This window comes from Lacerta agilis, chromosome 5, assembly GCF_009819535.1.
Source record: "Lacerta agilis isolate rLacAgi1 chromosome 5, rLacAgi1.pri, whole genome shotgun sequence".
NCBI classification, from domain to species: domain Eukaryota; kingdom Metazoa; phylum Chordata; class Lepidosauria; order Squamata; family Lacertidae; genus Lacerta; species Lacerta agilis.
In genome coordinates this window covers 15,314,754-15,381,934 of record NC_046316.1, presented here as the reverse complement: position 1 = coordinate 15,381,934, position 67,181 = coordinate 15,314,754, and the positions used below count along the sequence as shown (strand labels likewise).

At 43.3% G+C, this 67,181-nt stretch overlaps 2 protein-coding genes and 1 long non-coding RNA gene across 5 annotated transcripts; all 3 read left to right on the top strand.

Annotated features, from left to right (window-relative positions):
• Positions 1 to 7,320: 7,320 nt before the first annotated feature.
• LOC117046595 (calcium-activated potassium channel subunit alpha-1-like) lies at positions 7,321 to 23,906 on the top strand. Of its 3 annotated transcripts, none has more exons than XM_033148700.1 (2): positions 7,321 to 7,704; positions 23,795 to 23,906. In XM_033148700.1, the coding sequence occupies exons 1-2, from the start codon at positions 7,321 to 7,323 to the stop codon at positions 23,804 to 23,806; spliced, it is 396 nt and encodes a 131-aa protein (XP_033004591.1). In that variant the 3' UTR covers positions 23,807 to 23,906. The 3 variants fall into 3 exon arrangements, with proteins under 3 accessions (XP_033004591.1, XP_033004590.1, XP_033004592.1); XM_033148699.1 differs by lacking the exon at positions 23,795 to 23,906 and adding an exon at positions 22,050 to 22,269; XM_033148701.1 differs by lacking the exon at positions 23,795 to 23,906 and adding an exon at positions 17,645 to 17,672.
• Positions 23,907 to 29,763: 5,857 nt separating this feature from the next.
• On the top strand, positions 29,764 to 34,499 carry LOC117046247 (disks large homolog 5-like). Its single transcript, XM_033148044.1, is given in 5 exon segments — positions 29,764 to 29,791; positions 30,102 to 30,333; positions 32,395 to 32,503; positions 32,505 to 32,560; positions 34,206 to 34,499. Coding segments are annotated over 5 exon segments (648 nt in total). The 3' UTR covers positions 34,429 to 34,499.
• A 451-nt stretch (positions 34,500 to 34,950) lies between these two features.
• LOC117046599 lies at positions 34,951 to 38,327 on the top strand. Its single transcript, XR_004426592.1, has 3 exons — positions 34,951 to 35,108; positions 36,659 to 36,786; positions 38,288 to 38,327. It is a non-coding gene; the product is annotated as an uncharacterized LOC117046599 (long non-coding RNA).
• Positions 38,328 to 67,181: the final 28,854 nt, after the last annotated feature.

The following is a 67,181-nucleotide window of genomic DNA, read 5'->3' as shown; positions in this document are numbered from 1 at the left end:
ACCATGAATGCCTCCCTTATTCTTTTATAATGGCAACGGTGCCCACCTAAGAGGTGCTGGTACTGAATTCTTGCAAGTTCCGGTTTAGAAAAAAGCCCTGCATGGTGGAAAGGAGTCGATTCTAAAAGCTCAGTAACAAAACAGTTGTCTTAGAGGATCATACTCGTGGGGCATGGCTGCTTTCTCCTATTGCCATGTTTTTGTTAGCTGTGTTGCAACAGCAAAGGCTTTCTTAGCAGGAATGAAGGTTCTCGGAAGCTTGGCTACTTCAACACTGATTTCTTTTGCTAACCACAAAAAGAACTCTGCTTCCACAAACGGTAAAGAAAAGTGAAAGCCCAGTTCCTGTGTCACTCTTAAACTATTCCCCTCCCTGAAAGGAACAACAGAGTTTCAGTGTCCTGAAAAAATTACGTCTTAAGTGTCTCTCTGTGTGTCTCTGCCTTGCTTTCTCTCTCTCTTCTAAAAATCCAGTTGCCATTGCTGAAGCCTCCCTCTTCCCCACCCACCTCCCTGATGTCTTGTTTGTGATCTCTTGTGGCTGTATCTGCATAAGTGCTTCAGTGACAAACTGATACTGTGGCCTATGAGAAGCATAGCTGAGCACGCCTGAATGCCGTTAAAGATGCTAAGAGTTGGGTCCTACAAATTCCACCATCAACACCCAAAATCCATACAGTGAGAAGGCATAGAGAGGCACACTCTGTATGCACCTCCCTTCATTTTCCTGATTCCTGGGCCACATCAAGAGTGAGGTGTAGTTCATACCCGCTGGTGGAGATGCTTAAAGGGAAACAGGCAGTGCAGATGCTATTTCACTCCCTCTTTTCGCAGCATCAGTTCCTGTTGCTAAAGAGGCATGCCAGTTTTTTGAAGTGACAAGTAACAACAAGTGAGAAACCAATGTTAACAATGTTAGAACAATTAAATAGTCCTGAGATGGTATGTTCCTGCCTGGTGTTTTTACATGAGCAGAATGTGTGCTTTTATTTAAAATGCATTTCTGGGTTATTTGTGGGGCATAGGAATTCATTCATTTTTTTTTTTCAAAATATAGTCCGGCCCCCCACAAGGTCTGAGAGACAGTGGACCGGCCCCCTGTTGAAAAAGTTTGCTGACCCCTGATCTGGGTTATGATACCGCCCTTGAATCTCATGATTCCTGATGTCCAATATAGAGAGCTGAAGGGCACTGTTGGCATTTGATAGTACATAATAATGTTGGAAGATGAACAATTAAATTGGCCTGAGATGCTATATTTGATGTTATTGGGGCCAATAATGATGTTGTACGGGTATATATGGCAGCCAAGTTGGCATCTAGATTTACTGCAGGTTCTTGTGCCAGTGTCCATGTTAAGTCTGGTTGTTGTTCCTGTTGCTAAAGAGGCAGGCCACTTTTTTGAACTGATAAGTGACAACAGGTGAGAAACCAAACAAAGCCCAACTGATGTGCCTGGTTCTCTGCAGGTTGTTGTGAGGATAAAGGAGGGTGTCCTACATATGACCACCTTGAGCTCTTAGGAGAAAGGGTGGAACATCATCATCAGCAAGAAGGGGGTATTCATCCCCCTTCATTATTGTTGCTTCGGTGTGTTTTGATTTCTTGGCGCTAGTGCAAATTCACACACACACACACACACACACCGTAAACAAGCATGCTGATGGTTTGGTGTGTGATCCTTCTTTTCACAGGGATTGTCCTGGGTGGCCCTCTTCCGATCATTTGCACTCAGATCATGACAACAGTTGATCAAGAACAAAACAAGGTCCTGTGGATTCCTTTTTCATAAGACTGTGATGCTGCAAGCAACCTGTTCAGGTTCCCCCACCCCATTCTTTATTTTATCACATTTAGGTAGTCTATGTAATTGGAAGCTTACATTGCTCAAGCTTTGTTCTTTTGGTGTGTAATAGTCATAGGGATTTTTATTTAATTAGAATTACAGTCTCTGTTATAGGGATCTGACAGCCTCCAGTGTGGTCCTGTAACTTGTTAGTTTTGCCACTGCTGATAAATGTAGTCATAATGTTGTGATGGCTGAAAAGGCCTATCTTCTGAGCTACGCCAATAAAACTCAGAGACTTGGGAAGAGCTAGGAGTCCATTTTGTTTATTTATTGCAAAGCAATAAAGGTTACAGTCGAAGCTTTTTGCAAGCCTGCAACCCCGCCCAAAGGTCCAGGCAGGGGTATTTATAACATTTCAAACAAAGGATTTCAAATTAACCAATCAAGTTCTTCATTACCTCATATTAGTTTAGTACGCATGTACATTACCTAATTTAATACGCATGTGCAATAAGCATTGCTAAATAAACCTTCATCTTAATAATCTGTTACATTCTGTTGGTATGCAATGCATGGGAACCTGTGTTAGGCTTTTGTTCCATGTATCAACTTATGTTCTAGCTTATGAGCTGCTGCTTTGCGATTGACATATTAGCTATTCTTCTTTCCCTGTGGGGAAGGCCTCTTGCCAAATCATCTGTTTCTTAAAGCAACAGGTTACCATAACATTTCTTTTTGAGGCATATTCAAGGATTTATTAGGGTTCATATTATCACATTCATTGTGGCCCCTTTTGGCCACTGCTACAATAATTAATAACAAGAGGAAAGATGAAAAAATCTTTTTTAATAATTCCAGTGGCACCTTAAAGATCAACTAAATATAAGCTTTCAAGGTATGAGCATTCGTGTGTAGTACACACTTTGTCAGATACTCTGAAGCAGAGTTCGCTTCAACCTTACAACTGTTGATGACTGTTATGGCAGTTGGTTCCACAGAGAAGGGCAAGGGATTTTTAAAGGGATAGATGACCAAAATTAGCTTTAGTATGTATAAATGTATAATGTGTGTCTCATTTGTTTTGTTTTTAAATTTTTGTTAAAATATATTTTCTGAACTAAAAAGTCACTGTATGAAAACAAAAAAGTTAAAGAACTGAGTATTGTGTTAAAATAAGTCAATTTGTATAACTTGACTTGCATCTCACTCCATTGTTCAGTTTACTACTATCAACCAGGTTACAGAATTAAAATAAATTCACAGACATTTGTAATTGTTATTTTACAGTGAGATTCCAAATTGTATTTTGTTGATAGAGTTGCAATTACCCGTAAAGCATAATGACTCCAAAAGAAAATTCAGAGTAAAGCTTGGTTCAGTTTTGATACCATTGAATTTAAAAGATGCTAGCTGACATACTACTCTTTGTGCCCTTCCCATTTAACAAAATAATACATTTTGAGTGTCAGTGGTAAACATCTGCCTGACGGAAATTGGGCTTGGGCTTGGGCTTTTTTCTTTCCAGTGTATGAGGCATTAGGCAAAAGGTAAAAATTCTACTACAGCAGCCCTGCAGATTTGGAGTCCTGACCTTCCAAAGCCCACTTTGGAAATGGGAGTGCTTTATAAGCTTTTCTCAAGCTAATGTGGGTCAAGCTGAAAAAGAAAACAATTCCCCCAAGTTAAGAAAAGGATTAAAATGGCAAAGCCATGGCGTGATGTCTTATGAAGCAAGCTAGCATTCCTTCTGTCGGAATACGTTTCACGGATCCGCCATGGATTCATATTTATTTGGTTATTTTATAAGTTTTTCGAGGTCTACTTTTGGTATAATTGCGCGTAAAAGCGAAAGTGAAAGCATGAATGAATAGTGTGGTTCACTTATGAGATTAATCCGCCTTTATTTTGTAGATCCGGTCATGTTCAAAGTTGTTAATGAGCGTTAAACTTGCTTCCCGCCTTTTTGGAGGGCAGCAACAGTGATTTTATTGGTTAAAGTACTAATGATGATGTCACGTTTGTTCCCTAATAAAAGGCAGAGGCACCCCGCTTAGGCAGGAGAAGTTCGTTCATGTTCTTTTAGTTGGGTTTTAGTTGAAGTCAAGTTTAGTTTAAGGGGCTAGGAGCGGGCTGGACGGGTTGGATGGGTTTTTCTTTAGTTAGAGTTAGATCGCGGAAGATTATTCGGTTTTAGTTTTAGATAGGTTCTTTTAGGTTAGCCTAGGGTTAGGCCCGCGGAAGATATTTCGGTTTTAGTTTATTTAGTTAGCCTCGCGGAAGATTGGGCGCGCAGGGTCTTTAAGCTTAGGAGAACTTAGCTTAGGGGACGAGCCTACGCGGGTTCTGCCGAAGCCACTAAAGATACAACCGGTGTCTGTCTTCCTTTGGGGTTAAAGGGGGGAGTAAAGTAAAAAATTTAATTTCTTTAATTGGGTCCGCCTATTCAGAGTCAGGGTATATATTTTATTTTCACGAGGCAACTTTTCATTAAAGAAGGCAACTAGGAACTCACACACCATCAGAGTCTTCAATTGGCTTACTCATCATCCTTCAGACTGTGAGGCTTGGCCGGCGACCGTGCTCAAAAGCACGCGGAACGCTGGCCGCTTTCCCCGCAACTGGTACCTCGTGCATAACCAGTCCAAGGCCGTGCACGAGGAGCTCCAGCACCCAAACCCCGACATCCTTCAGCTACTGAAATATTTGAATAGCTGTCTCCATCCTCTCCCTCATTAATAATCTGCATGATTTTGGTTTGGTGAGCTCACTGAAGGATGGCCATAAACTCTACATAATGGCTAAGTGAAATATTTTCTGCTATTATATGAGGCGTGTGGTTACAAGGAATGAGGTGGTTTTTGTAATTCTGCATTTTGACTTGACAAAATGACAGGACCATGGTGGACACTGCAGTGAGTTGCATAATTGTTTAGCTAAAACTGATGAACTGGAGGTTCTCTGATACATTAAAAAGGTAAAGGTAAAGGTACCCCAGACCATTAAGTTCAGTCGCGGACAACTCTGTGGTTGCGACACTCATTTTGCTCTATAGGCCAAGGGAGCTGGCGTTTGTCCACAGACAGCTTCCGGGTCATGTGGCCAGCATGACTAAGCTGTTTCTGGCGAACCAGAGCAGCACATGGAAACACCGTTTACTTTCTGGCCGGAGCGGTACCTATTTATCTAATTGCACTTTGATATGCTTTCATACTGCTAGGTTGGCAGGAGGTGGAACCGTTGGGATTCGAACCGCCGACCTTCTGATCAGCAAGCCCTAGGCTCTGTGGTTTAGACCACAGCGCTTCCCACTTCTCTGATACATTAGATGGATGAATTAATTCATTTCTCCACAGCTTGGGGCACAAAGATGAAAATAGTTGATTATCTGAAATTTTTGCTATTCAGGTGGGTGATTTATGCCATTACATATCCTGGCTAGGGCATCCCAAGTTCTGCTCGTGCATTATGGAACTGGAAGGGAAAGGGGTTAGCTCCACCCCTTCATTCAATGCAAGAAAAGCTATTGCATATCTACAAGACCAAAGTAATTGGCACGGCAAGTCTTCATTGCTTTCTAGAGGCCCCTGCCAGCGAAAGTACAAAGAATCCTGCCTTACACTTTGAGCCTTCCATTCTTACTTCCTGGCCATGACCACCAAAACCCACTTGTGGGGACATCCCCACTTTCAGCCACGGCGAGGCAGGCTTCACAAAATCCTGTCCTGTGCAAGCATATTCTTATGCTTGTTACTGCAAACCACGTTACTGTTTTCCTTTGAATGCTCCCATTGCTCCCTTTCCACCGGCTGTACACTGACAGACATGCGCTCATGTTCGTCATATGTTTATAGCTCCTGCATAAAGCCACCATTATACAAAAGCCCGCACAAAACACATACACCCTTCCTCGCATCGCGAAGCCCCTGTTTATGCAATTCAACCTTGGCACAAGATCCGGCTCGCTACTTTCGTTCCATTTTTCCAGAACCCTCAGCCTCCTTCCCTGCCCTCAGCCAAAGACTGCTTTCAGATCTGGGCCGCGATAAAGAACAACAACAACAACAACGCCAACCTTCGCAGCCAAACACTGGGTTTCAAGAGCAGCCTTTAATCGGCGGGGATCGTGTCCCTCTCGGGGTGCTCGCTATGTCTCGTCGCTCCTCCGATGGAGAACGAAGGAAAACAGAGAGAGAGAGAGAGAGAATGAATGGCAAACAAAAGAGGCGAGGCGGGAAGGGGTGAAGGGAGGCCGATCTCTGCTCTTCCTCCTTTCTTGCAATTTGGGGTCCTTCCCCCCCCCCCGGCCCGATCATTAGGTATGCAATTACAGGTAGGTAGCCGTGTTGGTCTGCCATAGTCAAAACAAAATAAAAAATTCCTTCCAGTAGCACTTTAAGAGGCCAAGTAAGTTTGTTCTTGGTATGAGCTTTCGTGTGCATGCATGAAGAAGTGTGCATGCACACGAAAGCTCATACCAAGAACAAACTTAGTTGGTCTCTAAGGTGCTACTGGAAGGAATTTTTTATTTTATTTTGTTTTGATTAGGTATGCAAGTCACTGAGTTCTGCTGAGAAAATGAGAGCGGCTGGGAAAACATCGGTGTATTGGGACTTCAACCGCATTAGCGAACGGAAAGAGTAAAGGCGGGGGGGGGGGCGACAGAAGAGAGTGACACCCGATGCGTCACGCCATTCAGCAAGTGCCAGGATCGCGCAGGGGTTTTCTAGTTGGTCCGCATCCAATCAACCGCGGGAGCTCTTCGCCTTCTCTCTCTGTGACGTGAGAAGGACTTGTTGACGCGGCAGGTCACGTGCGCCGCCTGGGCTTTGGCTCCCCCCGCTGCTGCTACGCCGCTACCTTTAAAGCGCGTCGCTCTCTCGCTCGCCTCCGTCTGTCCCAGGCAGCCTCCGAGAAGCGCGCAGGGTGGTTTGGGAGAAGGCGAGGGGGAGCCTGGAGAGAGCCCCGAGACGAGGCAGCAGCTTGGCCCGGGAGGAGCCGTCCGCGCTCGGCCTCCAGCCGTGAGGGAAGCCCCTTCTTCTTCTTGGGGAGCCGAAGCCGCCGCCTCAGATGAGGAGAGAGGAAGAGGCTGGACTTGCCTGAGGGAGACGCCGAGCGGGCGTGACTGGCGAGGGGTCGCTCTCTGCCTTGGCGCTCATATCGTGAGGCGACCAAGGGACGAATCCAGCAGCAGCGCTAGTTGCTCGGCCGGGACACGCGGGACCTGTTGGCGCTTCTGCCTGCCTGCCTGCCCGCCCGCCTTCTCCCATTCGTGGCGGGCGTCGTGAGGTGCCGGAGCGAACGGTGGCTGCTGGCTTGATTTCGGGGTTGGGGGGAAGGGGCAGCCTCTGGTTTGGCGCCGCCGCCTTGATTTCCCGCCGGAATCTTGGAACTTGGAAGGAAAGGCGCGGCGGCGGCGAGGGCGCCGAAGAGCCGCGCTATGGCTGGGCCCTGGGTATGGGCTCGCCCGAGGGTGCTAGCGGAGGCAGCAGAAGCGGGAGCTCCCCGGAGCCCCGGCCTGCCCGTTCTTAGCCATGGCAAACGGCGGCGGAGGCGGCTGCAGTACATACTACTCGCGAGGAGGAGGAGGCGGCAGCAGCAGCAAGATGATCAGCGCCAGCAGCAACCTGAACGCGGACTCCAGTAGCTACTACTCGGGAGGAGGCGGCGGCGGCGGCATTAAGATGAACAGCCCCATCAGCACCAGCAGCAACCTGAACGCGGACTCCTCCTCAGCGATCAACGCGGCCATCATCCCCACGACCATGGAGGTCCCCTGCGACCGCGGGCAGCGCATGTGGTGGGCCTTCCTGGCCTCGTCCATGGTCACCTTTTTCGGGGGACTCTTTCTTACCCTGCTCTGGAGGACCCTCAAGTACCTGTGGACCGTCTGCTGCCACTGTGGGGGCAAGGAGAAGGTAACCGTTTCTCTTCTTTCCCGGGTTCTCCCGCTTGAGGGTCGCTTCACACGTTGCCTAGTGCGTTGCCTCGAGCGAAACGCGCGCACACGTGTGTCTTGCAGCTGTCTTCTTCAGGGAGCTGCGAATGGCCGTGGGGTGGGGTGGGGTGAGGCAAGGGTTTGACACCTGCAAAATGTGGTCATGAGTGAGCTGAGATTCAAAGGTTGAGACTTCTTTTGGAAGAAACGTTTGAAGTGGACAGGGAATCGTCAGAACAGTGGTGGTGGTTCCTCTTTACCTTGTTGAGTGATGGCTTCAGCTACTCCTCCCCACCTCACACAAACAGGCTGAGAAGGAAACACACCTTGGCAATAATAAACTTGCCAATTTGATCTATTATTGCTGCCAGGTTTCTCTTGCACTCGGATGGGTTTGCCTTTCTAACGGCAAGTACTGTCGAATTTGCTATGTCTAAATCACATTTTGTTTGGTTCAGCCATAGGTGGTAACAAACCAATGGAAAAACCAGCTAACAAAATAGATAAGGTGGCCCTAAAAGTGCAAATGGTAACTCAATATATATATACAGTACAGTAATCCAATTCAAGAGTTTTACTGCCCCTTCTAATGACAGTGAATGCATTTTGGTGAGGAAAAGGGGAATTCTGGATTTGCCATTTGCAATACTTGCTAGAAGTCATAGCAGACTGAAAATACATATAAACAGAATACAAAGAAGACATTTAAATGGGTGAATATTCCTAAAACAATCGTACACTGCCCACCCTTTCTCATTCACTCCTGTTTCTTCCCATTTAATCAAAATCTTGCTCCACGTAGGGTCAGAATTCAAACTGAGCTACTCTGTATGGCTCTTTACCGTTGCTTGGTCCCTTCTCCTGCCGACCTAGCAGTTCGAAAGCACATCAAAATGCAAGTAGATAAATAGGTACCGCTCTGCTTGGAAGGCACATGACCTGGAAGCTGTATGCCGGCTCCCTCAGCCAGTAAAGCGAGATGAGCGCTGCAAACCCAGATTCGTCGGCAACTGGACCTAATGGTCGGGGTCCCTTTACCTTTACCCAGATGGTAGAATATGCTTAAAATGCCATTGTGTTTTGAAGGCTAGGAAACAGAATATAATGAGGATCTCTTCACATTCAGCTATCAGCTCTCCTTGCTTCCCCCAAGATATGGCATAACCTGGCTCTGCAAATGTGGAGTCCTTTATTAATTTTATTTTGAAAGTGGTAATGAAGTAGGGATGTGAGTGTATCTCTGTGTGATGACAGAAAAAACACTGCTATGCCAAGAATTATGTGTCCCTTGGTTGAGTAATTGTTGACATTTACAAAATACAGAGCCTGAGGATCTTAATCTCAGGGTAGTGGGTTCAAGCCCCACATTAGGTGAAAGATTCCTGCATTGCAGGGGGTTGGGCTAGATGACTCTAGTGGTCCCTTCCATCTCGACAGTTCTATGATTCATGTAGTCTGAGGCTGTGCAATCAGTGCTGTTTTTTGGTAAGAAAAATGGTTGCCATGGTTAGCAGAAAAGGGGGTGTCAGTCCTCTGTACTGGTTTGTATTTTCATAAAAGAGCCCTGGGTGCAATAGAGGCATTGCATTAGTAGTGGACAGCATGGGTGGTGGTGGAGATGCATACCTGACTCCTCTAACAGGTGCATAGCTGCTATTTACCTGCAGTGGGGTGGCTTTGAGGCAGTGGTGATGTCGGTACAGTGCAAATGCACTGGCCATGTCAATCCAGTACTCATGTTTGTGCATTTGCTCTCTGCCATCCTCACCGCACCCTTGCCCCCTGCCCTGAGGATTGTGCATTGCAGTGCCCCTCTTGAATTTGGTGTGATGAGGCAACATAAGAACGTGCCTTTTCTGTGGTGGCTCCGTCCTTGGAACGCTCTTCCCAGGGAGGCTCACCAGGCGCCATCATTACATATCTTTAGGCACCAGGCAAAAACAGTTGTCTTTACCCAGACCTTTGGCCATTAAATAACATAGGGCCTGTAGAAGGTAAGGGGGGCAGTTATTATGATTATTTTATCATTAAGTTGCCTATTACTATGCTTTGTATAATTTTATGCTCTGTAAAATGTTTTTAATGTTCTACATCACCCTGGGATGTTTTGATAAAGGGTAATATATGGTAGTAGTAGTAGTAATAATAATAAAAGTATCAAGGACTGGTTTCTTTACTGACCTATCAAATTTTATGCTACTGCAGCCTTGTGAATTGTAGAAGACCACCTGTATTGCTATCCAGATACAAAGTAGAACGGAGAGTCTCTCCAATATGAATGTTGGAAGCTGGCCAGAAAGCTCATAACTAGACATTTTGGGGCACTTTGGGGAGATCCCTTGTCAGTCAATATGAAGCAGCAAAAACCTACGTTGGATACGTTTACTGTCTTTCAGAGTGTGATTTGATCTCAAAAGTAAGTCTCACGGAAGGCTGGGTAGGGATTGCAGCTTAAATTAATTGATAGAACCTGAATTAGTTTCAAGTACTAGGTGTCAAAAACGCATGCTCAAGTGTCGTAGGGTGACCGATCACTGGCTGGGCACCCATTTTCCCCTCCTGTTCCTCCCTTCCTTTACCAGAGGCAAATTCATTGTTTCCAACAGTGCACTGATGTTGATCTGTCTCCAAAGTTTCCCACCCCCTGTTCATATTTTCTTGCTGCTGAAGTTAAGGAAGAAAGGAATCCAAGCACAGAAGAAGGGCTAAGGCAGGTTTATTTAAACAAGAGAGATAATCACAGTGACCCTGAGGGTCTTCTCATCCTCCAATTCAGGAATCTTATCTAGATCATACATGACAGATGACCATCTAACCTCTGCTTAAAAACCTCCAAGAAAGAAGCATCCACTACCTCTTGTGAGAGTCTGTTCCAGTGTTGAACAGATATTACTGTCAGAAAGTTTGTCCTGATGTTTAGTTGGAATCTCAGTTCTTGTAACTTGAAACCATTGGTTTGGGTCCTGGTCTCTGGAGCAGGGGGACGCGGGTGGTGCTGTGGTGTAAACCACTGAGCCTAGGGTTTGCCGATCAGAAGGTCAGCGGTTTGAATCCCCACGACAGGGTGAGCTCCCGTTACTCGGTCCCAGCTCCTGCCAACCTAGCAGTTTGAAAGCACGTCAAAGTGCAAGTAGATAAATAGGTACTGCTCAGGCGGGAAGGTAAACTGCGTTTTCGTGCGCTGCTCTGGTTCACCAGAAGCGGCTTAGTCATGCTGGCCACATGACCCGGAAGTTGTACGCCAGCTCCCTCGGCCAATAAAGCAAGATGAGTGCCACAACCCCAGAGTCATCCACGACTGGACCTAATGGTCAGGGGTCCCTTTACCTTTACCTCTGGAGCAGGAGAAAACAAGCTTGCTCCATCCTCCGTATGACAGCCCTTTAAACAGGTTATTGTTGTCATTATTATTATCATTGTGTGTGGGGGGGTGTATACACACACACACATAAGAGATAGTCTGTAGGAAAGGAAACAGTATTTCATATATTGGGGACCTAAGTTGGATATGAAAGGATGATGGACTTTTATGAAAATGAGCTCAGTCAATGAAGGGTTAATTTTATTCAGGCCCAGGACAAGCTCATAGTATCATAGAGTTGGAAGTGACCCTGAGGTCATCTAGTCCAACTCCTTGCAATGCAGGAATCTTTTGCTCCATGTGGGGCTTGAACCCACGACCCTGAGATTAAGAGGCTTATGCTATATTGACTGAGCTGGCCGTTACTTGCAACCTCTGCTCTCCTGCATTTGGACACTTTTTTGCGGGGGTAGTATATGAAGAGACTCCCCTAGGCCAGGCATAGGCAAACTCGGCCCTCCAGATGTTTTGGGACTAATTCCCATCATCCCTGACCACTGGTTCTGTTAGCTAGGGATGATTGGAGTTGTAGTCCAAAAACATCTGGAGGGCCGAGTTTACCTATGCCTGCCCTAGCCTGTAATTGTTGAAGCTCAAATGTTTATAAAAGATAGCAGCAAGCACTGGCCCCTTGCTAATGGAGCCTTCAATGACTATTCTACATGGTCACTGTTGGAACCAGCAGCCATTTGGCTCCTCCCCTTTCCAGAGCATTTAATAATAATAATAATAATAGTAATAATAATAATAATAAATTAATTTATTATTTGTACCGCACCCATAATAGATGAAAGAGGTTGGTACCTGCTCTCCGGTTCCTGACCCATTCTTTTCTCCCCCTTTTTTGGTATTATGTCATTTAGGAGCAGCTTGTATGGTGTGCAAATGATCTGTCACATATTAATTTAATTTAATTTACTGTTCTGTCCTATGGACTCAAGACAACTTGCAGCAGTCCCTCCCCCCGAAATAAATTTGTAATAGTTGTGTCCCAAACAGGCTTCTGATCTAAGGAAATCAAATGGTTTGGGGATTGAAAGCGGGCCAGATAAATAAAAATCACATAAACATAAAATCTTATTTTTAAAAAACAACAACCAAGAGCTGCAAAACCAACTAGTCCAGAACCAAAACAAAGGGCAAGTCCTTTTTGTAGGCATTGCAACCACCTGTTGGTGGGGTCCGCGTACCTTTAATATAGTGTTGAGACAAGTACTTAGTAACTGTAGGTGCTGTTATAGAATTAATAATACTGCAGTCTGAAATGGCTATATCAGTGTTTTTCAAACTTTTTTTTGAGAGGGGGTTATATATGAAGAGACTCCCCCAGGGTGTAGTGGGTAGGGAAGGATTTGTATCAGCAAGCCATGAAACTAACTCTTAGCCTAACAATCCTCCAGGGTTGCTGGGAGGAAAGTATTGGATAACCCCATGTATCCTTTGAGTTTCCTTTGAGAGAGGATGAGTAAATATGAAATAGACAGGTGTAGACCTTATTTTTTATTATTATTATTTGCCTCTTTACAGCTTAGTGGCATGCCTCATCTCCCCATACATCATGCTTCCTTTGTACTGTTTCAAAAGAGGGTGGATTCCAGTGCTGTCCACATCCAAGCAGGGAAGACTTCTGCTTGTGCAACATGGCTTTTCCTTTCTCTTCTCTCCCACTTGCAGGCCCCTATGCTCCTGCAGAATCTGCTCCAGAGGATTAGGAGATTCTCTGGAGCAGATCTCTCTCTGGAGCAGATCTGAGGAGGGTTGCAGGAGAGGAAGGGGAGACCTGCTTGCCTGACATTGGATTTCACCCATAGTTTTCAGTGGATAGTTGCCACCTGCATGCATCTACTTCCTTGCACCTTAACAGTGTGGTGTAGTGGTTAAGAGAGGTGAACTTGTAATCTGGTGAATGGGGTTCTCTTCCCCGCTCCTCCACATGCAGTTGCTGGATGACCTTGGGCTAGTCCAGGCATAGGCAAACTCGGCCCTCCAGATGTTTTGGGACTACTATTCCCATCATTCCTGATCACTGCTCCTGTTAGCTAGGGATGATGGGAGTTGTAGTCCAAAAACATCTGGAGGGCCGAGTTTGCGTATGCCTGGGCTGGTCACACTTCTCTGAAGTCTCTTAACCTCACCTCACAGAGTGTTTGTTTTGGACAGGCATAGGCAACCTTCGGCTCTCCAGATGTTTTGGCCTACAACTCCCATGATCCCTAGCTAACAAGACCAGTGGTCAGGGATGGTGGGAATTGTAGTCCAAAACATCTGGAGAGCCGAAGGTTGCCTATGCCTGCTTTTGGAGGAGGAACGGAAAGGAAATTGTTGGCTGCTTTGAGACTCCTTAAGGGGAATGAAAGGTGGGATATCAAGTCCAAACTCCTCCTCTTCCTCTTTTCGTCCCATGTCTCCTTTTCCATACCAAGCTCAATATTTTGCAGCTTGCATTGAGAATCTCACAGCCTAATTCAGGGATCAGACCCCGTGAACAGCCTAGGACTGGGCTGAAGTACACGTTGCAAGGGAAACAAGATACCAAGCAGGGTGTGTGTGGATATATTTGAATTCTCTTCTGCAAATGCCCACTGGCCATTTTAGCTCAGACAAGAAAGAAAGGGGAGGCTTCTCACTGCCGGATTTCAAACTATACTACAAAGCGGCTTGCATGGAATGGTTAGGAGAATGGTTCAAACTCAGCAATACAGACATTCTTGACATTGAAGGAGTAGAAAACAGGTTTGGGTGGCATGCATACCTATGGTATGGTAAAGTAGAAGCGCATAAAGGTTTTTTAAACCACGCTGTTAGAAAACCATTATACCAGGTATGGAATAGGTACAAAGATTGGTTGGAAAAGAAAACCCCAGGTTGGCTGTCACCTCAAGAAGCATTTAGTGTCAAGAAACGAAATATGGAAGGTCAGTGGTTAACTTATAGGGGACTATTGTCGGAAGAAAATAACATTATGAGAATCAAGCCATATGAAGAAGTAAAAGACAAAGTAACAAGTTGGATACAATACCACCAACTGAATAGCATATTTACAAAAGACAAAAAATTAACAGGCTTTGCACAAAAAAATCAATAATAGAAGAAACACTTTTACAAAGTATCACCAAAACATTGTCTAAAATATACGATTTTTTGCTCGAATGGAACACTAAAGACGAGGAGATTAAGAGTGTTATGATTAAATAGGCAATTGATATCGGCCATAATATTGAGTATGAAAAATGGTGGAATTTGTGGAATAATGGTATGAAATTCACCGCATGCACAGCACTGAAGGAGAATCTATACAAAATGATGTATAGGTGGCACCTCACTCCCACCAAATTAGCTAAAATGTATAAAATAGGAAACAAAAATTGCTGGAAGTGTGGGAAGAAAGAAGGCAGTGTCTTTCATCAGTGGTGGGCATGCGATATGGTTAAAGCCTATTGGGAAAAAATTTATAACGAACTAAAGAAAATCTTTAGATATACCTTCAGGAAAACACCAGAGGCCTTTCTTTTAGGAATGCTGAGTGACGATATAACAAAAAATGACAGAAAATTCTTTACGTATGCAACGACTGGGGCAAGACTGTTGTTGGCACAGGTTTGGAAATCTCAACAGATCCCAACGGTTGAGCAATGGCAACAAAAGATTATGGAATACATGGAAATTGCCAAATTGACATAAAAATCAGGCAACAGGGTGACGAAACTTTTCGAAAAGAATGGGGAAATTATATGACATATATAGACAAGATGTGTATAGTAGATTAATATGGAAATAAACCTCATAACGGGAAGGAAAATAGAAAATGGAAATAGAACGGAAAGGTAATTAGTAGATGTTTGGAAAGGGAAACAAATTATGTATATTTTGAGAACATTAGATGTATAAGTTTGAGAGATTAGTTATTAAATTATGAAAATTGGACAAGAATGTGAAATTTAAAGTTTGATTTAAAGAAGACAGAACATGGAAGATTGGAAGTTGATATTAGATACAGAATATAAGTTATTTTATATAATTACTAGATGTAATTATATGTAATTATATGTGTATATTAAAATCAATAAAAATCATTGTTGGAAAAAAGAAGATAATTTCAATAAAAGTGCTAATTGCTGCAGTGCAGCAATTTAATGGAGAGGCACTTGAAGTGCATGATAATATGAAATGTAATAGTGATGCAATGTTAAGTTTTAAAAATTATGCTACCTGATGACTGCCCTTCAATCGTAATGAAAAAGCACCAGGCAGTTAACCTGAAAGGCACAGGCAATTGAGGGATCCCAATTAGGTTATATTGCATTGGAGTAAATGTGTGTGTATTTTAAAGGTGCACTTATTGTTAACTTGGAGACTTTACCCAAGGTTTAAAAGTACCCTGCTTTTCTCTACCCCTTCTTGTCTGTTTCCACATTCAGCATTAAAAAAGAACAAGGACAGCATAGCTTTCTTCTTCAATACAACCAGTTCCACAACATCAACAGCAAAAAGACCCCAAAAAACCCTCCGCCTAGTGACTTAACACAAATTCAGCCAATCAAAGTGTAACATTATTATTTTTTAATGAAACTATAGATTGCTGTTTCCTCACCTCTAATATTAGAAAGCATAAATATATTTTAATCCTGCCACACTGAATAAGCTGCCAGTTATCAAAAAGTGATCCCTATAAAAATTAGACACCTGCAGTAGTTGGCTGCCTGTGTGGTGAGGAAATTGGTTTGCCATCATCTGTCCCAATCTGGGGAAGCAGAAAAGGCACATTTCACATACAGTTATGATTAGCTCCTCATTGGCTGCATCCCAACGGTGGCATTTTGCTGCTCAATAATTAATCACATCCCTTGATTTCTAAATTAAATGGCTCGCATTCCACAAAGGAAAATTAATAAATGTTTCCCAAAGATGGAAGAAAGATGAGGGGTGTGCCTGTGTGTTTTTCTCCCAATAGTTTGCCAGAGGTTTCCCTTGAATGTGTTCTTGCTTCAGAGTTTCCCAACCTCGCAGCCAGTGACAGATTGTGCTGTGAGTAGAATTGAAAGCTAGCTGTTAAAACTCAAATGTTTTTAAAAGACAACAGCAAGCCCCTTGCTAACGGAACCTTCAGTGACTGTTGGAACCAACAGCCATTTGGCTCCTCCCCTTTCCTGAGCGTTCTTCAACGACTATTTCACTTGTCATCCCATAACAGTTGAAAGAGGTTGTGGTACCTGCTTTCCTGTTCCTGACCCATTCCACCCCCCCTTTTTTGGTATTATTTCATTTAGGAGCAGCTGGCATGGTATGCAAATGACCTGTCACATATTAATTTAATTTACTGCTCTGTCCTATGGACTCAATACAACTCGCAACAGTTCTCCCCCCCCCCACTCCCATAAATTTGTAATTGTTCTGTCCAAAACAGGCTTGCGATCTAAGGAAATCCAAAGGTTAGGGAATGAAAGAGGTCAGATAAATAAAAATCACATAAACATAAAATCTTTTTTTTTTTAAAAAAAAGACAAAAACCAAGAGCTGCAAAACCAACTAGTCCAGAACCAATCCAAAGGACAAGTCCTTTTTTTAGGCAACCACCTGTTGGTGGGGTCTGTGTACCTCTAATATAGCGTTAAGACCAGTGGTTAGTAACTGTAGGTGCTGTTATAGAATTAATAATACTATGGGTGGGCTGGTTGCCTGGATGTGGCAGTCTAAAATGGCTAGATCAGTGTTTCTCAAACTTTGATCCCCACAGGTCCTGCCAGCTAGGGATGATGGGAGTTGTAGTCCAACAACAGTTGGAGACCCAAATTTGAGGAAACGCTGTGCTAGGTATTAGGAGGACAAAGACTCATGTCTGAGTAGGGCTGGGATGCCCATTGAGTAAAAGAACCATGTCCCTTGTGAACCAGTTTTAATCGTGCTGTGTTCACATGATGTGTTGCTTTCAGAAGGTGGTAGGCACTGCCAGATTACGCAGGCATTGCAGTAATCCATCCTTGAAATCACCAATCCTACTGAAGCTATCTTCTGTGTAGCTGCTCCTTCAAGTGGAGTGTAACCATATACAGGGCAAGCAATTGACCAGCTTTTCAGATGCAGGAAACTGCCACCCACATTACCCCTGTCTTGCCATAATTCAAGTTCAGCTTATTTTCCGTCATCCATCCCACCACTGCCTCTAGGCTTTGGCCCAGGTTTTGCACAGCCTCTCCTGATTCAGATGTTATAAAGAAATAAAGCTGTGTGTCATCAGCATACAGATGGCACCTTGCCGCAAAACTCATAATCACCATTCCCAGTGGCTCTTTGTAATTGGGGATAAAGGAGATGGTGCTTTGATTGAAAATAGAAATGCACGTTCCTTGACACCCCCCACCCCAGTCTAGCCTCCTGCTGTTTTGAGTAACCAGGTAAGCTAGGTCAAGGTCACTCTAGAAATAATAAATGGGTTTGTGTTGTTTAGTCACTGTATTTCAGAGAACAATCTGAAATTAACTACTAGAGAGAGAGAATATCCCAGTTCCTTTTGTCTAGGACTGCAATCTAAGCTTTGTTGTGTTAATTTGCTGGATTCCAGGAATGAAGGATCAGCTGTGAATGAACTCAGGGTGAAGTTTTCTACTGAAAATGGGTCTTTGTCACAGTTTGGAGTGGGGTGGCACCAAAGCTACTGCAACGTGTTCAGGGAGAGGTAAATTGGTGCATTTCTTTGATGAAGATTCACAACAGGAACTTGATCCACGGTGTGTGCATGGTCTCCATCCACCTGCACAACCTGCAGAACAGACCTCCACTCAGTTAAGTAGAAAAGCTGGTTCAGAAACCAGACCTTCAGGTGAGCTGCCCTCCTTTTTATATTTTAAGTGCTGCTTGTTTTACATGCCCATCTCCCATGCCTCTTTTTTTAAAAAACAAACCCAAAACCTTTTAAAAACTGAGATTAGGGGCTGCATATTCCTCCGTGATGTCACAGTCATTTTTTTCCTTCCAAAAACTTGTTTTCATTACATACTCTAGAATGGGTGGGGGCCTTGGATCTGCTCAACAATTTGGATCCCTCAGACCCTAGCCTTCCAAGGGCCAGCTTTGACAAGAAGGCAGGGCCAACACTTGTCAATCACTGTCACGGTCACTCTCTCAGACCTGAGCAGCACCCCCGGACGTTTAACGGTCTATTGGTAACTGCCCCAACGACATATGGCATATCCGCTGCCACCAGCCAGTATTCACTCTGGCAATGAATAACTCACTTCAGAGTCGGATTGTGGTAAAAATAAAACTTAAGTTTCTTTATTGTTTGTACAAAGCGTAATGGTTGCAAATGACTTGGTAAAACGTTTAATATAACTGTATGGCTATTCAGTTAAGTATATTTCAACCCTCTACCTAGTATTCCAGTAACTATCCCTAATGCCTCCTGTTAAATTCAACCTGCTCTAGCTCTGCTCTTTAGCTCTATCTCCCTCTCTCTATCCCTCTCTGACTCCACTGCCCCACTTCCAACCTCTAACTGCCTTTTTCTATCCTCTCTAACTGTCATCCTTCCACATTCTAATTGCCTGGAGAGCTCCCATTGGTCAATCTCCTCCCTGCCAAGTTAACCCTTGGAGAACCTTTAGGGGTGAACGCCACAATCACACAATTTGGTAAAGATGTCAGGTGATTGACACCTGTCAGAGTTCAACGGGTTGCAACAGTTGGCCAGCTCATAGGTAATTATATTGATCTTCTTTGAAGGTGTGCTTCCATCATCCATCAACTCACTGGCAGAGAGAGCGAGAGAGAACACCCACTTTCAAAGGAGAGGCTTGCTCCATTAGCCCAAAGTAGCTTGCATTGAAACTGCATGCTAAAATGGGGTGTGTGTGTGTGCTCTTTTAGCATGAAATGTCAATGTAAACTACTTCAAAACATAGCCCATGGGTCTTCCTGACAGTTCCAATCAGCTGATTGCTCCTTTGCAAGCAGAGCTTTCCAACAGCACCAATCAGGATTTAAGCTCCTGATTGTTCCTTTGTAGCCACATTTATACCTGCCCTATACCTGATGTCGAACAAGACTGAACTTTAATTCTTAAGACCCCTATTTGCACGGGGGTTGAGTTCCTGGTCATTGAACACAACGAAAGACTTTGTGGGCCAAATTGGGACTTGTGCTGTGCCTATGGGCCAGAGATTCCCCAGCCCTACTATAGAACCAGGGTTTTTCTCAGAGCTTCAGCAAAGAAGAGGTGTACCCTTGTATTGAATATGGTAAGGGGTATGATGACATAATCATACACAGGTATAACACAGGTGACCCAGGTAGCACTGCACACGATTATCCTTAGTTGAATTCTTAGTTTCCTAATTTAGGAAGGCTTGCTAAGAGATGCACATACAGAACTAATAAATAAGAATGCGGAAGTTTGATTCATATGGTTTGGTCAGAAGTACTTTTCCTCAGTATCAGCCTAAACAAAATGCTGCGTGCTTCCTTTCTGAATTAGGAAAATTATATTCAGCTGCCTTGTTAGTTTTGCCCTGTACTTATCCTGAAAAAAGGGAAATGTTATTTTACACCAACCACTGTGAGTAAATCTAAGTAGTTCACCTCTAATTCCGTGCAAGACCAGAGGCAAAGGTTGCTGTTACATTTCAGAGTGAAATTGTGCTTTTATTCTTTTTTTATATTTTTATTTATCCTTTTCGTATTCGAACAAGACTGAACTTTAATTCTTAAGGCCCCAATTTGCACATGGGTTAAGTTCCAGATCATTGCACGCATCGGCAAAGTGCACATAAGCCCACCTTGTTACGCCGCGTCCCATTCCTCTCCTCTTCCTCCCTCTTCCAGGTCCGAAAGTGGCACCTGGGTGTACGGTCACGCATGCTTTGAACATGTGGGAAATGGGAGTTTCCTGTACCTGATAGCCTAAGAACCAAAACAAGAGGCTTTGGACAAACTTGGTAGCAGCTGAGCTATGCCCTGCTGCTTCGTGGTTCACAAAAACCGTTGGCCTGGTTTATTGTGCTGTTTTCTAAGTTTTACTCTCTTGCATCTGCACTTTTTGAGATGCCAATGAGATGTGAAGAGCAATTCATTTACTTTTATGCATATATCTTCCCCCACCGTTGTGCACCTCACCACTGGCCCTTGCATACGTAGTTTTTTTAATTGCATCATTCTTTCCTGCTTGGCAGGGGGTTGGACTGGATGGCCCTTGTGGTCTCTTCCAACTCTATGATTCTATGATTCTATGACATTCTGATAGACATGGCAGGAACAAGGACTCTTGTTTTGCATGTAGGAGCCAAGGTCACACAGGGAGATACCTTTATTTAGAAGCAAGAACCCCTGCAACTCTTTCTCTGATGCCCACCAGACCATGTGGCCTTGTACTTCCCTTGTTAGCCATGTGTTGTAACTGCAGGCATCTCTCAATAGGGATACACCGCAAATGCACATGAACTGTAATCACATTGGCACAGATTACAGTCACAGAAGCTCAGGTTACAAGTCGGCTACATTTTTCCTGTGGAAGAGGGCCTTACATACAATCCGTCACACACAAATTTGTCTTCCGAAAAATGGTGGTCCTTATTTCATGTGTTCCACCTCAAGCACACCTGGTACAACTCCCAAGGCCCTTGATGAGTTGCACCGGGTGTGCTTGAGACAACACCTGTTGTATTTGTGCCATTGTGAGGAATTCCATTCAGGGGGTTGAATAATAGTGAGACTGGAGAAGCCAGTATAAGTTGCTTTTTCAGCTGAATTTGGAGAAACCACTTGAAGAATTGGTTGTTTTGAGCTATTTCAATTGCTTTGGTTTGATTTGCTCATTGCAAATGGTTGCAAATGTGTAAATTTTGATAATAAACCTGCTTTGCAATGGGAATTGAATAATTTCAATTGCAATTGTAGTTTCAGATTTGCTAGGTTTGTGACGATGGTTGTCTTGAAAATGATGGTTCCGCTGTATATGCCATGAGGGTGAGTGGTACCAAGTGCCCAGTGTAAGATTTCACACTTTTTCCCAATGAGTTGCAATTACTTTTCATGCTGCCAGGATCATATATAGAGTCAGTTCTTTTGACTGTATATTTACGTTGGTATCATCAAAATATTCAGCAACATTAAACCTGGACAACAAACAGTAGTTTCTTCAGTAATACTCTATAAAAATTAAATTCCAGAAATCTTGCACCACCTGACATAAATTATATATACAAAGTTTTTTGCAAAACTCCCCCCAAAATTAGGTGATATAGAAGAAAGCATTTTTGATATGTGCAAAGGATTACAGTACTGTCTGTATAGTACAGGCAACCCCTGATTTGTTTGGGGGTTGCATTTCAGGTCATCGCATGTGATGGAGGAGCCCTTTTCTTGCTGCTTCCAGGGTCACTGCAATTCATGCATGCACAATCATGCATGGTTAGAACATAGTTGTTGCCTGTAATTTTAAGGAGTTTCCTCTAAGGAAACTGGAAACATATGTTAAGGGTCACGGTTCTCAAAGTTTATTCCTTGGGAAGAATTTGTGTGCCAATGTCAACTGGTCAGGACGTTACAAGCACTCCACACATCAGCATTGGTGACCACACGCTTCAGTAGGTAGACTACCTACTTTTTTCACTATGTTGATGAGACACATTGCAGTTAAGATGAGTGAGCCTACTTTGGTTGCTAGAATGGAAACTAGCCTAGAAACTTGACAGCAGTTCTCAATATATTGTGTTTAGATAACTTATTTTAGGGGATAACAAATCAATAAAACCAACTGTTTTTGGAAGCATTGTGGATAGCACCCCAAATGTGTGCACTTGACCACAAGTCTGTCTTCATTGCAGCCATGCATGGCCCTGGCAAATTTATCAGTCTTTTCCTTTGGAATAGCTTGTTCACTTATCCACCTTTTCTGGCAAACGTATTGCTTGGTTTGAAAATGCTCTTGTCTAAACCTTCTTAACTCTGTGCTTATTTGTGTTTGGCAACAGGTACAACGGATAAACCACCATCACCACCCCCTGCAGTTATTGATGTGAGGCAGATGGATGAGAAACCGGAGACTATTTTGTTTCAGCCATGCCAGGAGCAGGATGAGTTGAGGAAGCGTCTTGCACTGTCGTCTCCTGGATCAACCTTTGATGACTGCAGGTAAAAGACTGAACGGTCACATGAGAGCATATTCCCAGGTCTAACACATGTGCACTTGAGCATGGGTCTTTGGCTCTTTTCCACGGCACGGCTGTTTGAGTTGGGTGGGGGGCAGCTAAGGATGCCTAGGATGGCTCCGTCAGAGAGCATGAGACACTTAATCTCAGGGTTGTGGGTTACAGCCCTGTGTTTGGCAAAAGATTCCTGCATTGCAGGGGGGGGGGGTTGAACTAGATGACCCAGTATTTGTGAGCTAGTGATGTTATCTTTGCAAATTACTTACACCACCAGTGGCCAACTCTGTTCCATGTGGGTACAGAGTATGCTTAATGCATCATTTTTGTTTCATATAACCTTCCATTTTCGAACATGTCTCTGAAGCCAAACAGCTTCCGAGGCGCATTTCTCTTTTCTCAATGGTGCTTGCCAACCAGCCCATTGAGCCTCGGTGGTTGAACATTTCGGAAGCCGAATGGGCTTCTGGAATGGATTATGTTTGGCAACCGAGGTTGCACTGTACTTAAAATGTTTGATGTGTATACATGTGAATTTTATGCTAAGGTCATGCTCATCTGAAATCTATCCTGGTGGGCCGCCTAGTCACAAGCCAAACCATGAATATGAAAGGCTGAAGATTCAGTGCATGAAGGCAATGCCCAATCTGCAGTCTCTACAGAACCAACACACCAAAGCACTAAAAAGATGTGAAGAATCTGCTAAGGAGGCTGATTTATATCATTAAGTAAAGGCACACAGGGATGCATTTTGGTTTCCTTTTACCATGACTACATGTCTGTTAAGCTGCCTTAGATCTTAATGTTCAAAGGTCCTTCATAGCTTTTTTCTTATCTCCAGCTTCAGTCAACTTTTAAAATGGCATCATTTTAACATCAGTAGAGAGATAATGTTCAGAGTTTTTGGTTGCAGATTTAGGATTACAGTAGTTTTTAAAAAATCTTTGAAGATGGAGAGCCAGTTTCTGAAAATTATGGTGGGGAGTATAAGTTTAGCTTGGTGTGGAATAAATCGAGTTTAGCAACTGTTGGGTGACCTCCTCAGTCTTCAGCGAATTGATGATACTTGTCCCCTGCTCCCCCCCCCTTTCAGAACCCTGCTTCCACTAGTTCCAAGTTGGAGTCCAGTGCAGTAAATGACACTGCCAAGGAGGATTCTCTTAAGGGCAGTTAGGCATCAACAAAATACACCACACCAAGCAACAGTGCAAAATCTGGTAGTTTCTAATGGTGGATATTGGAGGAGATGACACAACACATACTAATTTCTGTGTTTCATAATGTATAATGGTGGTGACTAAACTATGGTCCTTCAGAGAGTCTTGGAACACAACTGATGTTTGGCATGCTGGCTGGGCTGATGGGGAGCCCAACAACATCTGAAGAGACATAGCTGTATAGAATTAATAAACCCCTCTGAGTCCGGAGGATTTGTTGTATTTGTGGTGGTTCTTTTATGGCTTAACGGGGATGCTTACTCGATAAAGCAAGGTTGCTTTTCCACGTTTTCTAAAATTGCTTTTTAATTGCCATTGGAACATTTTATGTGTGCATTTCTAATATCTGAACAGTACACTGCATAGTCGTCTGCTGAGTGAACAGTCACAGCTGGAGGAGGACATGGACACTTTGAAGCAGAAGAACAACCAGTTGGTACGAGAGCGCGATCACCTCCAGCAGTCATGTGAGGAAATGAAGAGACTTCATGATGAGGATCTGAAGGACATAACAGACCTGCGCAGTCAGCTGCAGCAGGTAGCCTTTGCTCTGTTTTTGCCTTTGAGTATTTTATGAGCAGTCTCTGGAAATAGATGCATGCCTACCAATTGACCCTGATAAACGTGCATTAGCATTGACAGGTTCATAAAAAAAATGTTCTGGAAACAATCCATTCTCCCTTTGTTGAGAATATATTTTAATGGTTTTAGCTTAATTTTGAGCATTGTGCATCTATAATAGGGCTGCAGTGGACATTGTAACTGGTGTGCCACCTTGTGGTAGACTTAAATGGAACTGCAGTTGCATTTTGTCTCATAATAGTTGACAGTAGATCAAAGAAAGGAGGAGCTTCGGGGGGGGGGGTGATTTTGCCATTCATACTTAGAAGGAGACAGTGGGAGAAGATCCATTTTCAGGAGAGGAAAGCCCAGTGAATAGATATTGAATTAAGTGTCAGAAATCAATAGAAGAAAAGGGGAGAGTATAGTATTTTCAAGGAAAATATCAGTAACTGTCAGGCAGGGCAGACCTTTCATCTTGCTTGCTGCTTTGATGCCCTGTGTAGTTTTACATCTTAACATTTACATTACATACATGAGAGGTGTTCTGGGCCTTCTGGTGTCCAAAGGGTGTATAATCAATGATAATATGATAATAAATTGAGTATAAATCCCAGTGATCATGGAAGGCTAAATCTCTTAAGAGCAGCCACTTGTATACATATGGAGAGATTTCTTTTCAGAATGAAATAATTTCCTTCAAGCAGCAAGGTTCATCTGAAGGGGAGGGAATATGCTGCACAAAGTCTGGGTACTGTTACTGTTGTTTGTGTTCCTTCCTGGATGTTAAGGGCCCTTTTCATTCCTGGAATTCCTCTCCTTCCATTCTGTACTGGAGTTTTTTAAGGAGAAAACTGAAATTAAATCTAAAAAGGTTACTCCGTTTGTCCAATAACTTATTCAACTTTTTACATGAGCAGAACCATGTGTTGTGCCATGAAACCAGCTTTTCAGGGCCCTGAGGATTCTGTACAATCTCTTTGGAATGCAGCACTAGCAGTTATTTTCCTTCTGCTCACAGTTCTTTGGCTCTAACCATGTTGTGATTTTTTAAATATGTTTCCTCGTCAGCTCTTTTGAGGGACCTAGTGAGCAGAAAATAAAACCTCACTGGGTTTCCTCCCTCCTGTTTACAATATGACTGCCGTTTATCTGCCAGGAATTCTTATTCAGAATATCTTCCGTTATTCCAGGTGATGAAGCAGAATGGGTCGCCGGAAACACTCAATAAACTCTACAATAAAGCAATGGGCAAGCTGGAGGGCGTGAAGAAGGATTACGACGCACTGAGGAAGCGGTACAATGAGAAGATGGCGAGCTACAATACTGATCTGAACCGATTAGAGCAAAAGGAAGGCGAGAACAGGCGACTTCAGAAGCAGATGGACAAGCTGAACAGAAGGTAGAAGATGCTTTTGTCAGAAAGCCATTTCATGTTGTTGTTTTTTACTAGAACAAACTTGACACTCAAGTTATCTCTCTGAACTTTCCCGGCTCTAGTCATGGTTTTTCTGTTTGTTTGTTTGTTTGTTTGTTTGTTCGATTTTTGGTCACTAGGGAGCAAAGTAGACCTGACTGAGTAGCCACATTTTGTTCATGTGTTTGCTCCAGCCACATATAAAGTGCTGTGTGTATGTTCCTGTGTGAGGGCTGCATCCCATGATGCAAAAAACCTTTGTGCACACAGTGACACCACCTCTTTCTCACCTCTGGAGCACATTTGGGGGACAGATGTGGAGGTAGAGAGGAAACTGAAGTCCTGCTGCAGAAGTGGATTTCTGTTTGCACAGCACTCAATATAATTTTATGTGTCCCGTGTCTAAGTAAAAACACCATACATGGGTGAACTATTCCCCTCCCCTGCACCATGGTTTGTGAAGTGAAAGGAGCTCATCTCCTTTCACCAACATATCTTTTATAATGAGATGAGAACCGCTGCTTCTCTCCCCCCTGCTGCCCCCACATTGAACAAGTGAGCAAGGCAGTCATGTCATGTGACAACGGAAAAATGGCTGACTCTCCCACTTCTTATTTAGTCCTTTACACAGTTTAGTGTGGTGTGTAAAAGAGGAAGGAAGCTTTCGTAGGGCCCCCTTCCCTCACAAGTGGTGAAAGGACTTGCTGTGACTCTCCTCCCATCTCTCTTTAGGTTTGAGACCATGCAGCAGGAACTGAGCAAGGCCACTGCCCAAAACAAGGAGTTACAGAGAGAGATGGAGCGGATGCAGGCAGAAGTGACGAGGTTTAAAACAATGCAGCTGAAAGCCATGAAGGATGCAGAGAAGTACAAGGAAGAGAGGGACGCCGTTTTCAATGAGTATTGTCTCATCATGAGTGAGAGGGATGAAGTCCTCAATGAAATGGATAGGCTGGATACAGAGTTGGAACTTGCCGAATCCAAATTGAAAAACATGTCCTTGGAGAAAAGAGTGGCTAATGAGGAAATGGAAGCCTTAAGACAGGTGTGGTATTGTATGGCACTTGCTCTGGCCAGAAAGAGTTGTTCAAACCTAGTGGTGTTGCCTTTGTAACTCTGTGCGAGCTTCTAGACCAGCCTTCCTCATCCTGGTGCCCTCCAGATATTTAGAACTACAGCTGGCAAAGTCATAAGTAGTATTGTCCTCCGTGCCAATCATCCCTTGGTCAGGATTAACTTCTCTGGTTTCTCTATTATTTCTTTGGGGCTGCACAGTGTTTCAACTTTTGATGCAAGCAAATATTTGTTGCAGCTTTAAAGATATTTGCTAGTTGCATCTAATGCATGCTGTGTGCTGTATTATTCCTTCTTATGCATGGCACAGACTTTCAAAAATTAAGTGTTTTTTCATTAAGAGAAAGACTTTCTTGTACACTTAATGTACCCCCAATGATGGATTTTTATTTTATTTCAGGAACTGAACTCGGTGAAGGAAAAGAGAGATGGGGCTAGGAAGGAAAGAACAAAAGCCATCATCCAGGTAGGGTGAGCTCATGGAATGATAGTGTACAGTTGAGATGCCCAGTTATTTGCTAGGGACTGCAGCCCTGTTGCATTCAGTTGAAACTGTTCTCAGGATGGCAATCCTGAACTAGGGGAAGAAAACAATAGGCAGTAATGTTGGCGTTTTTAAGAGGGAAAATAGTGCAACTGCAATATGAAAATAAGGGCCACATTAGCTACTGGTGATTCGTGTGTGCTCCATGCATGTATGAGTGGTGTGTGTTTGTAGCTAAAGATAGCAATTTCTCGATACTACAGGGATGGGAAGGGTCCTATTTTTAAGAACAAAAAGGCTGTATAGAGTAAGGAGTGCACAACCCTTTCTTCAAATGTTTTTCCCCCTTCCAGCTTAGCACAATTCCAATATGTGAGCTCAGCTGAGGAGGAAAGCATTCGGAAGAAGAATAGCAGGGAGGGGACAATGGTGCCCCACTCCTTAGCCATACACCCCTTTTGGTGTTGTTGTTGTTTTATTTTTATTATTTGAAAAAAAAGGTGTCCCCCATGTGATTGATATATCTCCATATAACTACCAGGGAATGCAGTTAGTCTTTTCTCTGTAATAATAAAACTTGTTCCGGAGGACTATTTTATATTGTTTACAGCAGAAATCTTGCAGATCTCTTGTGAAATTCAGGGCCTAAAGGAGTTGATCTCCTCTTTCTTATTAAGCCTGACTGTTTTTCCTTTTGTACTTTAAAGTAGGTTCTTCTGACACATGCATGCAGTGCTCTGTGGTTAACAGGCCTGAGCCTTTGAGTCCCAAGAAGGAGTCCCAGCCACCACCTCCTCACCTTTACCCGAGGGTCTTCCCGCCCCGCCACCGTTGTTTTCTGGCCATGCCCTTCAGAGAGGAGGAAGAGGACCTGTGCCGCTGCCACCACCAACGCCATCTGCCATGCAGCCTGCTTCTGCAAAGTGGTATGACTGAAGGGACTACGTCTTTATTGAATTTTGTGTTGGAGACAGTAAAGATGTTAATGTAAATTTTGCGAAATCCAAACATTCGTTCAGTTGCCTTGGAGGAAATGGTAACTTCAAGCATTTAAATGAAATTGATCTTTATAATTCAGTTGATCCAAATGAATCCAAGCATAAAAGAACAGACAGATCTGTTTATGAAAAGGAGAAAAGGGTGTCTTCAGGGTATGTTCCACTAATTTTTTATGCTCTTCACTTGGTTGTTTTTAATCACTAGTTAGTGTTCAAGATATCCTAGCTAAAACTAGCAATTCCTTTTGAAACTTAAAATGAGTGAAGCCCATACATTTGGATGTTTATCCTCAAAGCTCTTACATCTCACTAGGGAGGGATTAGAGCCTAGAGGTTTTTACTTGTCGATCTGTACATTTAGACCAAATTGTATTTGCACTGTTGCACTATTGGTATGAAAGTGAGTGACAAAATGTTAATATACTATAGGATCTTCTTTTGGGTTTGTTTGTTTGTTTGTTTGTTTGTTTGTTGTTTTTTGACCAGTTTATGATAAGCCTAAAAACCTCAATTTGTGTTCAAAGCACTGGGGATTTTTTGATGTCTACATTATTTCTAATAAACTGTTGAAGACTTCATGGCTTTCAAATGTCTGGCTGGCTGTAACTTCATGTATTCTTACTATTTGTTGGAATGGAATACTTAATTTCTAGTTGGAATAAAAGTGGGGGATTATTTCATCTGTTTGAAGGAGGAAAATTATAATATTCCTAAGCAAGTCTTTTTCTTTTTTCTTTTAAAAGGATCTGTAAGTTGTGGGTATACTGACAGTTTAAAGGAAAAAAATGTTGTCATTTGACTAAAATAAAAGCAAGTTTTGACCTTTTTTTTTTTTTAAAAAAGATAGGTTCTTCCAGCAACTTGCAGTATAGGACAGAAGGAATAAAAATACCATGGATGCCAAAGTACCAGAGGACCGTCATTGGCTCCAGTAGGGTTAATATATATTTATGGTAGCTAGTAGATTTTTGTCAATGTTTAGAGCAAGGAACCCTCCCTTCTTGGGGGGGGGGTCACATTTGGAAATCTAAGAAACTGTCATGGGCACCACAGCATAGCCCTTTTGCAGAAGAAAAACACAATAATGGGATGAGAAAAGCCTCCTCCCCAAAGCACAAAGTAAAACACCCATGCCCTTAACAAATACAACACAGGGACAAAGAGAGGCGACCCCCAAATTCAAAACAAACAAGACCATGATTTATTTACAGTGGTACCCCGCTAGACGAATGCCTCGCAAGACGAAAAACTCGCTAGACGAAGGCATTCGTCTAGCGGAAGGCTGCCCCGCAAGACGAAAAAGTCTATGGGGCTGCCTCGCAAGACGAAAAATTTTCGTCTTTTTTTTTCTGTTTTGCGGAGCGCGGCTGTCATTGCCGCTCCGCAAGACGAAAAACCCGCTAGACGAAAATTTTCGCAGAACGAATTATTTTCGTCTAGCGGGGCACCACTGTATTTTTAAATAGAGAGTGTTAGGAAGGGGGGCTCAAGGGAGAGTTTGAAGGTACCAAGGTGCACATTGGACAGTCCATGTTCTGAGCAAGGACATGCCCCCATCCCATATTTCTAATGAATGCGTATTAAAAACATTCTCTCTACCCCCTCAACCTCTCAGTGTTAGTATGAAATTTTCCATGAGATCCTAGAGGTGGGGTAGTCTTTAAATGGCTCATGTAACTGAACATTTAGGTGTTGTTCTTATTGGAAGCTCGCTATTAAAAACACTTGGAAGCCAACGTAAAAGGATTGTGTGACTTCTCTGATAACTTTTGCAACACATCCAACTGCCATGGCTGCTCCGTTGCCATTCTATACAGGTTAACTGTCTCATTCCGAATGTAACCCCTGGTAACCCCAATGCAGTCGCCTGCTTCCTCATTTTACTTCATGAAGATTCTCTCTCTCTTTCTCTGCATCTTTGGGGTTGGGCAGCTGCTCTATATGGCCTAGACATTTTCCAGTGAATGACAGTTCTGAAAACTTGTGCTGCCCAGCTGTATTTTTGGACTGGGTTGCCCTTTCCCCATTTTTCCATTAGCTAAGACGCTTAATGCACTGTGAATGTATTTCCTTTCCCCGTCTTTTGGCGTAGTCAAACACTCTAGTCCCACATAACATCCTTTTCAGTGTTTGGTTTGTTGGACGCGTGCATCCGATTGGAGATTTCAAGTGTTTTTGTTTCTTCTGCTCTCTCCCCCCCCCCCCCAAAGTATGGATCTGTTGACATGCGGAACAAAACAGCCGAAGAAGCTTATCTTGAAATGCTCAAGCCAGGTGAAAATGTTAGAATAAAAGCTCAGTACAGAATAGAAGAATTCAACAAGATCAAAGAGTTACCTGGAGATGGATTCTATGTCAGGTATGTAAAAGTTCAATTGGTAAAAACCAGGAGACTATTCATCTGCTACAACTGTGGGCTATTTCACACAGATATGAGCATCTCTTGAACTTTCAGCACTTGATGGCTTGCGGATGAATTTGTAAATTGGCTGCATTTAAAACATTGTGTACATTGTGTTTGAACTGCCTATAGGGAACAGGACAGCACTGTCTCTAGTGACTTAATCTGCAATGGTTTATTTATACATAAAAGTTGTCACTTGATGCTATAGTCAACAGAAGCAAGCATGCATCCCACTTTTACGAATACAGCTCAAGAGCACAGCTACAAAATTGGCATCAAAAGTTCAGTCACAATAAGGCAAACTGTATTTATGGTGATTCCATACTTCCTTCTCTACAAATTTAATAATCTCCCCTTAATTACCTGAAGGATGGATATCCAGTGATTAGGGAAGTGAGTCTTAGGCTCAGCACAGACCTGTTAAGGATTCTTGAATGATTCCACAGCCTGCAAAATTGAATAATATTAATCGACCTCCCAGAGATTTGTGAAGATGACTAAGTATCAGAGAGAGCACTTCCTTAAAAAAAAGAGAAAAAGATAAATGAGCCAGAAGTTTTCTGGTTCAAAGCTTATCTCAGCCATGAACTCCTTGAATAGCCTTAAGTAATTTTAGGCACACAATTAAATAATGTATATTTAATAATTTAAACTATTGAATAAACTAAGTAAAATTTCCAGCCTCTGTGCCCCCCCCCCCCAGGATCTGTGATATTTTGCTGGACTGCCTTTTAACAGATGGCTCTAAAGGAAAGCACATGGGTAGAATAATAGAATCGTAGAATTGTGGAGTTGAAAAGGGATCCTAAGGATCATATAGTCCAATTCCCTGCAATGCAGGAATATGCTGCTGTCCCATATGGGGATTGAACCTGCAACCTTGATGTTATCAGCACCACGCTCTAACCAACTGAGCCATCCAGAGCATGTATTACATGCCCTGAAGCATAATGATACAATGGTGAAGCATAGCTCTAAATCCCTCTTGGTGGGTTGGATTGAGATAAAATTGAGATAAAATTAGTCATGACTTACTCAACTCCCATTGAAATCAATGGGAATTAAGTTTATCAAACTTAGTCTGAATCCATCCCATTAACAATATAAATATACACCCCAGGTAGATAAAGACTGTGGGCAATCATGTCTGCATCAGCCCTGGAACTGGTCGCCTCCTACTTAGGATTCTTGAAATGGCTGTAGAGGGAGAAGTGGGAACTTTTAAGTTACTATTCTGTTGACCAGGCATGAGAAGAAGTATTTATTTCTACCAGGCCTTGCCATTCCAGACTCCTTACTGCCTACCAATTGCAAGGACTGATATGCCTTCTGTGTCCTGAACCTGAGGACACTTCTGGGGCTCAAGTATGCATAGTCCTAAGGAGCTCAACTCAGCAAAGTCCCAGTCTCAAATCTCGAAGTTCCTGGCTCACACCCTGGAGTCTCGGATTTAAAGCATTGTTAAACTAAAAAGTGTAAATATGTACAATTATATTTTTTTTTGCAAAGGAGATAACAGAAATCACTCGGTTAAAGCTGACTGAAAGTCCAAAGGTAGCATTATTCTCAATTTACAATGGGGTTGAAGTTTCACAAGCTATGAAGGACTTGCTAACAAATTCCTGACAGCTGCACAAATTACTGTAGTTAGGAATTGGAAGTGGAAAGCAGAATATAAAGTGGAAGAATGGTATAAAGAGGTGAGGGATATTGCTATTAATGATAAATTAACACGTGCCATTAAGGTAAGGCAGGGAATATGCAGCAGAAATGATTTGAGGAAATATGGAGAGTAAAGAATTTGTACTGTTAAAACAGAAAGGCGTCAAACCATTGCAAAAGGTGTTGAACTTTTGGGAGGTTGGATAGTTACAATTGAATGGTCTCGGTGGTGGGGTGCACATTTTTATTCTTATTTATTTATGATTATTACTTTGTCAAAAAAAAGAAAAAGAAAATTTTAAAAAATAAATTAAATTAAATTAAAAGGGTCTCTTCATCTCTCTTTTATTGCAGGGCACTTTATGACTGGATGGCAGAAGTGGAGCAGGACTTGAGCTTCAAGAAGGATGACATTTTGTACATCGATGACAGCTGGATGAAAATGCCCAAAAGCTGGAAAGAGGCAGCTGGATGAAAATGCCCAAAAGCTGGAAAGAGAACAGATTCCCAGCAAATACATGTAATAAAATCTCTGAGATATAAATGGCATTTGCCTCATTGCTAAAAGCGGGCAGTTACAATGAAGTATGAACAAAAGCCAAGCGTTTTGTTCTTCAAAGCCTTGCTGTTAATGTTGGAGGAGGTATTGAGTTTCCCAGTAAAGTTACTTGAGAGAGGTGGCATGTTTTAATAACTCTCAATTAAAGAAACTATTCTGTCAAGTCATTTTTAGTGCTGCCGATGGTTGCCTACTTCCTAAAAATGGAAAGGACTTTGTTTTTGTGCTTTTATTCTGGCCTAAGTGGCTTCCTGTCGTCATGCCACAACACTTTTTGACAGGGATGGATGGCATCCATATTTTATTTTGGTCCATGGGTTGGAACATAAGAGAACATCACATTTTCCCCTTTAATCCACCAAATTAATGCTTGCTTTTTAATAAAGATCAAGGAGATCAAGATCAAGGGGCAGAATTGGGCACTGCTGCCTCAGCTAAGATCCTGATTTAATGGTGTATATGCAGTCAATTAGTGCAGGGGGATGTCCCTCATTCTGGCTGCCAGCTTTTCCTCTTTTTTTGGTTTTCACTCACTCTCACAGAGCCTAGGGCAGGCATAGGCAACCTTCGGCTCTCCAGATGTTTTGGCCTACAACTCCCATGATCCCTAGCTAACAGGACCAGTGGTCAGGGATGATGGGAATTGTAGTCCGAAACATCTGGAGAGCCGAAGGTTGCCTATGCCTGGCCTAGGGCTTGCTGATCAGAAGGTGAGCGGTTCGAATCCCCGCGATGGGGTGAGCTCCTATTGCTCAGTCCCTGCTCCTGCCAACCTAGCAGTTCGAAAGCACAAAAGTGCAAGTAGATAAATAGGAACCGCATCAGTGGGAAGGTAAACGGCATTTCCATGCACTGCTCTGGTTCGCCAGAAGTGGCTTTGTCATGCTGGCCACATGACCCGGAAGTTGTACGCCGGCTCCCTCGGCCAGTAACGCAAGATGAGCGCTGCAACCCCAGAGTTGGACACGACTGGACCTAATGGTCAGGGGTCCCTTTACCTTTACCTTTTATCAATTCTCTTTCTCCCTCTTTGCAATAGAATTTCACTAGCCTTCTCACTTCATTTCCCTCCATCTTACCTTGGAACTGTAGAATCATGGGGTTCTGGTATGGCCATACCTGCTCTCCTCTTTTGTATAACATGACCCATGGGATTCCATTATTCTTATTATTTTTTAATTCTTCACTTTGTGCTTAAAGTTTCTATACCTGCCCACTTAGATGACCACCACACACTGAACAGAAGCTCATTATTTGACTTAGGTTGGGCATCTGAGGTTGGGCTCATGGTTTGGCTTGCTCCTGACAAAATTGAGTAGGGAGTCTTAATTACAGCTCATGGTTTGTCTGTAGTGAGGCACGCCACAAGCCTATGTTGGATGCAGAGGCCACAGTCTTCACCCCAGGAATCCACGTGTTTGCTCGATCGTGGTAAGTCACGGTTTGGTTTAGCATTACCTCAGAACCGAACTTACGTCCTCAAGTCAACTACAAACGACCTCATAGCAAGGCCTGTTTCAAGATCCACGGTTGGTTTTACTGCTATGTGTATTCTGTTCGAGAGCGTTTCAGATTTTGCCCGATTAAGCCCACAATCTCTTTGCAGGATGGAGCAGGAGTTCTACAGGAGGCACAGCATGTCTGAAGCTAAAGATGAAAACAGCTCTGCAAAGACATCGTCGGCAGCAGCTCGGAGGTCGTTCTTTAGGAGGAAGCACAAGCACAAACGCAGCGGGTCCAAAGATGGAAAGGAAATGCTAGCCCTTGACACCATCAGCACAGACTCCATCCCTTTTTGGATGGCAAGTGTCTTAACTGAATTTGCTTAGCCCACGACAAAATTATTTAGGTTAATTTGCACATTGGTAAAGGAGGGCCTATGACTTTGGGTTTCAGAAGAAAACAAAACAGAGGAGTTGAGGCAAGGGTGAGCAGGGGCAAGTCAGCTTGCCATATATGCTGCATGTTCAAAGCTGTTCGGTGCTACCCAAATGCCATGTCCCACACTCTCACACATTTAATCTTTTACATACAAGACTGATTAGCATGTCCCATAACCCTTCTTAAAGTATATTTCCACATGTCCCCATAAATCTGCTATTGACAGTAGCTAGGAAGTATGGATTTGGATTATTAGCTATAGAATGTGGAGTTTCTCCAACTGTTCCTAATTATCTGTTTCTGTATTAACTTGGGGGGGGTTAATTTCAGATTTTGTATTGTTAGAGAATTCAGATTCACAATTTTCAGACAGCGACTGTCCCACACCTGTTACCTGCACTATCATGGTCCCTTGAGCTGTTGCATTCTTTTGTTTATTTATTTATTTTCCTGATCATGTAAGCAACTCTCCGTTTCTCTCCAGATTCCGTAAACCTTGCTTATCAACGAGTCCAGAAAGTGGACTGCACGTCTCCCAGGCCTGTGCTTATTCTAGGGCCATTACTTGATGCTGTGAAGGACATGCTAGTCAAGGAATCTCCAGGAAAATTTTGCCGGTGTCCTCTAGGTAAGTATGCCAGCACTTGAAGGTCCTCTAGTAACAAAAAGTTGGTCTCCAGAGGGAGCAGTAGAAAAACAATGGTTGCTTAGGAGTTGTGGGTAATTCAGGTGACACACCCTCTATCAGCAAGAATTGCCTTCTAAAATATCTCTTTTCCTTTGCCCGTTTGGCCATCATGCTGCTCTGCCTTCTCAGGTGCTCTTTCCTCCTCTCCCTCTTCAGCTTATAATTCTCCCTCTGCTCTCTTTCCTCTAAGTCTCTTCTCCTTACTGTACTATTCATCTTCTCCCCTCCAGCACACAGAGGAAACAAACCATAATACCCAATTTAGTTCCAGTTACAGGTAGGCAGCCGTGTTGGTCTGCCATAGTCAAAAAAAATATTTTTTAAAAAAATCCTTCCAGTAGCACCTTAGAGACCAACTAAGTTTGTTCATGGTATGAGCTTTCATGTGCATGCGAGAGGATGCCCTAAGCTCCTTGCCCTAAGCTCATACCAAGAGCAAACTTAGTTGGTCTCTAAGGTGCTGTTGGAAGTATTTTTTTTATTTTTTACCCAATTTAGTGTTATCTCCGAACCAGAGATTGTTGTTTTTAACTCCCAACAAACTTGGATCAGTAATCTAAGGACAAGCATGGGCTATGTATTGTTGGGAAGGAAACAAACGGATCCCTGGTTTGGGACGGAGCAGTTGATCCAAGAGTCGTATTTTGTTTCTTTCCAGGGTGTATAGGGAAGAGACAGGCCAGAAAGACTCAATTGTGGGAAATTACTAAATATGAATTGTGAAATTACCTTGTTTTCAATTCAAAAGGAAAGTAAATACAAACCCTGATGGCAATCATCAGCCAAGGTACAGGTGCTACTTAACGCTCCTGGTTAAGCAGAAGTACCAAGTGATGGTGCAGCGTTTAGCATCACAGTCTCCCTTCCCTCCTGTGTAATTTATTAAATTCTTTATCTGCTTGCTCCTTTGGGGAGAGCGCTTCCTGACAGCTATACATGCAGCCTGGAAATCCTCATTTGACAGCACGGACTTATTAAACAGTTGCCACGGCCTGGATTTATTAAAACATGGGTTTATGAAGCAGTTGTCATGCTACGGAGCCAACTGGACAACTGCTGCAACAGCCTCCTTGTTTTCCCCAAAGACTCTGTGTGTGGTCCTACTTTGAATGAGGCAGGAGAGACGCCAACAGTGCTGCTCCTCTCCCCACCCCGCAATTTTCCCTGTTTTCTCCCTGCCGCAGTGTAACATCCCTCTACTCTGACCCATTCTAGAAGGGGGGGGGGGAAATATATCATGGTATTAGCTTGTGTGAATATTGCATTGTGAGGAATGTGCAGCTGTGGGTGCATAGTCCTTGATGATCCGGTTTAGCCCTTCAGTAGACGTAAGGCCAAGTGATTGCTTTTAACTGGTATAGATGTTAGCGTGCTTTGTATATATACTGTACTTGTGCAAAGGAAAACTTGGGTCTGAAGCACCCAAATGCCACCTTCCTGTGAAAGTAAAAATGAATAAATCATTCTTTGTTTTTGTTCTCCTGAAACAGAGGTGATGAAAGCTTCTCAACAAGCCATCGAGCGGGGTGTGAAAGACTGTTTATTCATAGATTATAAATGTAGGAGTGGACATTTCGATGTGACAACTGTTGCCTCAGTAAAGGAGATAACAGAGAAGGTGCTTCTCTCTTCTCTTTCTCTTTTTATGGTAGCTTTACCATCGGTTATATTTTTTCTTCTTAAAAATGGCACCCGCCCACAGTTCTGCTGTAGCTAAACTAGTTTTGGGCCTGCCAGCTACTCAAGTGGGAGACAGTCTGGAACCACACAAAAACTTATCTGAACTCTTTGATGAAGAGGCAGCGCACAAGGAGATACAAATATGGCCCTTTCCCAATTACATTTACATTCTTGTATTTAAAAACTGGATTGATGTCCTGTTTTGATTCTGTAATCCCTAGATGAAAGTGACTAAGTAGTGAGCCAACAAGTCTTGTGTTCGAGTCTAGCCCCAAGTGTTATTCACTTCTAGAGCACATGGCAGTAACTTTCCATGGCACAGTGGACAAAATGAAGAACTTTCTGCCCCTGTTCTTCAGCTTACACTTCACAGGCCAAATTTGATGCGACATGGCACTTCCATAGTGTGGAATTGTAATAAACCTCAAAGCCATTTGTTGTTTGCATGCAATTTACATGCCGCCCTTCATCGTAAGATCTCAGTGTGGTTCACGGAATAAAATACAGGATAAAAACAAGTAAATAAGTAAATCAAAACAGTAAAACAATACCCCCCTTCCCACAGATACAACTAAAAGGCTGTAGAATATCAATCTCAGGTGAGGAATGGGAGGTTTCTGCTTCTTCTATCAGGAAGAGCACCCATCCGAGCTCCCCACCTCCTCTACCCATGTCAGTGCTTGCTTCCTTACAGTTAGGGTTCATAAAAGGTAACTGAAATTTAGGATTTTAAGCAACATTTATAAATGATGTTTCCTGTATATAAGGCATGGCCAAACTTGGCCCTCCAGGTGTTTTGGGACTATAATTCCCATCATCTCTGACCACTGGTCCCGTTAGCTAGGGATGATGGGAGTTGTAGTCCCAAAACATTTGGAGGGCCACGTTTGGCCATGTCTGCTATATATAAAGGTTTTGGACAGCCAGCTAGCGCCCTAAGGGTGCTTTCCAGTAACAATTGACAGCACTGCCTCTGCAGGTGCCTGTTGATCATGGCAGATTGCCTTGCCAGTTGCAGCAGATCAAAGGTAAGCTGCTCCTGTTGCTGCAGTCAAAAAAAAATCCTTCCAGTAGCACCTTAGAGACCAACTAAGTTTATTCTTGGTATGAGATTTTGTGTGCATGCACACTTCTTCGGATACTGCTGCGGTTTGTGTGTCAAGCGGCCTTCCTATACTGGACACCAGGTGGCGATCTCCACACACCAACGTATATCTATTCCGATTAAAATGGGCTGCAAATCTGTTTAGCTCCCTAATGAAAAAAAAAAGAAAAAAAAAAATCCTTCCAGTAGCACCTTAGAGACCAACTAAGTTTGTTCTTGGTATGAGCTTTTGTGTGCATGCACGCTTATTCAGATACCTAGCTCCCTAATGGTTTACCTTGTGTCCCCTGAAAAATTAAGCATGTAACGAGCTCTTTCTACGTTTCTGTGTTAGAGAGCAAAAAGACCCCGTCTTCCTGAGGGACAAAGTTACGGGGGAGGGAGGGAGGAGGAAATAAGCAAGTTCAGGGTATTGAGAGCCAGTGTGGTGTAGTGGTTAAGAGTGGTAGACTCGTAATCTGGGGAACCGGGTTCGCGTCTCCACTCCTCCACATGCAGCTGCTGGGTGACCTTGGGCTAGTCACACTTCTTTGAAGTCTCTCAGCCCCACTCACCTCACAGAGTGTTTGTTGTGGGGGAGGAAGGGAAAGGAGAATGTTAGCCGCTTTGAGACTCCTTCGGGTAGTGATAAAGCAGGATATCAAATCCAAACTCTTCTTCTTCTTTGGTGTCCCATCTTGCCAGAATTCTCAGTAGACGTAAGAACACCCAGAGACACTGGACTCCAGTTGGTCTCACAAAAGTAATACTTCACCTCCAAGAGCTCAAAGCAATTTTGCAGATGACAAAATCAAGCAATAAGTATGATTTTAATTTTAATTTTCCCCTGGAGGTGGTTCCATTTTCTGTTTGCCCATCAGAAAGATCCATTTCCTGGTAGAATAAGAGATAAACTGAGGGAGAATCAGTGAACTTGATTTATGCACGCTGATCTACTGTGGGATCCTACTAGGAAGTCTCAATGGCATGTTCCCTCTCAGCCTTGGGAATCAGTGGGATTTGTGCAGTGGAGACATGTAAAATAGCCAGGTTTTTTGGAGTGCAGCAAGATAATTGGATTGGAGAACACTGCAACACTTTGTTTAGGAAGCAGGCTTTGCAACGTATCCTTTAGATAGACTCTTGCTGTGTTGGTATTTTTCTCTACTGATATAGCTGTGGTAGAACAACAAAGCAGCTATGACAGGCTTTGATCATAAATGCAGTTTTAACTGTTTAACTCTGAATCCCCCAGAATGGGGTGGTAGGAAATTCCTGGCAATTTCCCCCTTGTGCCTTGCAAATCCAACTTGGATGTCCCTAAAAGCATTTAATGGGATCTGACTGAGCACCAGTGTGTTGTATTTTCTGTTAATTTGATCCCTTGAGTAAGCTTGCCAGTTCTTTTTTAATTACTTTTATTATTATTATTAACCAGTCATGCCTGTTTTATTAAAGAAACCCATAAATGGACATCTTCTTATATTTGTAAATAGTGGCTTGTTGCTACGGCCATCATCTCTTTGTGTATTTCTGCCTTGCTACTAAACTTAGTCTTCTGTTCAGCCATGAAGGTTTATTATGCTATAACAGGGGTCCCTCCAACCATATTTAGATTTAATGTGTAAACTTTGTCACCTGATGCCACTGAAAATAGCTTTTGGAGGGCTCAGTAACAAAACAGTTGTCTTAGAGGATCATACTCGTGGGGCCTGGCTGCTTTCTCCTCGTGCCATGTTTTTCTTAGCTGTATTGCAACAGCAAATGCTTTCTTAGCAGGAATGAAGGTTCTTGGAAGCTTGGCTACTTCAACACTGATTTCTTTTGCTAACCACAAAAAGAACTCTGCTTCCACAAACGGTAAAGAAAAGTGAAAGCCCAGTTCCTTTCTCCTTTCCCAAAACTCAGTGGGAGTTACAAAAAGATATGCTCTCTTATCTTAGGCCTCTCCCTGTGTCGCTCTCAAACTATTACCCTGAAAGGAACAAAACGCAATTTCAGTTTCCTGAAAAATTTACATCTTAAGTGTCTGTGTGTCTCTGCCTTGCTGTTCGTCTCTCTTCTAAAAATCCAGTTGCCATTGCTGAAGCCTCCCTCTTCCCCACCCACCTCCCTGATGTCCTGTTCGTGATCTCTTGTGGCTGTATCTGCATAAGTGCTTCAGTGACAAACTGATACCGTGGCCTATGAGAAGCATAGCTGAGCACGCCTGAATGCCGTTAAAGATGCTAAGAGTTGGGTCCTACAAATTCCACCATCAACACCCAAAATCCATACAGTGAAAAGGCATAGAGAGGCACACTCTGTATGCACCTCCCTTCATTTTCCTGATTCCTGGGCCACATCAAGAGTGAGGTCTAGTTCATATACCCGCTGGTGGAGATGCTTATAGGGTAACAGGCAGTGCAGGCACTATGTCACCCCCCTTTTTTGTGGCATCAGTTCCTGTTGCCAAAGAGGCAGGCCACCTTTTTGAACTGATAAGTGACAACAGGTGAGAAACTAAAAAAAAAAAAAAAGCCCAACTGACATGCCTGGTTCTCTGCAGGTTGTTGTGAGGATAAAGGAGGGTGTCCTACATATGACCACCTTGAGCTCTTAGGAGAAGGGGTGGAACATCATCATCACCAAGAAGGGGGGTATTAATCCCCCTTCCTTTTTGTTGCTTCGGTGTGTTTTGATTTCTTGGTATTAGTGCAAATTCAGCCCCCGCCCCCCCAGCAAGCATGCTGATGGATTGGTGTGTGTGATCCTTCTTTTCACAGGGATTGTCCAGGGAGGCCCTCTTCCGATCATTTGCACTCAGATCATGACAACAGTTGATCAAGAACAAAACAAGGTCCCGTGGATTCCTTTTTCATAAGACTGTGATGCTGCAAGCAACCTGTTCAGGTTCCCCTACCCCAGTCTTTATTTTATCACATTTAGGTAGTCTGTGTAATTGGAAGCTTACATTGCTCAAGCGTTGTTCTTTTGGTGTGTAATAGTCATAGGGAGTTTTATTTAATTGCAGCCTCTATTATAGGGATATGACATCCTCTAGTGTGGTCCTGTAACTTGTTAGTTTTGCCACTGTCAATAAATGTAATGTGTGTCTGTTTTGTATTGTTTTGTTTAATTTTTGTTACAATATATTTTCTAAACTAAAAAAGTAACTGTATGAAAACAAAAAAAGTTAATGAACTGAGTATTTTGTTAAAATAAAGGTCAAATTGTATAACTTGACTTGTATGGAAGTGTTGCATAAATCCCTCTCTGACTCCATTGTTCAGTTTACTACTATCAACCAGGTTACAGAATTAAAACAAATTCACAGACATTTGTAATTGTTACTTTACAGTGAGATTCCAAATTGTATTTTGTTGATAGAGTTGCAATTACCCATGAAGCTAATGACTACAAAAGAAAATTCAGAGTAAAGCTTGCTCCAGTTTTGATACCATTGAATTTAAAACATGCTAGCTGACATACTACTCTTTGTGCCCTTCCCATTTAACAAAAAACATATTACATTTTGAGTGTCAGTGATAAATATATGCCTGACAGAAATTGGGCTTGGTAGATGGTCCTTTTTCTTTCCAGTGTAAGAAGCATTAGGCAAAAGGTACAAATTCTACTACCTCATCCCTGCAGATTTGGAGTCCTTAAACCATGGCCTTTCAAAGCCCAGTTTGGAAATGGGTGTGCTTTATAAGCTTTTCTCAACCTAATGTGGGTCAAGCTGAAAAAGAAAACAATTTCCCCAAGTTAAGAGAAGGCTTAAAATTGCAAAGCCATGGGGTAGGAGTGGGTGTACAAAATTTAGACCATGCAAGGCCTTAATTGGATCTGATTTCAGATGTATTGGGAAAGAAAGAACGTCTTATGAATGCACACTTTATGAAGCAAGCTAGCATTCCTTCAGCTACTGAAATATTTGAATAGCTGTCTTCATCCTCTCTCTGGTTTATAATCTGCATGATTTTGTTTTGGTGGTCACACTGAAAGATGGCCATAAATTCCAAATAACGGCTAAGTGAAATATTTTCTGCTGTTATGTGGGGCATGTGGTTATCTCAAGGAATGAGGTGGTTTTTTGTAATTCTAAAATTAATGCACTTTGACTTCACAAAATGATAGAACCATGGTGGACACTGCAATGACTTGCATAATTGTTTAGCTAAAACTGATGTAGCTGGAGGCTCTCTGATACATTAAATGGATTAATTTATTTCTCCTCCACAGTTTTAGGATCAGATTAAGGAATTTACACACCCATGTTTTAATCTATTGTTCTTTACAGAGATATTCAAAATATTATTGAGTAAACTTCCTCTGCAATTTCCTTTCATTTCTTTGTAGTCAACAGTCCTAGTGTTAGTATTATTGCCTCATTTCTTTGCAACTCTTCTTAAATTCAGACTGAAGAAGATAATTAAGTAATTCCGGTAAGTTTAGCCAGTGTGGTGCCTTCAAGGTATTTTTGCCCTAGAATTCCTGTCAGCCTCAGCTAGTCTGGGCAATGATTGGGGATGCTTTGGGCACATACAAATGAAAATAGTTGATTATCTGTAACTTTTGCTGTTCAGGTGGGTGATTTATGCCATTACATATCCTGGCTAGGGTGTCCCAACTTCTGCTCGTGCATTATGGAACTGGAAGGGAAAGGGGTTAGCTCCACCCCTTCATTCAATGCAAGAAAAGCTATTGCACAACTACAAAACCAAAGGAATTGGCACCACTAGTCTTCATTGCTTCCTAGAAGGCCCTGCCTGCGAAGGTACAAAGATTCCTGCCTTCCTATGCTTGCTACAGCATACCTTGTTACTGTTTTCCTTTTAATGCTCAAGAAAAAAATTCTCTGGTCACACAGGTTACAGAATTCAGGTGATTTGGCAAACTGTGGGTGTGGTGTGTGTGGTGTGGTGTGTGGTGTATGTATGTGCACGCACACACACACACATGCAGATCAAACATCTCCCAGATTTAAGGATGATCAGTATGTATGGAACTTGGAATGCATTCGAGTATAAGACATATTGCCTGAAAATTCCTACGCAAGCTATTTCAACCTCTGCCCACACACCTATTCAGAAGCATTTTGAACTGCCTTTTGCTCTTGTCATGTTGAAACTATGACTTCCAAGTACTGCCAGAATAAGTTACAAAAACTGCATATAGGCCTATGTTTCTTAATAACTAATACCAGTGTTCGAAGCTGAATCCCAAAGACACAGTCATGTCTGCAAGCTGTCAAACCTGAAACATTCGTTCAACTACTGACTTTCAAAATCACTATGTGATGCAATCTCCTGGGAGGGGGGGAGTCCATTTGACAGATGGAAGCCCCTTCCTTGCTTTTCTGTGCAAGGTTGCTGTATCTCTTTATTGTTGACTCTTTGTAAACTTTCTGCAGTTTAAGCACACACAGAATTGGTGGGGGTAAATTGCATCTTCATGATAAGCAAATGTTCTGATGTTATGGTCTGGTGTTATGCTTCTTAAGATATGAGTACTGTATATTCTGGTGTATAAGACTACTTTTTAATCCAGGAAAATCTTCTCAAAAGTCGGGGGTCGTCTTATACGCCAGGTGGAGAATCTACACTCGAGTATATCTCAAACTATATTTCAACTGGAAAAGTTGGGGGATCATCTTATACGCCCAGTCGTCTAATACGCTGGAAAATACGGTATGTTCTTGAGAGTGCAAGTGTGGCCGACATCACAAAATGGCCATTCTCACCAAAGAGGTAAATCTATGGGCTGCACTACATCAGAATACAGATGTAATTTCTCATAATAGGGTGACAGCCTCCTCACCCTGCCCCACTTCAAAACAATTCCTACACACAGAAAGGTAGCATGTCTGAAAGAAGGCAGGGCTAGAACCTTTCTTGTTGAAATGCTTGTTTTCTACGTGCAGATTATTTTTAATTTGTAGAAAGGCCTCCATCTGAGCTCATTTTATACATTTTGAAGTGACATTAGCCTAGAGACAGCTTTGCCACCTCCCAAATAAATAGGACCACGAGGTCATGTCAGATAGCTGCAGTTATTCACAAAGATATATTTTAAAAAATTAAGGGAGCAGCCACATTGAAAACCTAAGCCGGTCTGAAAGTTTCACTTGCACAAAGTAATCTAGGAAGTAAACAATTCTGAGAAAGATTAGAATACTTTTTTTTACAAATCCCAAGCCCTTTGAGGCATGACAGTGCTTGAAATTCCTTAGTTTGATAGCCCTTTCAGATCTGTAGTGCCCACACATAAATCATATTTAATGGATGAGATGTCATTCCCCTCCATCCATGCTCACAAACCAGTCTTTTCTCACAGGGGCCATAAACTCAGAAGTGGGATATGCAGACTGCTATTGCTATTGCTAGCCATCACCAAGTAGCACACACAGGTTTTTCAAACTTCAACTTCCTGCAGTGATTGCTCTGCAGCTTGTGTTTCCTTTCCGGTGATGACTCATCAGGTCATCAAAATGGAAAATGGCAGCTCATTGAAATGGAAAAACACCAGCCTTCTCTTGATGCTTTTGCTGTAGTGGAACCTCTTGCCTAAGGTAAACTTCCCTTTACAGCATTTAAAATACAGAGCATTCAAACGCAGCATTTTATGTACATTTAAACTTTCATACATAGGGCAAACTGCTACCGGGTGATCTCTGTGCAAGAGAATAAATGGAAACAAAATTATGCATTAAGAAAAGTAACACAGAAAATACTGTTTTCATCTTCCTGGCCCTTCAGCTGCAGGAGTCTTTTGTTTCCCCTTCAGAAGGGTGACTTGGCAACACAAAACAGACTAATTTATAGTATAGGTCATTTATGAGTGGTTGTTGTAAAAAGCTGTTGTTTAAAACAAAGTAGAATAAAATATTAGATAGATTATTAGATAGATAGAGGAGTAGGCTTGGCCTAGAAAAGTTTATACCAGAATGGAAACAGTGGCTGAAGTCTCACAGATGCTTTGTTACTATTTTCCATGGAGACTGAGAGAAAAAACAAACACGCACCTCATGGACAAAATGGTTAATTCCCTGTAAAATATGTTGAATATTATGTTTATATTTCATATTATGGAGGCACTTGGCTTCCTAATTCAGCCTTATTTACAGCTTTGCCATCTGCTAGGCCCAGCTGAGGCCTTTAATGTCAGTTGCTCCAATGAGGGTAAGTGGAGCCAGAATCAAGGGCTGAAGCCACCTTGTGAGGCCTACAGGCCTTTTTAAGACTGGTTTTAAACACCTAATAAACCAAGGATTACTTGTGAATGGGAACAAAACCCCAACGAAACATGGAAATGGTAGTCGTGACACGAGGGGAGGCAGTGTTGTGCTGCAGCTGCCTTTTAGCCCTCACGAGTACCCTCATTCTCCAGAAATTAGTGGAGTCTGATGAAGATGATTTTGACTGAGACAAGAAGGCATTTCTGAGTAGGCCTCAGACGCAGCCGATAGTCACAGTTGTTCGGTGGGGCACATTTTCTCTCGTGAGCCACATTCTGAAGGCCACATGCGTGTAGCAACTGGGGCCAGAGGTAGAAATGGGTAGAGCTGTGGTTCCCATGCCCCACAGAGGGGCAATTTGATTTTTAAGGGGAGCAATTCGAGAATTAGGTAAACCAAGTTAATGGCCTTTTAGGCTTCCCCCACGTGAACAGAAGTTCACTTTTTGAATAATAAGAATTACATGTCACCGGGGGGTGGGGGCTAGGGTTGCCAGGTGTCCACTATTTGAGTGGACAGTCCACTTTTTCACATTATGTTCACTATTTTTTTTCACAAAATAGTGAACTTTTTTATTCAAAAGCTTTATGATGAAATGGTATTTTAATACGTGTTAAAATGTTTGTAAGAAAATATATAATTTAATTTAATTTAAACCCCCCCCCCGCTTGTCCACTATTTTTGGGATGCAGACCTGGCAACCCTAGTGGGGGCATCAGGATTTTAGAGATTCTCAGGTGGGGCACGGCCAAAAAAAAAGGCCGGGAATCACTGGGGTAGTGCAAAAGATACAGCTTTTGCATTTCTACATTTCACTTACATTCCAGCCATGGGGGAAAAAATCACTAAATTTACAAACACATAACACACAACACAAGCAACAAGGCAAGCAGGGAGCACAATCCCAGTTCAAGGACACCATCTAGCCAAGCAAAAACATTCTAGCAGAGAGATGTGCAGTGATAGGTGTTGCCTGTCACTGAATAATGAATACCCCCCCTTGCAGTTTCACCACAGAGCCAGGCCTTGACAGCACCTGAGGTTTGAATTTAAGATTAAAAAAACAGAGGAATACCGGGTATGTACTAAGTCCTTCAGAAGCTCTGTCCACCTGTGGTGTTTGCCCCAGTTCTGCAGTCTTGGGTGCAAAGAGGCCCTCCTCCCCTGGATGAACAGCCTGCTTTTTGCAAATTCAGCCACTCAACAGGGATGACAAATTTCTGGTCTGCATGCTGGGTGCTAGCTCAGAGGCTTACCGGAGGCACCAGCAAATTGCAGCCTTTTCAAAAAATTCAAGCCACACGCACAATTGTGGTAAGCGAGATGCTTCACAAGATATCCGGCAGTGGGGTGTGTCGGAGAGCCAGGAATGAGATTTAGGAGATGTCGGGTGGAAGGAGAGCCTGGGGTTCTGGGCAAGAGGAGGACCATACAGGAATTGGGCCAATTCAACCCTGAGCCTTGAGTTTGGGGTTAGAGTGGTCCTCCAGATGTCCACAGGGGAACTGAATTTCTCTGCTTTCTTTCAGGACATTGTGGGACAGCTGGCATCCATCTCTGAACATTTTCCACTCCATCTCTCCAGCATTGTGAAGCCAGAATGATCCATGCTGGTTTTACCAGGACAAGGTAGCAACAGGGAAATCAGAGTTGTGGCCAGGACGTCACATAAAGATACTGAAGATTGAACATCGTAATGCAGAACACAAGAGGCAGTTGTTGGGAGGCAATGAGGCAAATCCTTCACTGACAAAACAAAAACATCACCCAAAGCATCGTGTTGAAACTGATAATGTGTTACGGTGCAGCACACACATTCAGCGGCCACAGAACCAAGTTGCTAACGACAGTCCTAGCAAAGACAGTGTGTGCAGCAGATACTTTGAAAAGGAACAGAAGCTCCTGGTAAGAATACTAATGAAATTGAAATAGAGATACTTCACAGACAGAATCATTTCTTGGGCACATCTCATTCTGCTACTGAGCCGTGATGCACTGAGTGCTTAAACCATTATTAGATGCACAAGAAGTTATGATAAACTGAGATGCTCAAGTGAGGAGAGGTGGGAAGGTGGGAACCCCGGGGTTTACCAGGCAATGTGCAAATGAACGGAAGCGGCAGTGGTTGCCGTATGTTGTGGTGCAGAAAACTTCTCTAATGATAGCAATTAGGTCCAGAGGCTGTGAAGCATGGCTAAATGCATTCAGGAAGAGCACACATCACATTTGGGTGGGAAATTAATGAGCTGCTCTTCATGTGCAAGGGGGAAGGCATTATGGAGCTGAATTAAAAGATAAAGTATTGGAGCAGCTTTCAGCTGGGTTCTGGTTGTGCTCACATCCCCTTTAATTAGAGGCAGGCAGCCGTATGAGAAATGCAGCAGCACCTTCCAAGCCTGAACTTTAATAAGCGGAGGGTCGTCGAGAAGAAACTGAATGGGACATGCTTGCAGGCAGCCAGGCTCCAAATTGCAGCCACTTACCGTTTCAGAACCTTCAGATATTCTGCTTCAGTGTTGGTGATTATCCTTGCATTGAAGCCGGTAATGACTTTAAATAACATTATTGAGAACTTATTTTTTTAAAAAGTAACAATTGGAGGAAGAAGTTTGAGAGTGTGACAATTGCCACTGAGCGTCAGAGAGGCATCTACTGAATGTTGCTATCAAGTTGGTTGTCTGTTGTTTAAGGAGAGGGTGTCCTGTGGCTGCTGAGAACTCATCTCCTCTCTTGCCTAGCAGTTGGGACCTACCACACACTCTGGCTGGTGGCTCCAGCATCATTTTAGGGTTTTAAAAGTCCCATGCTGGTGGGCCGCAATATGAAATTTAAGGGAGCACCTGCATCATTTTAAAAGTGCTGAACTGTGACCTGGAGATCAGCAGGAACCGTTGCTCATTTCCCAGCTTTGTGTTGTGGATTCTTAGGCCCCATCTGCAGTATATACGGTATGTAAAGCGGTATCATATCATTTTAAACAGTCCGTTACTTGCCCTTGAAAGAATTATGAGACCTGCTGCAGTACCATCACAAAGCTACAGTTATTAGAGTTTCCTAGAACTGGAGATTAGGGTTAGAGATTGTTGAACCGTTCTGAAAATTGTAGCTCCGTGAGGAGAATAGGGGTCTCCTAACAGCTCACAGGAGAGCCAGTGTGGTGTAGTGGTTAAGAGTGGTAGACTTGTAATCTGGTGAACCGGGTTCGCGTCTTCACTCCTCCACATGCAGCTGCTGGGTGACCTTGGGCTAGTCACACTTCTCTGAAGTCTCTCAGCCTCACTTACCTCACAGAGTGTTGGGGACCCAGGTGGCGCTGTGGGTTAAACCACAGAGCCTAGGGCTTGCTGATCAGAAGGTCGGCGGTTCGAATCCCTGCCACGGGGTGAGCTCCCGTTGCTCGGTCCCAGCTCCTGCCCACCTAGCAGTTCGAAAGCACGTCAAAGTGCAAGTAGATAAATAGGGACCGCTCCAGCGGGAAGGTAAACGGCGTTTCCGTGTGCTGCTCTGGTTCGCCAGAAGCGGCTTTGTCATGCTGGCCACATGACCTGGAAGCTGTCTGCGGACAAACGCCGGCTCCCTCGGCCTATAGAGCGAGATGAGCGCCGCAACCCCAGAGTCGGACACGACTGGACCTGATGGTCAGGGGTCCCTTTACCTTTTTAACAGCTCACAGCACCCTTAACAAACTCTGGCCTCCTCCACCTCTTCCCCCCCTTTTCTTCCTAATGTAACCCTAATGTCTCAACAAATGAAACTGACCTATGGAAAATGTAACTTGAAAAAAGAGACATTGTGCATACACTTGTAAACCAATAAATCTTTAATAATAATAATAATAATAATAATAATAATAATAACAACAACAACAAAAACAAAGTGTAGCTCCCAGAATTATTTGGAGGATGCCATGGCTATTTAAAAGATCCACAGCAGGACTGTTCTAGGAAGCGCATACAATGCTGGACAAAGCGTTTAACTACTTCAGCTAGCAGTAACTTGGTGTTTCTCATGATTATTTAATTGCATTGCCTATTTTACCTTGACTAGACATAGTCTAGTTAGCTGTTGAGACTGTTTTCTCAAGTCTAGGAAGGCTTTGCAGTCTGAGCATTTTCCAGAGTGGGGAGGAATCATAGCTCAGTAGTAGAGTACATGCTGTACGTGCAGAATTTCTCGTGTTCAATCGTCTCCATAACAAGTAACTATTAAAGTTGCACCCAGCTCCATTCAAGACAAGGATTTGGCAGTCCTTTTTTCTTCCCCAGCTCATTGTTGTGATTGCTGACACGCCGGCATTTTGTATTGAAACAACAAAGAGTCTTGTGGCACCTTAAAGGCTAACAAATTTATTGTGATGTAATAAAAAAGAAAGGTAAAAGGTAAAGGACCCCTGAATGGTTATGTTCAGTCAAAGGCAACTACGGGGTTGTGGCGCTCATCTCACTTCAGGCCAAGGGAGCCAGGCGTTTGTCCACAGACAGCTTTCCGGGTCATATGGCCAGCATGACTAAACCGCTTCTGGAGCAACGGAACCACATGATGGGAACCAGAGTGCACAGAAACACCGTTTACCTTCCCTTACCTATTTATCTACTTGCACTGGCGTGCTTTCGAACTACTAAGTTAGCAGGAGCAGGGACAGAGCAACGGGAGCTCACCCAGTTGTGGGATTTCGAACCACCAACCTTCTGATTGGCAAGCCCAAAAGGCTCAGTGGTTTAGACCACAGCGCCACCATCCCATTGTGATGTAGCATTTGTGGACTACAGTCCACTATGTATCTGTGCCAGAAATAAAATTCAGAAACGGACAGTAGTACAGACATCCTGGCATCATTAAAGCAATGAACACATCTAGTGCAAGAAAAACCAATTGTGCCACAAGTGATAGCATTGCCTCTCTTGATGTGTTGTAATACAGTGGGTTTCACACTGCAGGTTCCCTTTGAAATGCCATTGCTCCTGGTTGGTCAGTCACACAGAGTCCTGCAAGGCAAGGGATCAACAATGGTCTGAAGGGGTTGGGCTGCTTTTGAGTAGCAGTAGATCAGAAAGTACACTAACATGCTGCAGACGTTTAGCCAAATGGGAATGATAGATAGAGGAGTTAACACACTGGCGGAGGAAGAGGGGGGCGGGGGAGCGCACCGCCCCCAGCACCATGATCCCAGTGGAGTGCCATCACGGCTGCCCCCCCCCCCAGCCCTGGGAGCCACGCCCCTGCAGGCAGCGTATCACTCCCCGCAGGACACATGCCAGCCACGCCCCTGCCTGCTCTCTGCCACTGAGTTAACCTCCTCATGTTTGGGGCCAAAAACATAAGCCTGTGCTTATTTGGCTTCTCCTTGCCAAATGGCAGCTGTTGCCGTAAGAATTCCCATTAGCAGATAGGAAACTGAATTGGCCAGTGATTCATTGTGCTTTAGGCTTGTGAGGAAAAGAGGTGGGCTTTTTTTAGAAAGAAAATAAAGCATTTCCCCTAATCTGGGCTTTTTTTTTCAGCTGCAACTTGTCAGAACACAGTTCCGTCACCTCTCAGGTGGGTGCCATTGCCATTCTAAGAGAACAAGGGAGCTGTTCGTGGTGAGTTTCAGCACCTCTTTTTCCAGAAAAAAACAGCACTGCCCAATTATACCTTGTGCTATATCTAACATTAGTTTTGAAATGTGGAAGGAGCAAAAAGAATTTTACCCTCCATAGCTTTAAAGCACATTCAGAGCATATTTTCCCCAAACAATCCTAAGAACTATAGTTTGTTGAGCTCTTTGAGGGGTAAGCTACAGTTCCCAAGATTCTTTAATGGACAGTGTTTTGAACGTGCTTTAAAGCTTAAATCTGTGAGTGTAACACAATAATAGCTTTTATTAAGCCAACCGACATGCCACAGACTAGTGTGCAAGCTTTTAAGATCAATATATAAATATAAAATAGATAGGAAGCTTTTTGCCAATTTTGTGACATTTCAGTGTGCCTAATAAAGGTATTGCTCTAATTTGGACTTTGGTTTTCCCCTACCTTGGGGGTCGACAAGGCTACATTTATTCTAATTCTGTGATGTGGAATATATGAACCTTTTAATGCAGAATTATAACCTGTTCTTTATATTCCCATAATGTCTACTTCAGCCAGAAGTAGCTTGGTGTTTCTCAGACTGGCTTCCTCTTAACTTGTTTAGATAGATAGCTTTCTAAAAGGAACTGACAATCTCACGAAGATAGGTCTACCAACATCAGTTAGCCATAATAGCTAAATGGAACCCCGTGATCAGTAGTAGTATACGTCGGAATATCATCTATTAAGGATGGCCAATGGAGAAATGGGTTGTTACTTCTGGAACAGTCACTAGCAAGGCAGGAATGTATCCAGTTGGCTGTGGTTGGATTTAGATATATGTTTGGCCCAAAACAGGAGGGGTTTAACTCATCTATCTCCACTCACCCCCATTTTCTTAGCTACAGAACCCCTTCTTCCTCTTGGCTAGGAGGAGTATAGGACTGGAACCCACACTTACATTGACAAAGTCTGGGTGATTTTTTCAGCTGGAACTTGCTGGAACTCAGTTCTGGCACCTCTCAGGTAGGTGCCCTTGCCATTATAAGAGAACACGGAGGGTTCTGGCATCTCTTTTTCTAGAAATATAGCACTGGACAAAGGTATAGTAAAAATACCAGTTTTAACTCACCAAGCCAAATGTTTAGGACTTGCTGCCGCAGCAGCTACTAATCTCCAACAAATTAGTAGCTGGGAAGACAAAATACTTGGGCAAAATTTGCTGTTGTGAATCAGTGCTGTAGACAACAGCAAGCTAGGTCTTGTAACATTAATAGGTCTCTGTGACACATCTCCTGCCTGGTGTATTTGTGATGGAAAACAAATCCCTCTTCAGTCGCATGAGAGTAGACTTGGTCACAAAATTCTTTCCTTTCACAGTCATACCTTTCGTTGACACCCTGCCAGTTGGAGTTGTGATCTTAAGGGCTTTCTGCATACTTAAAAAATGGCATACATTGACTTTTCTGGTCTCTGCTGTTGGCTTTTGCCTTATAAGGATTAGCACGTCTTTGCTCTCTCTCACTCTTTCGTTTAGGATCCTCAGCTTCAAAACAGCCCATATCTGGCTTTGTGTTGACCTGCAGCACTTGAAATAATGGACATTCACATAAACAGTGTACTGGGTTTTGTGTGCACATTAACAAGTTGTTTGAAATTTGTTGGACCTTAAACTTTTAACCTCAGACTCAGTTTTTTAGTTTTTGTTTTTTTTTTAAGTCTGGAGATTCAAGGAACACTGCTTCATCCCATGCGGAGGTTTAAGCTAGTTTTCGAGCCCTAGTTTTCTGGGAGTAAGCTCCAATGTATTCATAGAATAGAATCATAGAATTGTAGAGTTAGAAGGGACAATGAGGGTCATCTAGTCCAACCCCATGCAGGAATCTTTTGCCCAATGTGGGACTTGAACCCATGACTCTGAAATTACGAGTCTCGTGCTCTACTGACTGAGCCATCCATCTTGGGCGATTTATTTCTGAGTAGACATAGTTAGGATTGTGCTGTAAATCATCTAGTCTTCTCTGCAGGATCTTTATTAGGAGGACTAGCAAGTTTCTGAGATTTGTTTGCTGATAATTGCACTCCAGGTTGTCAGTTTCTGAGTAGCAACAGCTGTATGAGAAATGCAGTTTCTCCTAGGTCAGGCAGAGCTGTCCTAGCCACAGCTAAAGTTTGCTCGCTGGTCCTCTTTGGAAGTGTGAAGTCCATAACCACCATGAGCAACAGCAGAACGTTCCAGGATGCTGGAGGGTTAGCTTGTTGTATGAGTGAAAATCTGGATTTACTGCATTTTAACATTTTATCCACATTGCTTATATTCGAAGCATGATAGCCCTGTATCTGAGCTGAAGTTATAGAAGCAGCATGCTCATAAGAAAGAAAGCTTTACTTCCTAAATGCATCAGTTGGACCTGTTCAAAGTAAAAGCACAATATTTGTCAATTGGCATTTGTGGAAGGATTCCTTCCATTCTCTTTGGACTTGAGAATTGCCAGCCCTGGCAAAAGAAGCTTCTTGCCTGACTAAGCTGTTTCCTGAACTCTGCAAGAAAGATCCAACTAAAGGATACTTGAGTTAAGTTTAAAGTTACCTCACTTCAGGCATCCAAGCGCAAGTGGAGCCATGTTGGCTGGTGTTGATGGGAGTTGTAGTCCAAAACATGTGGATGACAAGAGGTGGAAGAAGCCTGCTGTTTACATTATATAATAATGTGCATTCAATGCTTCTTGACCCAGGCTGAGTCTGTAACTGGAAATGGGGTTTCTCAATGCTTGTGCAAATAGAGATCATATGTATACTTTTTTTAAAATATAACCTGAATGTTGCTAACTTGTGTATCCTAAATCAGGGTATTCACTGGTGCCAGAAGTGTGTATGGATGTGTGTATCGTCTCCCTCTCTCTTTGAAAGGTAGCCCTCTGAAGCAAGCTGGCCAGGCTTTGACTGTTCCATGTGAAATCAGCTGCCTGTCTGACTAGCTCCCTTCCATAAGAGGGAATTTTATGCTGTGAGTTCATTAGCCTAAAATCAGGGATGGGCAAACCATGGTTTTTAAACATTGTTGGACTCCAACTCCCATCAGCCCTAGCCAGCATGGCCAATAATCAGGATTAAGGGAGTTGTAGTTTAGGAGGGCCACAGCTTCCCCATCATAGAAGATGGTGTGTTCCTGGTTCCCTTCTGACAGTGTATCCTTAGTCCTGTCCTCCTGCTAGAAGCTATCAGTGGGGTGTGCACACACACATGCCTTTATATCAGGCTCCTTTGTAGATCTGAAATGTTGCATGCAGGGTCATTAAACCCTTTTGCAAATCCCAAAGTCCTAACTTCTTCAAGTATTTAGTTAATTTAGACTGGAACGAAATAGGAGGAGCTGACATATGAGAAATGTTAGATAAACAAGATTCACCCCATGAAGAGACCCTGATGGCAACACCTTGCTATTTTTAAACTTGAGAACGCGCAACTTAATTTATATATGTAGTCTTTCCTCCTTTTCAGGGGGCAGGGGGAGAGGGAGATGTACTGGATCTATTACAAATGTCAGAGCAGAGTCAGCCAAGGTTGTCTTTTCAAAATTCTGCCATTATGGTATTTTTAGCAGTGGTTACATTCATCAGTTCACCTTGCAGCTTCTTATGTTGCACATAATTATCACTGCAGTTATTAAGACTTGTGGGGAAGGAGGTGGAAACGTCTATTTTTGAGTTTGGTTCTAAGATACAGATAATTCGGAGGGCTGCCTCAGCAATTGTGCTCCATTCTCAGGCAAGGGAGATGTTGCTTGTTTTATTAAGTTCCTCTTAACTGGAGGTGCCAGAATGGTTGCTAGGACATTGGATACACAAAGTACATGTTCTACCAAAAGCCTAGCAGGGCCATCACTAGTCATCAGTTGGCGCTTTGGATGTGGAGAGTCTCATGCACAGCTGAGGGCCAAAATAGATGTGCTGCTGATGGCATTCACGCAGTTAACATGGCACATTTCCCGTTATGTAAATAATAGCCGCAGGGAAGCCTGAGCATCTGGGGGAGGGGAAATGCAACTCTCTCCTGGCCCAGGTCTCCACAAAAATCTCCTTTCTGAAGCAATCAGCATTTCCGCAGAAGCTTCCATTGGGGTGAATAAGTTGCATGGGGTGGGTTGAGGGGTAGGAAGAGGAATATCAGTTGTGAGTTCCAGCTTGTTTTCACATGGAACAATAACAAATATTTTCAATGTCCATTACATATAACACACAGGAACTGGATAATGAATACAACCCATTATCCAGATCTAGACTTTGACCCTTCACAGCATCATCCCCTCATTTATCTATTTTTCTCTACTCTCTATTCCTCTCTGATAACCCAGAAGAACCAGAGCTGTCATTGTTCCACAAACCTTCAAATTTGGGGTAAATCTGGTAATCCCAGATTTCAATTCCATGCCACTAAAGCAGCTTCTAGCTATTGGTTCAGGATAACAGATTTAAATCAATAACCTTTAGTAACCCTTTTTGTAGAACTGCTGTGCATCTCCAGCCCTCTTTTACATATCCTTCATCTGTGAATCTTAGGGATCTTAGTTATAGGATGGTGACCAAGTGCATTTGCATTGCTCATGGATGATTGCTAATAGAGTTTATTTGCACCTGCTTAATGTTAGTAATTGGCATATTAGGAATTTAAAGTACAGTACTTGAAGCCAGCATTTACAAAAGTTAAAATTAACAGCCGCAGATGCTCTGTAGAACAGGACTTGAAATAATATTTCTCAAACAAGAGGACGAAAGTTTTAGATGACTGAACTGCAGAAAATTGACTAATGAAATAGACCTAATGGGTTTAGTGGGAATTTTCTAGCACTCAAAACAATTACTTAACCATCTCTCTCTCGGCTTGTAAAAAGAAATTTATATTGATGGCATAAAAATTGCTGATACATTTTACCTCCTCCTAATCAAATAAATAGCATTTTCTCTCCAGGAAAAATGGTTAATCAGGAATAAGAGACGAATGCAGCCCACCTTGCACTGCAATCACTTCAGATTCAATAAATTAAGTACCACTAGGACAGATTAATATTTGCATGGCAGCCTCTTTAGAAGAGACTCTGCAGAGCTTTTTAATCAGCACAGGGCCTTCCTTTCTTCATGGTGAATTGGTGCCCTGAATGGCCGACCTGTGCTTAGGGTTGCATTGGGGGACTTGGCAGCTCTCCAGGTCTTGCTGGGCTACAACTCCCACTATCGCTGACCATTAGCCATGCTGACAGGATTTAGAGTCCCAGCAATGCCTTCAGGGCCACAGGCTCCCCACTCCTTCTTTACTCGACTAGCTCAGTGTTTTTCAACCACTGTTCCGCGGCACACTAGTGTGCCACGAGATGTTGCCTGGTGTGCCGTGGGAAAAATTGAAAAATTCAAGAGAATTACTTTATATATAGTCGATATAGGCACAGAGTTAATTTTTTTAACATTTTCTAATGGTGGTGTGCCTTGTGATTTTTTTCATGAAACAAGTGTGCCTTTGCCCAAAAAAGGTTGAAAAACACTGGACTAGCTGACCTGCCTGTACACATATAAAGCAGGAGGGTGGGTAGGGATAATTGTTCTGGGTAGTTTCCTCTCAATTGTGCTCCTCTTTTGAAGTAAAAGTGAGACAGTCACACCCTCTTATGGGAACTGGGCAGACATGCGAACCACAGGTGTGGCTGCCCCCATCACATCTAGCTTGGGCTGGCATGATGTCTCTCTGGGTTACCACCCATTCCCCCATCATATGGGAACAAACCCTCCAGTACTGTGCTTTTCAGTGGAGTTGGTTCATCCATTTGGCAGTGAGTCACAGGAGTGATGGGCGATAAATAAATCAGAAGAATGAGCCTTCAGTTTCACAGTCATTTCTTAATATCAGCTCATTCGCATTATAGGTCTAGGAGAGTCTTTGAGATCTTTATTTTTCCAGCATGCCATTTCTAAATTGAATAGGTTTAATTGCAGTTCAAGACTGGGCTTGCATTCAAAATACAATTCTTCTGTCCATCCTCCCCAAATATGTGTGTCTTCAGGCCAAAAGAAATTAACTGCAATAGTGTTACGCTACTTACTACCGCTGGTACTGGTAATAACTAAATAACCCATCAGTGTTCAGGCCAGGATTGTTGGTATGCTAGCAATAATAAATTATAACTTGCACATCAGTCCAGCTTTTATCATGTGGAACAGGGTTTTTTGTTTTGTTTTTGTTTTTAGAAAACAGCTTTGTGGACCTGCTTGGTCAAAAACCCAGATCTTAAATCGTGAGCACAAGAAATAAGTTTTTTTCAGTGGTGGCCCCATAGCTAAGGATCTCCCTGCTTGAGTAGTATGATTCCTACCCACCCCACCCCCTGGCATTTTCTTATATAAGTGAGCCCTGAAGTAGTTTTTATTTCTTCTTTTGACTAGATGTGTGACTTCATTACCCTTCTTCAATGGCTGGGAGTTAGGGTTTTTGTATACTTTTGGCTGGCTTGAAATGAAATGGTCTTATGTCTCTTCCTGTTCAAATATTTTAACTGAGAATGGTGGTGTTTGTTTTAAAACATTTTTATTGTATGTTGCTTTGGGAAGCTATATGATAGACTAGAAGATTACAAGGGAGCTCCTTAAATAAAACATAAATAAATAACTCTAGATGAATTGGGGATATATATGTATCCAAAGCCAAAAAGTTAGATTGCCACTGATCAGCTGTGTAGGAAGGGATGCAGAGGAAGGGAAGCAGAGATTCAGTACCTCTCTTTGTCCTTTCTACCAAACAGGTGATTCCAGCTTTCTTGATTCACCTGTTTTGTGTGCTCTGTTCTGGCTATTTGCACGCGTGCTTTGTTCAATCAGGCCACAGTGTTTACCAAATAAGCCTGATTAAATAAGATGTACTGGCATTAAACTGCATGTAAGTGAGTTAGATATTTTTATCTGACAACTCTGGCAGTTACTTGTACCAACTTTTCATTTTGTGACCTCAAAGCCCAGCATTTGTGATGTCAGCAGTGATGTCAGCAATACAGTCTTGGAAGGAGTAGATGACACTCCCCCCCCCCCAGCTGATTTCTATGCCTCAAGACTGCACTTCCAGGAGTTTGGCACATTCAAGAGTGACACCCCCAAATGGATCTTCTCAATTGTGTATCTTCTCAATTTTGTGCCCCATCAGCTGGGTGCCCTGTGCGGGGGAACCACCCACACCACCCTAAATCTGGCACTGGGCACATTGGTTTATAAACATTAGAGACTTACACATATGAAACAGATATCTGCACCATTGGAGTGACAAGAAGATAGAAGTGGTCACCATGAAAGGAGTAAGGAGCTGAAAAGCTAGGTAGATGAAAATAGGTATCACGACTTGTTGTGAATATGCTCATACACCACTTTCATCTGCAGGAAATGGGTTTGGCAAAAGTTCTTGACTTCAATTCCCAGCATCTACAGGTAAGGCTGGGAGAGCCACAGCCAGTCAGTGTAGAGACAATACTCAACTATATCGATTAATAGTATGTAATGCTGAGCCAGACTATTGATCGATAAAGCTCAGTATTGTCTTTGCGTTCTTCCAATGTTCCTATGGAAGTGAAGGCTCTATCAAACCATGTTCAAAAGCTTTAAAAACAGTGTTGTCTTCATCCCAAACTGACATGCTGAAAGAAAAGTGTTGTGTATGTCGATTGTGGTGGTACCACAAGGATTATGGGCTGTTTACAGATGCTTTTCATATAGGAACATGGGTGAGTTGTGTAGTGTCTGATGAAGCCACAGCCATGCAGTTATTAAGCTATTTGTTTAATCTGACAAAGATTTTGGCTCAATTTGCCATTGTTCATCTGACTTTCAGAAGCTGGTAGTGATCAGGTAAACAGAGATTGAGAAATGTGGCAAGACAATAACAATGATGGGGGTACGACAGATTCAAGAACTATCACTTTGTAATCCACATCTTACTTTGAATTCAAAACAAGTGTATCAACTCACTGGGTGTTTGAGAGACAGGGTGGGGTGATGTCTGTTGTGTCAGTTTGGTCAGCCCTTTCTTTTGAAAAGAGAATGGTGCTTAGCAGAAAGCATGGAGTGAGAACTTTCACTGTAGTGGCTCATTGTCTCATTAAACTGCAGTAAATGGCAAGCCTTTATTTTTTTTTTTTTATAAGAATTTATTGACATTTTTACTTATAACAACATACAACCTTAACCACACCTACATTTATACACAAACAAAACAAATACAATTACACATACAAAGATTGCCATGATTTTTCTTCTTAATTGGACATCTGCAAAAAAAAAAATTCCTTTTTCCAATCTTGACAGTTGACTTCCCCTGCCTTTTCACCTTCGAGTTTATATCCATAATCTACTTCTTAACCTCTTCATTTAAAAAAAATTAAACTTAATTATATATATAAAGTAACACATTCATCTTAATCTTCATCTTAGTCTTAATCATCTTAATCTATAAACTTAAACCACTTAAAATGACTTCATTTATACTACATCCTCATAAATCCTCACAAATCATCCTCATCAAATCTATCTCTTCTATCCTTTGAACTGCTGCTAAAAACATAAAAACTTGAAATATCTCTTTTCATATTCAAACAAATAATAAAACAAACTATTGTTGACAGTGTTCACCCTCCGATTTCAAAATACCATAACAGATTGCTTTAGATTTTACTTAGTGCTTCACCCCACACCCCCTCTGTCCATTCTTCTTCTCCTGATGGCATCAGCACTGAACTTCCATGCAACTTCCCTCTCCCAACGTCCACAGATCCAGGCACAGTCCAACACTCTCCTTGCCACGAGCTCCGAGGTATCCAACTCTCCCTCTCTCAGCTTCTCCGGTTCTTTGTAACATTCCTTTTCTTCTTGTAAATACCTTAATTCTCTGTCCCTGGCCCCCGAGCTCACACCTCGGGGACTGGATATAGCAAATCTTGACATCGCCTTGGGGCTGCCACCCCCAACAAGCGAATTTCTTCTCCGAAGTAGCTCATTCATTTCTTCCCATCTTTCCATCCATCCTCTCAGCTCTTTGACAAGCTTTCCTTCCAAAGTGTCAAAAGTTTTGTTAGCCTCCTCTGTGGGCAGTTGGTTCCATTTCAGACCCCCACACAAGACTTTAACTTTTCTGTAAATTAGTTCCACCTTCAAGGCAGTGAGCCTTTGTTCATCTGTTAGTCCAGAGTTCAATACCAGTTCAAAGACAAAACCCAGCATACTGGCAGAGGAGGAGGAAGTGGGTATCATATTTCTTCTCCTGTCTCTTTGTTCGTCGCCATTTTCCTAAGCTGGAGCGCAAACACCGCAACTTTAAATAGAGATATTTTCCGCTAGTTAGCTTCCCAAGGAAAAAGTTTGCCAGTCTCATGTGTCGATTTTTAGATACTTTATAACCAGTTCTGTGGCAGCAATCCCTCAAATTGGTTAGTTTCTTAGGCTCGAAGGGAGGGAGGCAGGCTGCCTTTCTCCTTCCCCCCGGATCGCTCCAAAAACACGATTTCTGCCAAGATTATTTACTCACGACCACCGGGTTCCTTTAGCTCCATTCTTCACAGGTAGAACTTGGACGCTCACCGCGGGCTTTGCCGCCGCATTTGCATCCCGGTTGGGGCATATCCCCGTAAGCCCGGCTCCGTTGTCCCTTCACCCCCACTCCCCCTTTACAGGGGGGTAGGGGAAGGGTTCGGAGCCTCCGCGGGCACAGCCGGGGAGCCCAGGGTGCGGGACGCTCTTCCCGCACCCCAACCGGAGCCGCGCGCTGCGGTAGCGCGGCTCCTAACCCCCGGGATGGATCGGGCGCCTCGCAGCCGAAGCAGCCCCGACCACCCGCTATGGCGTCGCCAGCCGGAAGTCGTAAATGGCAAGCCTTTAGAAGCAAGATAGAAATGTCTTTTTCAATGTCCTGCTAGCACCGCCTCCCATCCTTGGCAGCTGGCCATTTTGACAGACCATTGCATTTCTTTGAGGCTCAGCAGTCCAGGTTCTGAACCTGTCACCATAGGTCTTCCCCTCCATTTATATCCTGTGTCACACAGAGTTAGAAATAATCTGTATTAAATAACTCCTGTCCCTGCATTGGGCAACACATCGATTTGCTCCTGCTGGTCTCAGATAACCCCTAGACACCAAATCATCCCAGATAGGAATTGCTTGGCTAGGACAAGTCTGTACTTCCTCTGTGCCCCTGAGTTAGCGCATAGCTATCATGGATGGAACTGCTGGTTCCCCAGTAACCAAGTAATCTAAAGCACCTGTCTATTATATAATAGGGCAGGCAGTGATGGGAAACCCCTTTCAGTCCCTCTGTGGGCCATTTTTGGCACATGGGTGGAGCCAACCACCTGTCAATCACATCAGGTGATTAAAATATCAAGCTGGGAGCAGACACAGGCATATATTTAACCTTAGCGCTATGCTCCCATAGCACTAAGATCAGAGAAATTTTTTATAAAGCCTTCTGCATTCTCTTTGATGGTAAAAGGCAGCTGAAAGAGCAGACTTTAATGGGGATGGATAAATAGACAGACAGACAGCCTGGCTGTAATGTTGTTTTTTCCTAGGCTAAATCTGAGATGGAGAACATGTAGCCCTCCAGATGTCATCAAGCTACAACTCCCACCATCCCTGACCACTGGCCATGCTGACTGGGGCTGATGGAAACTGCAGTCCAACAACATCTGGAGAGCCACATGTTGCTCATCCTTGTGCTAGAGAATAAACCTAAGCTCTTGGTTAATAGAACCTGTGGAGTTAGCTAAGGAGGAAGCAAATGGTTGCTCCTGGAAGTTTCTCACACCATTCTGTATACTGCAGCTGAGCTCCACAGCCTGGCACATAAGTTCAGACATGCACACAAACTGAGAATGGTGATGTCTACCTCTGCTCAAAAAAAATTCTAACATCCAGCCCCTAATTTTATGCTGACGATTGGCCTCAGGGGGAAATAATAATAATAATAATAATAATAATAATAATAATAATAATAATAATATGTCCTGGTCAATTTTTCTCCCCTGATCAGTTGGCAATCTTACCTGCCCTTTTAACCAGTGTTTTTGTCCACTCTTTGGTAGAAGCTCTCCAGTGCATCCAGGGGCAGAGCTACCTGCCCCAGCACCCAGAGCGGTGCGGAGGAGGGGCTAGCTGCCCGCACGGTGAGCATCCCTAGTCGCCTGCCACTCACGCAGCAGCGTCAGGGGGTGTGCCCGCGGCAGCATCATCCCTAGCAGCCCGCCGCCCTCACAGTGAGTGAGTGGGGGTGCCGCCCACACAGTGTGCATGGGGTGGGTGGCGCAGCAATGTCATCTCACAGCTGACACCCGGTGCAGAGCGCACCCCCCCGCACCCACCTTCCTCCGCCAGTGAGTGCGTCACACTATCAACAATCAGGCAATGTTATTGGACACCTTCCTCCCCTCGGGGTTACAACTCTTCAAAAGGAAGGTTCAACAACTGGGGCTATCAGTGGAATTTCTGCGCTCAATGCCCTTACTATCTGCTAAGGCCACAATAAGAACTAGGTGGTGGGACATCGAGCACCAAGAACTCATAGAGGCAGCAGACAAAACATGTTCCCCTCTCTATTTTCATCTTCCGTGGGCACACGAAACAAACTGTAATTATCTTGTTTTTCTACTGAACCCCCCAGAAAGAAGGGCTTTTTCGTTGGCCAGGTTCAACGCAAATCCATCGAACCTCCTATGGGGAAGGTTTTCAGGCAGGGTGGAGGGCGAGAGGATTTGTCCATGTGATGACCATCAGGTGGAAAGCCTTGTTCATATGGTTTTTCACTGCAAACTTTACGTCGATCTCCGCCACCAATTCCTGGACCAGCTCTGTATCCCTAGAAGGAGACCAGAGCAGGAAGTCTTGCATTTCCTACTGAAGGGAACTGACCAGGAGCTTACCAAATTGGTAGCTCAATACCTACATTTGCTCTTTTCTCGTCATAATACTCTGCAGTCGCCTGAGTTATCAGGAGTCCCAGAGATGTGATCGTGGACAGCGGAGTCTTGTCTCTTTCCTCCTCTAATATAGTTTGCCCCACTGCGAAAGTATTATTTCGCTACTGTTTTATATGTATGTATGTTTGTTTGTTTGATGCCAATAAAAGGTTGATGATGATGATCAACATTATCAAATAACTTAAGGCATACGAAATAAGAGCATGTCTTGTCTATCATCTGACAGATTATGCAAGTAAAAGGAAATTTTTTATTTAGGCAACAACAATAGAATGCAAATACCTCCCAGAGGTGATTTTGTATTTCATTAGTGATCATTATGCATGCTTATGAGACCTCTTGAAATAAGTATCTGCACAATTAATAGAACAAAATGGCTCTTGCAGCAATATATTAATAGAACAAAATGGCTCTTGCAGCAATATATTAAAACCCAAGAACTGCTTGCAAAAACATGTACCTTAGTCAAAACTGCTGACAAGAATGTGGTTTATTAGGCAAAAGTTGCAGTAACATTCTGAATTTTGTGAGGATTCTTTTTAACAAATACAACTTGATGCAGAAATGCCCATGAAATATCCTAAGCAGACTTGGGCAAGTCACTGTCTCTCAACCTAGCCTCCGTTGCAGGGTGATTGTGAGGACAAAATGGAGCAAGGATCAAGCCACCCTGATTTTCTTGAATGAATGCAATCTCATTAAATTATCAAAATAGTTTAGGATGTACTTCAGAGAGATAAGCACACCATGCAAAATTATACACTGTCAGAGGCAAGAAACTGGTTCAGGATCAAGAGCCACATCAGAAATATTATTTTGAAACAACTTATATGCATAGTGTGACAGGTCAGAATATAAATATTGTAGAAGGAATGTGAAATGTCTACCAACTGTACCTGTAATTAATTAAGTAGATTTGCATATATCTATTAACATGACAGGTGTCAAACTATAAACGCTTTGCCTTCGTTGTACAACAATATTTTTTATTTGGAATGCATTAGCATTAAATAATGAGAGATGATCACCCTGAATGCTGGCTTTTAAAATAAGTTTCCTGGTTTCCAGCCCTTTAGCAATTATTGCTATCATATTCTTTAATGCTTCCCAGTTGCTTAAGCCACAAGAAGTTTCAGGGTCAGAACTCTGGGTTTAGGGATGCTTTGAGTAAGGAAGAGCACTGAAGACTTCTTATGAGCATAGCAAATATATAAGTAGAAAATATACTGGTAAGTAGTGGCAGAGAGGCCCCGCACCCCCAAAATACATTCAGCTTACAGCCATTTCATAGCCCAGGGGTCTGCAACCTTTAAGACAAAAAGAGCCACTTGGACCCGTTTCCGAAGGAAAAAAAAACTGGGAGCCGCAAAACCATTGCGACATTTAAAACAAATATAACACTGCATATATTGTTTCTTACCTTAATGCTATATATACAGGATTGTGCAGTCAGGTAATGAAGAGCAGGTAATGAAGGCAAAATGGCAAAATATCACGAAACGCTTCTCCCCCCCCCCCAGCCAAACAACAAGCACTGTATTAAAGGAACCGTCCGAACGCCTGACGCTGCAGGGGCAAATCTCGAAGGGGAAATCCAACCCCCCAGAATACTGAACAGCACAAAAACATTTTGCAACCCTAAAAGTTTAGCAAACTTATGCAAAAGCACACAGCATGCACACTGCCCCAATCACTATTGGCCAGCTGAGGGGCTGGGCAAGGCAGCTGAGAGGGGCTGAAGCAGGGGGCTTCAGAATGGATTCCTTCAGAATGGATAAAACCACATGGGACTCCCGCTTCTAGGGGGCAGGGGGCTTCTAGGGGGGCCGCTGCCCCCTCCTGTCCCCTTCCCGTCGGCACGCCCATGCTCGGGCCCCTTACGCCACGCTGCCTTAGTCTCCTGCGCGCCCCCGAAACAGAGCCCTGGACCGGTCGTCCCTGAGCTTTTTCCCGCACCCATCTCATCCCGTTGGGCCGCCCTTAGCTGAACAGCCGGGCTTCCTTTTCCTTCCCAGACTGCCACATGTCCTGGAGCCGGGCCTTTCCACTTTTTTAAAAGAGGGCTTCCCCCTCGCCTGCCGCCCCTGGCCCAGCCCGCAGCTGCCTCCTTACCTCGTCGAGTCGTCGCTCCTTGTTGAATCGCAGCAGCCAGCAGCTCCACCAGCAGCAGCCAAACACAAGCGCCGGGACAGGCGCCAAGGAGGGAAGCTGCTGCGGTCTGCTGCTGCACCTGCGCTGGCACGAAACGAGGCACGCATGAGCAGCACAGCCGCCGGCAAGGTAGAGAAGTGGGTGGGCGCAGGCGGGCCAGCAGCGCGGCGCAGCGCCCCCTACATTTCGACGCTAAACGCACCGGCCCTGCCCGGAGCCGCGGCAAAGGTGCAAAAGAGCCGCATGCGGCTCCGGAGCCGCGGGTTGCAGACCCCCGTCATAGCCCTTTCTCACATTCTGCTTCTCCCTAACAGCAGGCTGCTTATTCAAACAAGTACACACTTCTGCTGCCGCCTTATCTGAGTGTGTGTGTGTGTGTGTGTGTGTAAGTGTAAAGGAAAGTGTGTGTGTGTGTTGGTGGTGGGGGGACTCTCTGATAGGTGATTAGAAGCAGATTTAGGGCAGTGCAACTGGTTCTGCCACTGGCCTCTGAGCAGGGGCATCGCAAGGGGGGCGGGGGGCGGGCCGCCCCTAGTTCCAGGGGAGGGGGGTGACACTTTGGCCACCCCCTCCCACCCTGCCCCGCCGGGCGGGCCCCGAACGGGGGCATGTCGCCTTTTCCCCCTTCCAGCGGCTATTTTTCGGCGGGGGTGGGCCAGCGAGGGGGTGTGTGTCACGCTTGCCACCCCCTCCTCGCTGGCCACCCCCCCGCCGAAAAAAATCCCCCCTTTCTGCATCCACGTGCGTCGTGACGTCACGATGACGTCACGACGCACGCGCCGTGCTCCTCCCCCAGGGGGGTGCCTCTGTGCTGCTGCTGCCCCTGCCTCTGAGCCTGGAGGGTGCCACAGGGCGCCCAAATATGACGTAGTGAATTGAGTGGATGGAAGGTGAAAGGTGGGTGTTTGCCAAATTTTGACCTTGCATGGGGAGCCACGGAAATTTGAAGGTCCATCGTCCGCCCCTCAGGTTATCTTATTCCAGCAAATGGAGATAATCTCATCTGCTTCATACGCACTATTTCCCATTAAAGGAACATCAGCCACTCATCCCGGGCTATTAATTCACAACTTGCCTGACAAAGAAAATGGTTTGCCAACTGCTGCCATGCCATTTTGAAATGTATCTCCCCAGCCATGAGGTCTAGAAACATTTTAAGAAGAAAGAGGCCACACGAGAAATGCCTTGGAGCTTGCCTGTTCCCTAAACTAACAAGGAGATCAATGAAATTGACATGTTTTTGCCCTGTAATCAGTCCTGTGATGCTTGTCAGTTTTCTCGACTGCAATCATTTCCATCAAAATACAATATTTTGTTCCTCATTAATTACAGAGCCCAAGGGAAATGGATTGGAAGTCTATAGTTATGTTGATTTTCTGCAGCCACCAGTAGCTTATACACTGCAATCAGTTTCTTTGAAGAATTCAAGCTTTCTTCTTTATCCTGGGCTTCCCCCCCCCACAGAAGGCATCAACCTCACGATGACCACCACCATCATCATCTAGGCCAGTGTTTTTCAACCACTGTTCCGCGGCACACTAGTGTGCCGCGAGATGTTGCCTGGTGTGCCGTGGGAAAAATTGAAAAATTACTTTATATATAGTCAATATAGGCACAGAGTTAATTTTTTTTAAATTTTCTATTTTTTTTATAAGATTTTTATTATTTTCAATTATAACAGAAAAAAACATAACATAAACATCAACATTAACACCATAAAAACAAACTACATAAACACAATCAAACAATAACAATAAAGAAAAAAAAAGAAAATTATACAAACCTTAAACTAACACTAATCTTCATACTTTCCTTGTTTCTATCTTCTCTATTTGGGGGCTTCCCCCATTCCCTCCACTGTCTTCAAAATCATATATATCTTCTAGGTAGCTTTATATCTTGTTCAATTAACATTTGCCCAAATTTTTAATATTCTTAACTTTACTTAATCAAATACCTAATTAACTATAAATCTTATCCTAGCATCATATCTTAACATATTTTTAGCAAATAAGTCATTCGCACAAAAAATTTCCTCTTAACAGTATTGTCTAATATAAACCTACTAAAGCCGATTCTATTTAATTCTGCTCAAATATTCAATTTAACTGATTTAACTAAATAGTCTTTAAATTTTTTCCAATCCTGTGACACCTTCTCCTCCCTCTGGTCCCGGATTCTGGCGGTCAGTTCTGCGAGTTCCATATACTCCATCATCTTCATCTGCCATTCTTCCACCGTTGGTATCTCTTCACCTTTCCATGTTCTTGCCAATAAGGTTCTAGCTGCTGTTGTGGCATACATAAAAAACACTCTATCCTGACTGGGTATCTCTTCA

What these genes read in the sequence shown, in the direction of transcription:
- LOC117046595 (XM_033148699.1), top strand. Translation starts at nt 7,321, where the DNA reads ATGGCAAACGGCGGCGGAGGCGGCTGCAGTACATACTACTCGCGAGGA. An exon ending in ACTGTGGGGGCAAGGAGAAG is followed by an intron (nt 7,705 to 22,049) that starts GTAACCGTTTCT and finishes GTTTGGCAACAG; the next exon opens with GTACAACGGATAAACCACCA.